Raw genomic sequence first — 60948 nt, forward strand, 5'->3', positions numbered from 1 at the left:
GTCATTTGAACGACTACAGCACTCCTCTGCCTATAGGCAGTAAACATTCTCTCTTTCTCTCTGTGTGTGTGTGCTTGCATGCATGCTTGCTTCTGCGCGCAGCGCGCGTGCGCGCGTGTGTGTGTGTGTGTGGCTGAGAGAGAAACACGGGGAGACAGTTGCCACCATCGTTCCTACACCCGGCAGAAAAGTATTGATCCCCGGTTTCAGCAGCTCTCCCTGTCCATCTCTCTCTATTCTCTCTTTATCTCCCTCTCTCCATCTCTCTCAAAGTCTCCCTCTCCTTTTGTCTCTCCTCACCCGCTGTGTCCTTCTTTCTCAATCTCCCTTCCTCCAGCTCTCTCTCTGTTTATGCCTTTCATCTCTCTCCTTTCCATCTACACATCTGTCCTCCCTATTTCACAAGCCCTTGCTCCATCCATTCTATACCCAACATTCTTTCTTTCTTTCTCTTTCTTTCTTTCCTCCCCCCTCCCTCCCTCTATCCCTGGCTCCTACAGATGTTAACCTTGTAGCACATTTTCCTCAGGTTGGACAAGTGAGTGAGTGGAGAGAGAGAAAGAGAGAAAGAGAGAGAGAGAGAGAGAAAGAACAAAGAGGACATGTGATTTGGAGCTCAATAGCCCCACCTTCAGGTCACACCGTGCACTGTTGCGGTAATAAAAATCTAAGTGTGATGATTCATGGTGTTTTACAGCAGTGCTGTATAGGACTGTAAATCAGTTAAAGATACCGAGCTCATATACCCTGACACAGAGTTATTATTATTATGCAGATAGAGATGTATGAGCCTCCACTCCTAACGAGGGCACTTTCAGGGTACATTCAAGCTGTTATATATTCGAGTGCACGCACAGTAAAAATCCTCAGTGTTAATTGGACTCTGAGAAAAGGGTTTTACTGTGGTTAAAGTCCAGTGTTGAAATGTGGCTGGCACAGCTCCAAACAGTAATGAAGTACAATTTCTGGTGGGTTTGTATTTCTCCCTTTGTCTGTCTGCCTGTCTGCCTGTCTGTCTGTCTGTCTGTCTGTCTGTCTGTCTGTCTGTCTGTCTGTCTGTCTGTCTGTCTGTCTGTCTGTCGTGTTCCTTTTAGTAGTATTAGTATTGGTATCACTTGCAACAGGAGAAGGGGAGGGAGGCGGGATGAAGAGGATGGACACTGAAGGGAGTGTGTGTGTGTGTGTGTGTGTGTGTGTGTGTGTGTGTGTGTGTGTGTGTGTGTGTGTGTGTGTGTGTGTGTGTGTGTGTGTTGCCATCAGTCTCCGTGCAGTCTCTGCTCCCTGACTGTCAGCCTGCGTCAGTTAAAACGCTGAAACTGGCAGTTTCCCTGGAACACCACACACACTCGCGTGTGCAGAAGCGAGCACGCACACGCACAAACACACACACACACACACACACACACACACACACACACACACACACACACACACACACAGAGTTGTTGCATTTATTTATTTTTTGTAACCAGACTCTAAATTAACTCGATATGTCCTTCTAGGTCCACAGATCTTATCCTTTATGGGAGTGCAGTTAAATATTTATCAGTTTGACTCTTCTAAAATTGGCCAGTCCATGAAATCAGCATAATGAGGAAAAAGTCCAGTGAATGCAGAATATGAGATAAACCATTATTGATTCCCGGAGGGACATTCAGGTGTCATAGCAGCAACAGCAGCGAGAATGAAACAGAGGAGAGTTACAGGTAAGAGTCAAGAACCAAACCCAGATAAATAAGAATATATAAAATATAGAGCTGCTGCCTCTAGATATGTTCACTGGATCTTTGAATGAGTTAACATAATGTACAATCTATCACTAAAAATAAATAGACAATATATTCCTCTGGTTGTGTACCCACGTTAATTCTTGAGAACATTTGGGAATGTGTCTCTGTTTCACGTTTAGAATAAAGTCTGTTTCATCCACTCCAGTTCAGTGAACATTCTCCTATATGCCACCACCACGCAGCGGTTGGAATAAGTGATTGTGTTTGTATTTTTTGTATTACCGGACAGGACAACATCAGGAGGACATGATCCAACCACATCCCTTACCGCTCACTTAGATCGGCTAACACAGGAAGTCTGTTTGTCTGTTCCCTAAAACACCCTGGCTCTCCACAGACTCCACACGTCCTAGACTCTTCTCCCTCCTGCCTCCCAAGCTGTAGAATAAATTCTACCATGCAGTCAGGAGTGCCGACTCACTCCCCATTTTCCACTGCAGTCTGAAAACTCCCCTCTACAGACTGCACCTCACCTAGTACTAATTATGTGCGAGATCAGAGTAATAATACAATAATAATAATAATAATAATAATAATAAATAAATTTTATTTATATTACACTTACATTTAAAACAAATCAAAAAGTGCTACAATGCAGGGTAAAAGAAAATAATTATCAACAAACAACACTTCTAAAGAAGGTCTAAGGAGAGAAAAAGGAGAACATTAATCTTTATGAGCATAAGAACTCTGATGTAAAGCACTATAGCTAAACGAATGCTTTGTTAAAAATGAAAGTCTTTAGTCCTCTCTTAAAAGTGTCAACAGACTGTGGAGGTGTTCAGGGAGGGCGTCGAAGGGCAGCTGAGCAGAAGGCCCGGTCGCCCATGGAGGCCCGGTTGTCCATGGAAAGTAAATGGCATGACCTCTAGTCCAGTGGTTTTCAACCCTTTTCATATCAAGGTCCATTATTTATTCAGCATTTGAGCCACGGACCACCATTTGATTAGATTTAGACTCAGACCCAAAACGTAGAATATTTTGTTATCGTTGGATACGATTTTGTCCACAATTCCATGCTGTATTGATGTTGGTACCATAGGAGAGATGACAGGCAAACGGTGATGTAGTAATGCAGCTGTTTAACAATAATTTAACTCTTGAGAGCCCCTATAAGGGTCCATTTGGTTTCATTTTACACTCTCAAGAGTTAAAGATATAAGGGTTCATTTGGTTACCAACTCTCCATCATTTAGCTGGGGACCACCTGGAAGCCCCTCAAGGACCAGTGGTGGTCCCCGGACCACTGGTGGTCGCCGGACCACTGGTGGTCCACGGACCACTGGTGGTCCACGGACCACTGGTGGTCCACGGACCACTGGTTGAGAACCACTGTTCTAGTCTACGAACAACAGTAAATGGTAGTGATGTGAAAATATATGAATTCTAAGATGCATCACATTGCAGATGTGTACAATCCTCCGTCGATGCAGGGACATAATCGGTTATAGCCTACTAATGTTACATTTGATGTAGTGAAAAGGTCAGGGATTCTGAACCTGTGGGTCGGGGACCACTGGTGGTCCGTGAGGGTATTGCAAGTGGACCGCAAATAATTGGCAAAACACTCATATTTTAATGATTATATAACATTAACTCTCTCAGTGCCAAGAGTTTTTTCATAAAGTACTCCCCCAGTGCCAGCAATTTGCGTTTTTTTTAATTTTTTAATTTTTTAATTTTTTAATTTTTCATTCAAATAAATTATCTGATTGGGTGTTTAAACCCATAATACAGTTCTACCAGTAGAGAGCAACAAATCGACACATTGATGACCTCGCTGGCTCACTCGCCCCCTCCCAAACAGGCTCACGTCACATCCGGTCATAACCGGATGTTGACATTTTTGACAATCGTTGATCGGGCTAAATTACGATGCGATACACGACTACGATGACTGATCGTCACCCAGACCAAAGAGAGTAGACGTGGACCTCTCCGTTCGTTTTTTATACCGTGTGAAAAACCGTGACTTTCCCTATTCTGGCCGAAAATGACCGCGGGAAAAAAATGAGAACCGGAAACGGAATCTGCGTCATGAAACCGGAACCCAATGAGTCTGAAGGAGTCAGGAAGCGAAAGTGATCATGAAAAATAAACAGAATAGCGCGACCACAGTCAAAAGTAAAAACTCGGGATTTCTCGTGCTGGCACGGGGGGTACTCTGGAAAAACTCGGGATATCTCGGGGCGTGGCACTGAGAGAGTTAACATGATAAACATAATGTAAAAAAAAAATACATTTTATGTTTTATTTAAAACCTTGCTCTGGAAATGCATGCTGATCCAGAAAAGGTTAAGAACCACTGGACTAGGTTACAACTGTCTTCGGTAACCTGTAAGATTGTATTTGGGTGTTACACAGTTATTAGAACATCTAATTAAGGCAGAGCTGAAGCAGTTAACAGTGAAGCCTCCACACAGAGAGGACCACAATGGACTGGAAAGAATCTGTTATGTTTCTGTAAGCGCCACTTCAAATGCTTAGCCTTCATACACACATGCACAAAAAACAGACGCACACTCAAATGGTTAGCCTTTATACGCACATGCACACACAGACGCACACTCAAATTCTCACGTGTTCACACACAAGCAACGATGCAAGTACCCACAAGCGCAAGCGCACACACACACACACACACACACACACACACACACACACACACACACACACACACACACACACACACACACACACACACACACACACACACACACACACACACACACACACACACACACACACACACACACACACACACACACACACACAAATAATACATGCACAGTCACACATGCATACAGCGCTCGTGTGCGCACACACACACACACACACACACACACACACACGCAAACTCCTTTCCCTGATCTGATGCCAGAATCTGAGGCTTGTGGTGTGTGTGTGTGTGTGTGTGTGTGTGTGTGTGTGTGTGTGTGTGTGTGTGTGTGTGTGTGTGTGTGTGTGTGTGTGTGTGTGTGTGTGTGTGTGTGTGTGTGTGTGCACGTGTCTTTACATCAGTGAATGTTTGTGTATAAGTGTGTGGAGAGAGAATAAAGAGAACAGCTCCTCGGACAAATTCTGTCTAAATAATCATCCTGTCCTGGCTGTTCAGATACCAACACTGTGTCCCATGAGGCTTCATTACTGTTGCTGCTAATTAACTAGCCCCAAATAAACACCATACACTGCCTTCATTAACACAAACACAGCATCATCATCATCACACACTAGCAACGGTTTTATTTGTTGCTTGCTACCAATTGGGGCAAATATGGAAATACAATTGCGATGAAATATAAAAACTAACAATGTAACAAAACATGATCCGCATCCACTATACAAAGAAATAAGTTAGACATGCAAATGTTCTCAAGTATTATCCAATTGAATCTCAAATTCTGTCATTCCTAGTCAACCACAAAATAACCAAAATAATTATTTAAAATTGTTGCTACTTATTTCTTGGGGAATAGAAAATGTAAAAACACAAAAAAAAACATATTATATTTAATATTAGATAGATTTAAAAGTAGAGACAGACCAACTCCAATAAAGCAAAACAATATAGTATGGTCACCAACATAAGACTAGTGTAGTCTTATGTTGGTGACCATACTATATTGTTTTGCATACCCCCTCAGCTAAACTTGGAAGCCATGTGCAAGTTCTGTACCAAAGAAAAACAACAATGACAACTACAGCAACACAAACAGCAGCATAAATAAACCGTATAGCAAGGACAACTACAATAACTAATGTACAACTACAACAATAATAACAATAATAACAACAACAACAACAACAACAACAATAACAGCAGCAGCGGCAGCAGCAGCAGCAGTAACAGTAACAGTAACAACAAAATCATCATTAGCAACAAAAGCAACAGGACAGCAACAACAAGAAAAACACGACAGAAACAACAGGAACAAGGACAACAAAAACAACAGCAACAAGGGCAATAGCAACAGCAGGGACATCAACAATAAAACAGCAGTTACAGCAGCACCAATGATGAAAGAAGATTAATTATGTGTCAGAGAAAGTATAGCATGGGGAGGAATGTAGGGAGAACATTGTATCAGTGTGTATTACATCAGAATAGTTAGAGGAAAAATACTTCAAAGTCCTTTTAGGACAAGAATAACTCTTCATTACAATGCTTTACATAACACTGCGCACGCACGTGTGCATATGCGTGCGCGCGCATGTGTGTGTGTGTGTGTGTGTGTGCGTGTGTGTGTGTGTGCTTGTGTGCGTTTGTTCATGCACATGTGTACATACACAGGTGGGCTTGAATATACAGTATGGATAATGTGTATGACGATGTACTCAGTACATGGTCATACACATTATCCATACTATGCATGTGTCTTTACATGTCTGCATCTGTGTGTGTGTGTGTGTGTGTGTGTGTGTGTGTGTGTGTGTGTGTGTGTGTGTGTGTGTGTGTGTGTGTGTGTGTGTGTGTGTGTGTGTGTGTGTGTGTGTGTGTGCGTGTGCGTGAGTGTAAAATAATGAGTAGGGGTTACAACATAATTGTATGCTGAATCTTCAGTGCTTCATTTTGTTCCTCCATTACAGCCCAGAGTTCAACAAACTGCAGAGAGAAAACCCTTTGATTTAGAGGCTGTTAAAACCCAGAGCAAAGCATAAACAATAGGAGACAGCTACACTGTACTTGTACGTTCTCTTTCTTCAAAAACAGAATTGATTACTTATTTGCATGCAAAGGCATTTGGCTACGTAACAGCACTGAATGTGCAAATCTTTGAGATGCTTGTTTGAACATGCTGCAGTGAGCACTGACTTTTTCTCGAAGTGCAAGGTTAATCGTGTCAACAACAAAAAAAGCTGCAGTGTTGGAGTGACACCGTGGTTTTAACCATGTAGCAGCCTACATTACAATAGGTAAAACAGCCTACTTAGTTTTACCTATTGCTTTACGAGATTATAACATTATTTTGTACCCCAAGTTAATTTAATGCACGATTAATGGAAATCACAATAAGACTATGAGTGCTAGCCTGGTAAAGCCCCTCCCTCCGGAAAATCTCATTTCCATTTGATTTCAGGAAGGAGTCTGGCCTGAAGGCTTGTCTGGGCGTTTCTAGCCCGTTCACCAAATGGACGAGCCTATCAGCGTCGTCGCTCATCGTTCTGTGATTGACAGCAAAAGTTGGCCAATCAGGTGGCGAGTTCGAGTGAGCCCGAATGGAACCGAGTGCAGCCTGAGTGCAGCCGACCAAAAACGAACGGCAGTCATCTTTTTTGACCGCAGTGTTGTCTACTCTCTTTTAAAGGTATAGTAGGCAACATTAAGCCTATATTTGAAAAATACCTCTATATATATATTTTGCATTTTTTCCCCTCTATCAGCCACTATATAATGATGCTGGGGTGTTTTCCTGCATTGAAAAACACTCCTCTTTCTGAAATCCGTATTTTCCCTACTGTTTAGGTTACACATCCGGGTATCCGGTGCGTAAATTCACGCACGCATGTGCGCATCCGTGCGCGTCCGTGTCCGTGTGAACTTTTTACTTTCGGTTTTAAAATGCTCTCAAACTTCGTTTTTTAGGCACATAATTTACTTTTCAAAAAGCGTTTGGATAGAATTTAGTTGTTTAACTTCATATATGTGGTCAATTTGTCATGAAAGAGCCTATTTAAAAATAAAAATTCAGAGAACCGGCAGGGGCGGGCAGTTCCGCGAATTGTATCCGAATAAAGTAACCTATATTCGGCATGGCCCGTTTTGAAGTCGTCTTCCTTCTGGATTTTTTTTCTTTGTTTATCTCTGAATCGCCTACAATCCCTTTAAACTTCAAAACGCTCTCAAACTTATATTTTGAGGCACGGTATTTACTTTTAAGATATCGTTTGGATAGAATTTAGTTGTTTAACTTCATATATGTGGTCAATTAATCATGACAGAGCCTATTTAAAAATAAAAATTCAGAGAACCGGCAGGGGCGGGCAGTGACACGCATGTATCCAAATAAGGCAACCTATTTTGGGCATGGCCGTCTCAAAAGTCCCGTTGCGTCACATTAGTCTGGAGGTGGTAAAAATGCACTGGCTGAAGGGGAACACAGCTGATTGGCTGAAGGGGTTGTCAGTCAACGGTATTACTCCCGCCCAACTCCAGCCCACAGCCAAAGTGAACTCACTCCTGAAATAAATTACAAGTGAGATTTCCGGAGGGAGGGTTTACCAGGCTATATGAGTGCACCATGCACCTAGACTACTCTAGTTTCATTCATAACTGCACACAAATACATGATTTATATATTTGGCATCGATCCAATATACAAAAATACCAAAATATTTCACTCAGTCACCGAATAGTTTATTAAATATTACAAAAGCACTTCTCTATCTAACCATCTGAGATACATTTTGACTGAATGTTGAAATCAAGATATCATTACACTTCTACTAAAATTACACACGTCAAAAAATACATTTTGCACACATTTTCCAAAGTATGGTAAAAGTAGAAGGTCACAGGGATGCCTTTATGCCTTCAATAAATGACATATTTTAAGAGTACACCTGGAGGTATTTGGAATGAAATAACTTCACAAGGATTTATATTTGATTATAAAGGTTGTTTTAGGAGCCTTTATATTGTTGCTGTCGGGCAGAAACCTTGTTTCTCCATATTTAAACATTTCATGTATTTTCGTACATGAATGCCCTACTTCATCATCACACAATAGTGTTACACAAAAGTAGTGAAAATAGCAGATCTACAATCTCAATGTGAGCTTGCAGATCGGCTATTGTCACTATTTTAAAATATCTTTAACCCATTAAGACCTGTTACACATCTGTGTCACTTTTTGATTTGAGCTAAAAAGCATTATTTTACACTTTGGCTATTAAAAAATAGCAGATATACAAGCTCATAGCGCGGCACCGAGTGCCGCGCTACGAGCTTGTAGATCTGCTATTTTTGAAAAATCGTGAAAATGTGTGCAAATCTTTGAATATATATATTCCTTTAAAGCAATTATTTTTTACTCAAATCTTTGCTTCTGGGGGTCCCTGGAACAACATATTTTTAGATGGGGGTCGGCGGCCAAATACATAATTTTTTTGGGGTCCTTGACATGAAAAAGTTTGAGAACCACTGATATAGAAACATACGTTTTTTCAGAATACTGCTGGGATTTAGAAGACATTTGTAGAATCGGCCTCAGGTCTTAATGGGTTGAGATAATTATTTAAAAAAAGGGACGGTTTTGGACATACAAGGTTTTCACTCGACAGCAACGATATGGTGCTACACTGTGTTTACCTCAGAAAGGTCTTCTTTGCACAGGGTAAACAGCTTTTAAACCATGAGGTGACACTGAAACTCTCCAGTGAAACATAATGACATTCTTTTAGGCAAGGTGGCTCAGCTCACCCACTTCATAGTAAAAGGGAGAAAAGTGGTGCAGCACATAAAACACTAGATAAAATGTCGCTTCATTCTGTCCCATATAAAATAATTTCCCTCCCACATCACAACACTCAGGAGTGAATGACATTTCCCAAGGCCAAGTATCAAACACGGTCTGCTTCATACAAATGCACACACTCTCAATTTCGTCTCTTGGCCTTTTATATTTTGGAGAAAAATAACCTATTTTAGGAGGCCTTAAAGTCCACCTGCTGTTTGGTTTGTCTCATGTGGAGACAGACAATAAAATTTTCTATATAATATACAATAAGTAAATAAAAAAATCACACCCAGTGTGTGTCACAGTGGTCATCACAGTGATGGAAGTTCACTTAAAGAAAAGTAATATTGTGGACCAACCATTGTACACCCCTAACTTAAAAAAAACCATAATGTGTTTTTTTTAAGTGCATAGTCCTATTTATAGGGCTATGCACATGTGTCATGTTTCACTAGCCAATCACAGTCCTGAATAGACTGTGATTGGCCAATCATGGTGCAGGGTTAGGGGGGTACACTGGTGGCCAATCACAGCGCAGGGTTGGGGGGGTGCAATGGGTGGGGGTGGGGTCCAAACCACAAATATAGGGGCGGTTTCACCGCCCAAAAAATTGCCCATGTCTGAGTGGACCACATTAACTGCTGCACCGTTATTTCGATAGGACTGTGTAGAGAGACAGATAAATCCACCACTGGCTCAGGAATCGAACCTGGGACACGCTGTCAGGCATCAAAGCCTATTTGGTACGCGCCTTAACTTGGACATCGCCGCCCCAGTTATGAAATTAAATGTATTTTCCTTTGGGGGGGGGGGGGGGGGGGGGGACTGACAGGAAACAGGAAGAGAGAGTTGGGGAGTGACACGCAGCAAAGGCCACCTGGCTTGGGAATCGAACCCGCGACTCGCTGTCATGCTGCATCAGAGCCTATGTGGTATACCACTCAACCATCTGCGCCCTACTTTTAAAATTCTATGCTAAAACAGACTAGAAAAGGTCTCCACCAGGTCAGGTAGGTTATCGTGGGCCAGCAATGTTCGGAATTCGCCTATCAGGATGGAATATGAAAAATCTGACGGGTCCATCTTGATCACTTGACTATAGAGATTGATTGATTGATGTACTTTATTTAGTAAGACATGAGAACATCAGTACATGGAAGTACAAATTCACAATACAAGGTCTACTAAACTGGGAGTCTCATTAAGCACTGAGCTTGTTTAAGATGAGATCCCCATGTACACAAATCATGATGACATATAAGAGACAGACAGATATACACACTACTATACAGAATGTCATACAATCAGCTTACAATTTACTGGTATTAAGAGTGAAAAAAATGTACAAGAGAAGAAAAGGAAATAGGGGGGGGGGGTAGGGGGGTAGGTTAAGACTTAGACAGGGGCCATTTTCGAATTGCAGCCTCCTGAAGGTGTATCTTTAGGGCAGTTTTGAAAGTGAGGAGGGTTTTACACTCCTTTACTCCTTTTGGTAGGGCATTCCACATTTTTGATGAATAGCATGAGAACGAGTTCATTCCCTTTGTTGAGCCAAATCTGGGTTGCACATGATTTGTGGAGCTGCCTCTGGTGTTATGATCGTGGACTTCATTAACTTTTAGGAAGTATTTAGACAAATACATCCCAATGTTGTGGTGTATCTTGAAGACCAGGCCCATAGCAAGTTGCTGTACTCTGTCCTCAACCCTAAGCCATCCAATCCTAGCAAAATGAGCAGGGGTTAGATGGGTTTTGTGATTGAGGCCAAGAAGTAGCCTTACTAGTTTGTTTTGGGATGTTTGGAGCCTTGTTTTTAAGGCCTTGGAGGTGTTGTGATACCATGAAGTGCATGCATAATCATAATAACCTTGTATGAGGGCCCCTGCAAGAATCTTCAGAGTATTCTTACTGACTAGACATCCAATCCTATACAAAAAGCGTGTTTTTTGGTTAACCTTTTTGATCACTCTTTCAGCGTTTTCGTTACAGGAGAGGTTTGCCTCCAAGATGGAACCCAGGTAGGTAATTTCCTCCTTTCTTGTGATAACATCATCACCCACTTTGATCGTGAAGCTCTCAGCCTTGCTAAGGTTAGGACTGGACCCAAAGAGGATGGATTCAGTTTTACCCAGGTGTAATGATAGTTTGTTGTCGGAGAGCCAGATGCAGATCTTGTTGAGTTCAGAGCTGAGAGTTTTCTCAACCTGCAGCCTGTTCCTGTCCGAGACCAGCAGAGCCGAGTCATCTGCGAACAGGAACAGTTTGCAGTCGCAAGCTGAAGACATATCGTTCACATATATCAGGAACAGTAAAGGTCCTAGTATACTTCCTTGCGGAACACCACAAGTCACTGGGAGGGGAGGGGACTGGGTGCCGTTTACTTCCACCACTTGCTCCCTCCCTTCCAGGTAGGATCTCATCCAGCTCACCGACGTATTAAACCGTATAAAACCTATTGCTTTGGGCTTATCGATCATAATTGGGTAATTAACGGTGTCAAAGGCCTTCTGGAGGTCCAGCATGACCATGCCGCAATATTTGCCATTGTCGACATCTTGTTTGATAGAGTCGTTCAAATAGAGAAGGCATGTGACTGTCAGTGGAGTGGTTTGTTCTGAAACCAGATTGGAATTTGTAAATTAGGTTTTTCTCGGCAAGATACTTATCGACCTGTTCATAGACTATTTTTTCCATGACTTTCGAGATGGAGCTAAGAATAGAAATAGGGCGGTAGTTGCCAGGGTCTAATTGGTTTCCTTTTTTGTACAGAGGGGTCACCATTGCTTTTTTGAAGTCGTTAGGGACCCGTCCCTGTATGATGGAGAGGTTTATTATGTGAGTAATGATTGGAGCAATGGAGGCGGCTGAGTCTTTTAGAAATTTGGCGGGGATATTGTCGAGTCCTGTGGCTCTGTGTTGTTGAAGTGCACTCAAATTTTTAAACACCTCATCTGTTGTCACAGGGGAGAGTTTAAATGCATGCATACACCACCCCCATTTCTGTTCCTATCTTTTCTGAAGAGTTTGTAGTTTTCAATCTCAATCTCAGGGTCCATTATTATAATGTGTACCGATTTGCGTGATGTCTAAGCTTATCACCGGAAATGACCCCCCCCCCCAACTGTTTACTGTACATATCTTTCTTATTACTACTTGTATATATGATGTTTTTGCATGTTATTGTATATTATTGTTTGTCTTTAAATGTCTCGATGAATTGAATACACAGGAAACAAGCCCTGAGGGCTTATCTGGGTTATCCTTTAAGCATTCTTTTGAATAAATCTGTGCCAGGTGCCTCCTTTTTGCAAACTGTTAATAAAGTATTCAATCCAAAAAAGAAATTGACAACATATGTAGGAGTAATACAAAAACATTTGTTTTGCAAAAATCGGCCTCCTGGTGGCGCTATAATAGGGCAATGTTAAAAGGTACCATTTGTTCCTCAACGTAGTGCAAATGTGCGTGCAAAGTTTCACCGCAATTGGACGCTGTGTTCATGATGTAGGCATTTTGTTCAAAACGGGCCACTCCTGCTAACTTTAGATGTCAATCTTAGCCAATCTGGATGGATTATGAAAAATCAAACAGATCAGTCTTGATGTTGATGACTATAGAGATCATGTGTATCGATTTGCATGAAATTTGGATAAAATCTGAAGGAGAAATATAAAGAAATGTGTTTTACTTAAGTCGGCCTTCTGGTGGCGCTATAAAAGGCACATGTGAAAAATGCAGGGCAAAGGTTTTTCGTTGGCCTGAAGAGAGTGCGCATTAGGGCTGCACGATTCTTGCTCAAATGTGAATCACGATTTTCCTCCATAAGAATTGAGATCACGATTCTCACACGATTCTCACACAATTCTCTTGTAAATATAAAAATATTAAGCAAAAAAAATAAAAATAAAATATATATATATATATTTTTTTTTTTGAAAAAAAAATCGTCATAATTCAAAATCGAGATCGCATAGGTGTCTGAATCGAGATCACAATCTTTTTTCGATTAATCGTGCAGCACTAGTGCGCATACAAAGTTTTACACAGAATGGTGCAGTTATAGGTAAAAACACGAATCAGCCTGTTATAGCGCCACCATGAGGCTGATAAAAAAAAATTCAAGTGGCATTTCTTTCTCGGCCTAGTGGGAATGTGCGTGCAAAATTCACGGAAATCGCACGCAGTGCGATTCCGCTGGCATTTTGTTAATTTGACTATAGAGATACTGTGTACCGATTCCGGACAAAATCTGTACTGTCAAAAAAATTGTTTTGCAAAAATCTGAATGTGAAAAATTCAGGGAGTGTGTGTGCACAGTTTCGCTGCAATCATGCCAACGGTGCCGGAGATTAGCTGATCACAGACACCCCCACACACACAGACGGACGGACAGGGTGCAAAACATAGTCTCGGCCATGCCTTCGGCTTGGCGGAGACAACAACAGAAATATTGTGAGGTTCCCTTTTTATGTACAGTAGTAGCCGATGTTCTTATCCACAGTGACTTTTAATGAGGAGAATAAGCTTAAAAGCACCTGAATTGCCTACATCACAACAAACAACGAGTTCAAGGGTCAAAGCCAGAGGACCGACAACATAATTAGGCAAGACGCAAATATTGCTCCATCCAATGATCACATGTAGATTGATAGAGAAGTACAGAAATAAAAGCTAAAAAGGTACAAGTTTTTATTTTGAAGAACAGGCAGAAGCGTTTTCAGAATGGCATTTCATTCGGGGAAGAGTAGTATTTCTTGAAGAGAGATTAGGCTGCAGGGTTTTGGCTTATGACAGAGTGTAAAGCTTGAGTTATGCTTTGACGACCAAGTGTTGCGTGACGTGTCACTCGACAAAAATAATGCATTTTCAACTGGAAAAAAGTTTTACAGGTGAAAATCCTTCTTTTTTTTTTTTGGGACAACGTCACCTTCTCTGTCACTGTCATAGGCTCCTTGACCAGAGAAAGTTTGGGAATGGCATTTGTAGATGAACAGAGATTATTTTGTCGAGTGGGCCGTCGCACAACTATTTGTCATTTGAAGCATAAATCAGGTTAGACTCTGCTGTCCTCACTGGGGCAAGGTCATGCCACCATTGGAGAGCCAGGATGTCATGGCCAGCTAGAGCAATAGCCAGGTCACTGCAGGGAAGGGAGAGCTCTGTGGGTGGTAGGGCAATGGTTCTCTACGTGGGGTCCCGGGGTCCTTGAGGGGGTTCCAGGGGGTCCCCAGCTCAATAATGAATAGTTAGGGACCAAATGGACCCTTATGGGGCCGTAACTCTTCAAGTTTACAAATGGAACTAACACTGACTGAGGATTTTACAGTGTAGATAAAAATAAAATAAAACAAATGGGGATCTATGGCCAAATGCATAATTAAAGTGGGGTCCTTGAGGTTCAGAATCACTGCGGTAGAGTAAAGACTGCATAACAGTGGCTTGTAGGTATGGGGTTGCAGTTCCCATAGCAGTAGTGTTGTATGCCCGAGCTTGGGATTGAGTTTGTTAACCACATGAACCGTTTTTTCCCCTATTCTGGCCATGACATAAATAACCGAACATTCGGCTAAAACAGACTAAGATTCACCAAAATGTTAGCAGTGTGAGCTTGTAGATCGGCTATTTGAGGCAAGGACTTTTGGTGTAGAGGGAAAACAAGAGGAGGGGGCCAAATAAGCAGATGCCTGCAGCAGTTAGGAGAGCGGAATGGACAGCATACTGTATGAGGACAGGTTACCTGAGAAATCAAAGTTTGTGAATGACATTTTGTAGAGGAACACAGACGAAAAAACGAATGATCTGATATGAGTCCAGACCAAGATTCTAATTCAAATCGAGTCCTTCTCAAATCTCTCCCTCCATCATTCTCCCTCTTTCCCTCAGCCTCCAGTACACTTTTTTTTTCTTCCAGAAAGGTGGAGACAGATGGAGTGTGTGTTTTAGAGTCCTTGGCTGAACTGTAGAAGTGCTGACATGGCACCAAACCTCCTAACAGCGCTATGACGCACCTATCTGTCACTTTACACACACACACACATTTTCACACGCGCACTCACACACATGCCTACTTGTGCACGCGCGAACGCGCACGCACGCATACACGCACGAACATGGCAGTACATGCTCATATACACACAGACACCTATCAACAGGCACCAGTGTACACACAACACACTTATACAATATCGCTCTCTATCAGTGTCAATCTACTGACTTATACCTTTATCAGTCCAGCCAGCATCCAATACTATCACCATCAGTCTTCACTGACACACACACACACACACACACACACACACACACACACACACACACACACACACACACACACACACACACACACACACACACACACACACACACACACACACACACACACACACACACACACACACACACACAGCTGAGTGATGTTGGAGTGTGTTTCTCTTCCCTGGGTGAAAGTGAGTCATCTATCCTTCCACGGCTTCATTACAACCAAGGACGAACACTATCTCTCTCCCTCTATCCGTCTCCATATCTATCTCTCTCTACCCATCTCTTTCTCCCACTCTATCTTGTTCTTTCTCTCATTTTCCCTGCCCATATCTCTATCATCCAAACTTTCTCAATTTCTCTCTCTCTCTCTCTCTCGGCTGCCCTTGAACAGGTGCCAGAGTGTTGCTGCAGTTTGGATATACAAGGACTGTAACCTCTTGAAAATGTCGGATAACACGAATAGGTGAAATAGGCTAATCTCAAGATTTGTGCGTGCACACAAGGTTGAGTTCTATTATTTGGAGCAAGAAAAACAAGTCAATGGGTCGAGACATGCAATTATTCATGTCGTCCAACAACAGTTGCAGTGGACGAATGAATGGATGGATTAGAGAGAGAGAGAGAGAGAGAGAGAGAGAGAGAGTTAGAGGTTACATATGTGTGCTGTGTTCCTGCCTGTCTCTCAGGGCTCAGACAGAGAGAGGACGTGTAGAAAGCCTTGGATTTGAGGCCCTACAGAATGCATGAATAATGAATGGCCAAAAACCTCTTATTCTCTAAATTTTAAATGGCCAGCTGCTATCAAAAATAACCTGATCTGCAGAACATTAGGAGACTCAGCACGCAACAGAGACAGTGGTCTGACTCACCTACAGTATAGCGAGCAGTAGATATAGATAGAACCCCTAGTGTTACTATTATTTCGTTTCTGCCCTGTGTGTACCCTGTTTGCACCTTATGTCTAATCATGCACATCCCTGCCGCTATGTGGTACTACCAATGGGTTACTTCACACCTTATGCTTAACCTCATGTACATACTGTATCTGCGGGTAGGCCTGTCACAATTATTATATAATAATCGTCTAATCGCAATTATTTTATATAATCGCAATTATTTTTTGCATAATCGTCATAATCAATTCCATGTTAAAAAATGTCATATATTTTCAAAAAATTACAAAAATAGTGGAAACAGCAGATCTATAAGCTCAAAACGCGTCGCATCGCAACGCGTTTTGAGCTTATAGATCTGCTATTTCCACTATTAATGTTATTTTTAAGTATAAAGAAATTAAATATGTGTTATTTGTCATATCTGCCCTGTGCAACTTTTGTTTCCAAAAGCTAAAAGCCAAAGAGAAATGCAATTTTTATTCATAATGTTTAACGCCCTATCTGCGGGTCTAATGTGTATGCAGATATATTGATTTTGTATGTTCTCTTTGACATGCTTATTTCATCGCTAACCTTTTCTCCCTGATCTCCCTCCTTTTTCTTATTTTCCCATCTGGAAAGCAACAAAATGATGGAGCTTATGCAAAAGGAAAATTTCTACCTGTAAACCAGTGATTTGACAATAAAGTTGATTCTGATTCTGATGTATTCATTTGCAACTCTGAAAGAATATGTATGTACACACAGCTACACAGCTACATGTGTACACTCTCAGAGTTAAATGAACACTGAGGATTTTACTGTCTAGTTCTGCATTGGAGCTTTTTCATCATCCCACAGAATCCTCTCATTTCCATCTTGTCAAGAGCTGAGGAAAACTGGCACATTTTCTTAATGATCCACCTCTATTTTTGACATATCACAGTGGATGTTACATGGTCACAGGATCACAAAACATCTTCCACTTCACTGGGAGTCGATGTCAGCTGTAAGTTGGAGATACTATATTCGGTCTCATAGGTGCCTTAATTCAAAGATAGGGGGAAAGGGACTTTCAACACCCTCTAGTGGTTCAAATGCAATCTTTAAATGTTGACATTTTATGAATTATTTATTTTTGCATAGATGGCGTGCAGATGTCCCATCCTCTAGTTGTAACAAGCTCCAATACCCTTAAAGGAGTGGGTTTACTTTACACGGTTCACTGTTGTGAACTCAGATATGAAGAGACATACTGTGACTGTGTTAACAATAACCCATAAGCGTAACCACTAAACCCTATATAATTCATTGACCAGAGTCTCTACTACTAGGCCCCTCTACACCAAATACCTTAGCCAAAAATAGCTGATCTACAAGCTCACAATACATCATGTTGTAATTTATTATGAGTTTATATATCTGCTATTTTCGCTGAATATTCGCCCTGGAATAGGGATTCTAGATATCATGTTAACATTGATTGATTGATTGATGTACTTTTATTTAGTAAGACATGAGAATCACAGTACATGGAAGTACAAATTCACAATACAAGGTCTTAAGCACTTGGCTTGTTTAAGATGAGAACCCCATGCACACAAATCATGACATATAAGAGACAGACAGATATACACACTACTATACAGAATGTCATACAATCAGCTTTCAGGTTACTGGTATGAAGAGAGAAAAAAATATATACAAAAGAAGAAAATGAAAGAGGGGGGGGGGGGTAGGTTAAGACATAGACAGGGGCCATTTTCGAATTGCAGCCTCCTGAAGTGTATCTTTAGGGCAGTTTTGAAAGTGAGTAGGGTTTTACACTCCTTTACTCCTTTTGGTAGGGCATTCCACATTTTTGATGAATAGCATGAGAACGAGTTCATTCCCTTTGTTGAGCCAAATCTGGGTTGAACATGATTTGTGGAGCTGCCTCTGGTGTTATGATCATGGACTTCATTAACATTTTGGAAGTATTTTGACAAATACAGGGGGATCCCAATGTTGTGGTGTATCTTGAAGACCAGGCCCATAGCAAGTTGCTATACTCTGTCCTCAACCCTAAGCCATCCAATCCTAGCAAAATGAGCAGGGGTTAGATGGGTTTTGTGATTGAGGCCAAGAAGTAGCCTTACAAGTTTGTTTTGGGATGTTTGGAGCCTTGTTTTTAAGGCCTTGGAGGTGTTGTGATACCATGAAGTGCATGCATAATCATAATGACCTTGAATGAGGGCCCCTGCAATAATCTTCAGAGTATTCTTACTGACTAGACAATCAATCCTCCACAAATAGCGTGTTGTTTGGTTGACATTTTTGATCACAACATAGCACACATCATGCACTAGTGTTTTACAGTGGTGGGAAAACTATCAGTAGCATGTTCTCTGAGAAATGTTTTGGATTGCTGGTGCCCACATAAATGATTTCTACCAGCATCTATATTTGATAAGCTCCCAGTTTTTGTTGTTTCTATTAGAACAGCATTAAAGCAGCTCCATAACAACAGCAAAACACCATCCCCAAAACTCCTTTTGGAGCCAAGGAAGAACGATTAAAAGTCACTACCCAGCTTTAATCGGAAACCATGCACAATACAAACCAGAAATCTTGTTGCAGTCATGGACTCAGGACTGAATTTCAGCCAAATTAACACAATTACAAAGTCAGCCTATTATCACCTTACAAATAGGCTAAGGATTAAAGGACAAATGTCTCCTCAGGATTTGGAAAAACTGTGACTACTGTAACAATGTCTTTACAGGTCTCCCTTCCTAAAACATCAACCAGAAAGCTGCAGTTGATTCCGAACGCTGCTGCTCGAGTGCTTACTAACACCAAGAAAGTGGCTGCTATGACTCCAGCTCTCAGATCTTTACCCTGGCTTCCTCATTGTCAAATACTGTTGCTTTATAAAGCGGTTTATCGCAAAAATACATTTCTGATCTTCTGTTATGTTATGAACCATACACTTCAGGTTATCTAGGGCCAGGTCTGCTTTCTGTTCTGCATAGTAGTGTATATCTGTCTGTCATTTAATGTCACTATGAATTGAGTACAAGAAGGACCCCAATTGAAACAAGCCAGTGGCTTTCTTGGGCTTTTTAAAATCCTATTTAGTTGACCTTGTATCTGAACTGTACTTTCATGTGCTTTTTGTCTGCAAACTTCTAAATAAAGTATTCAATCAATCAATCAATCAATGTGGAGAATTCCACTTCCCTAACTCTCAGTTCTTAGATCAAAGCTGATGACTTTTCTCTTTGCCTCTACATGATATTTTTTATAGCACTTTGTCTTAATGGGCTTAATGTTTTGTGTAAAGCATTCTGAATTGCCTTGTTGTTGAAATGTGCTATACAAATAAACGTGTCTTGCCTCCCACCTCTGGTCATCAGATATCAGTCAATGTACAATAACAAAGGACTCATTTCACCTGGGAAACAAAAAAATCTAGGCGCAATTGTACAAGGAAACAAAACAAATACAAATAAATAGAAAGCTGAGTTAGAGTTAAAGTGTAGAAACCAAATGTCAGGGGAAAATTTTAAAAATAAATTAGTTTGGCCGGTAGCGCGGTTAAAATAAAACAAGTCATCAGTTTCCTAATGATCTTTCCTCAAGGTCTCTTATCCCGACAACAGCAGACAGCCCCATTACTCTAATAGACAGCCTTATAGACAGCCAGGAGGACTGATAAAGCTGGGTCAATGCCAGTGTGATCAGCTATACACTGTACCATCCCAGCATAAGGATAAGCCCACAGAACTAGAGTGAACGGATACGCCTCGATCCCTATCAGCCAAGTTTTACTGTAACTAATAGACAGTGCCTGGGGCAAATGACATGATACAATCCCCATTAGCTCCCAAATAATAGACTTGCTGTGGCATGTTTAAAAAGTGTCATGTTTTCAAAAGTGAAGTCAAGCTATTCTATTATAGTCTATTTAAATGGCATTACCTGCCTGCAAGGAGCCCAGGCTGGTTGGCAGGCTGACATAATGACTCCATTTCCCACCGTGACTGTTTCAATACAAACCAATTGGGATCCGGAGTAACCTGTCAGACAGTGGTGTAAAGTAACTAACTTACTCAAGTGCTGTAGCCTACTTAAGTACAATTTTTAGGTATCTTTTATACTTTACTGGAGTATTTCCAAATGTTCTATACTTTTACTTCTACTCCACTACACCTCAGAGGAAAATATTGTACTTTTATTCCACTACAATTATTTGAAAACTTTACAAGTTACTTTGCAGATTTGAATTATGATTACAAAACATACATAAACCTCTTAAGCCCTATTTAAACTTTGACTATAGCCGATTAGCTTGCGACGCATTGTGAGCTTGTAGATCTGTTATTTTCAAAAGATTTTTTATGAATTTTAGACATATGATAACTTGTGAAACAGGACATTCCGCATAATGAGTACTTTTACTTTTGGTACTTTAACTTTAAGGATATGTTGATGCCTATATTTTTTATACTTTTACTTAAAGGGATACTTCACTTTCGGGCCGGGGACACATTTAAAAAAAATATTAAAAATAAATGAAAAAAGTTATGGAAAATTCATGGCCCCCTCACGACACGCAGTGTCCTACTAATGTGTGAGGGGGCCATGAATTTTCCATAACTTTTTTCATTTATTTTTAATATTTTTTTTAAATGTGTCCCCGGCCCGAAAGTGAAGTATCCCTTTAAGTACATTTTGATTATTGGACTTTTACTTGTACAGTGTTTCTACATTACAGTATTGATACTTTTACTTAAGTACAACATTTGAGTGTTTTTTTCAAAACTGTCCAGACCATTTCCCACCGTGACTGTTCCAAAACAAACAAATTGGGATCCCGGGAGTAACCTGTCAGAGAAGTTACAGTTCATGATGATGCAGTCGAGGCGGCGTCATAATAACACACTCCTACTTTGTTGTACGTGTAAACTTTGGGCGGACAGTCCACTATTACTTCCTTTTGTTTACTACGATTGTGCAACAGAAGCAACAGGCATGCAGTGACAGTCGCCTCAATTTCATGGCATGGCAAGTGATTTGCTTGAGTGAAATAAGTTCAACAGTAGCCTATATTATTGTGTAGTGTTGTTGTTCGGTTCCTTACAGTATGGGGGATTCCAGCGCAGTGCTGGGGCCCATCAGTCGCCGGAGAAGAGCTACCATCTCGGAGGGGAGAGGGGCTGCTCTACAGCCGATGAATGGAGACTCTGTGGCGGCGTGTCAGAGTGCTGCTGCTGTGAAGAAGATACAACAAGGATCTGCATCATCATCAGTCCAACACTCTAAAACTAGGAATGAGAAAAGAAGACAAACAAATCTGCTCAGTGACAGATTGTGGTGAGAGAATAAGTTGCAATGTTTTGTTCGTGTTGGCTTTTAGTAGGATGGCGTTATGTGGGATAGACTGGCAGTGGTGGGAAAAGTATTCAATTTTTCTAAATTCACTTTATTGGTATAAAAAAAAATTACTTAGTAATTAAGGTACTCATTATGCAGTGTCCCATTTCACAAGTTTTCAAATTAATTAAAAATGTTTTTAATTAATTAAAAACAATTATAGGGCTGAAGTGGTTAATATGTTTTGTAATAATAATCAAAATCTACAAAGTAACTAGTAACTCAAGTTTTCAAAAAATTGTAGTGGAGTAAAAAGTACAATATTTGCCTCTGAGATGTATGGAGTAGAAGTACTGAAAACTAGAAACTCCAGTAAAGTAAAACAAAATACCTCAAAATTGTACTTAAGTGTACAGTACTTGAGTAAATGTACTTAGTTACTTTACACCGCTGACTAATGGTGTGTGTTATGATGAATTCACAGTGAGAGTTGTGTGCAAACATACCAGAGCCAGTGGCGGATGTTTCCCTAAAGTTTAATTCAGGTTACTGTCAGTATTGCCAGGTTTTGCGATAGAAACAAGCAACCAGGTCTATGAAAACAAGCCCAAAAGAAGCGAGCCCTTTAACATAAACATACATTGGCTTGAAGCTGTATTGTGACGCGTTGTGAGCTTGTAGATCTGCTATTTTCAAAAAAATCTTGAAAGCAATTTGACATTTTAACAACACAAATCTTTAATGGGTTGGGGGTCCCTCCCTGGCATAATGTTTTCAGATGGGGTCCGCAGACAAATAGGCCTACATATTCATTTGGGGGTCCTTGACATGAAACTGTTTGAGAACCACTGGTTTACACAACATTAGGAAACAAGCCTAAATAAGCAACTATACTTTAGAAACAAGGCAAAAAAACGCAACCCGCAATATTAAGCAACTTGACAGAAAAACAAGCCCAAAATGTCGCTTATAATAAGCGGACATGGCAACACTGGTTACTGTGATGACGAGTTAGCGATGGGTGTGTCATCGATTTATAATGCAGGCCGTGCCCACGGTGCAGCTGTGTCAAGTAATTAAGTACATAAGGGAGTATTTCCAATTTTCAGTACTTTTACTTTTACTCCACTACATGTACATATATCTGAGGCAAATATTGTACTTTTTACTCTGTACTCTGTTACTTTGTAGATTTTGATTATTAGGGTAATATAAAACATTACCCACAATTCAGGCCTATATTTCGGCCATTTGAAAATAGCCGATACAAGCTCTAAGCTCACAATGTGTCACATCGTGATGCACTGTGTGAGCTTGTAGATCTGCTATTTTCAAAATATTTGTATACATTTGAAAACTTGTGAAATTCTGCACAAAGAGTACTTTTACTTTTGGTACTTTATGTACATTTTGATACCAATACTTTTGTACTTTTACTCAAGTAAATTTTAAATTCCAGACTTATATGTATTTGAACCCTCAAGAAATGTAGATATACAATCAAATACAAAATATATATCTTTTTTAATTATATAGTGCCCAGTGTTCTCAGGGGCCCACTCTTCTGGTTACCGAAGGCAGTATGCAGAGATGACTGGGCACTTTTTTTTTTAACTGGGCACTGTGGCTATTTTTAGGAAAACTATTCGCGTGGAAAACTGGGTACTACTTGGGAATAAATGGGCTATATATTTTGTTCACATTAGCTCACATCAAATTTAGTTTAAACAGCTCATATATTTGCTGTTCATGCACCCATTTCTCTAATGTCCGCTTCCTTTTACAGTCCACACTGAGTGCCCACTTGACCTGTGCTGTGCCCACTTCGCTATAGTGCCCATACAGTCTTCTCAAGTGCCCACTTTAATGCCCAGTTTTCTCCTAAGTCGGCAGTTCAAGTTCACGTGTATTTCTGAGGGATGATGGTGTGAATGGGTCCTATAGACCCCTTAATAGACAACGTCACACTGGCTCCAAACGTAATACTGGCTCCAATTGAAACCCATTCTGTCAGGTCTCGCTAGTACGCGCCTCACTAGCCAACACAAAAGAGTGGGTTGGGGTGCGCACCCCAAAACAACAGGTTGAGAATTGATTGCATGGAACAATTGGATTGTTGGATATCATCCCTCAGGAATACACATGAACTTGAACTGCCGACTTAGGAGAAAACTGGGCATTAAAGTGGGCACTTGAGAAGACTGCATGGGCACTATAGTGAAGTGGGCACAGCACAGGTCAAGTGGGCACTCAGTGTGGACTGTAAAAGGAAGCGGACATTAGAGAAATGGGTGCATGAACAGCAAATATATGAGCTGTTTAAACACAACAAAATATATAGCCTATATATCTTTTTTATAATTTTATGATTCAATATTTTTTTTGGTGTGGCCATTAATCATTTGTTTGGTAAAGCAGCCATTAACTAAATATATCACAGCTGAGAGGGAGCTGAGAAATTGTGAAGTCCAACACGTGAATCAATTGGATAGCAGTGCCCAGTTACTATCCCCCCAAATAGTGCCCATTTATTCCCAAGTAGTACCCAGTTTTCCCCGCAAATAGTTTTCCTAAAAATAGTGCCCAGTTATCTCTGCATACTGCCTTCGGTAACCAGAAGAGTGGGACCCTAACACTGGGCAATAATTAAAAAATATATATATTTTGTATTTGATTGTATATCTACATGTCTTGAGGGGTCAAATACATATAATAATTTATTTATTATATTTAAGGCCCAATAATTCTACAAATGCTACCTATGATAGCCAGTCATTTTTGGAATAAACAAGAAGTTGGAGGGTAAATTTAGGTCTGATATTGATTTAATGTTGAGGTACCCACAAGGTTTAGGTGCCCACTTGACCTGTATCCCCTCCTTCAGTCATCCAGCAGCAGCTCCCAGCATTTTGATGATAAAAAACTGTCTTACCAATTACCGTACTCATTCATGTGAACATGTCTTGTCTCCACTCTGATTGTCACATCACATGTTGTAAGATCTGTACTGTCAGATTGTCTTTGTGATGTACAATACTATCCATTCATCAGTCATACATCAGTTTATCCACCCACTCATTTCTCTCTTTTACTCCAGCTGTCACCAGTCGCGGGAGTCCATGCTGAGCTCAGCCAGTGGTTTCAGCAACTACAGAGGAATTCTCAACTGGTGTGTGGTCATGCTGGTAAGACGCACGTACACGCACACGCGCACACACCAAATGGCTGAAACGTTGAAACCCATGTGAAACACTGTTCTGATATGAAGAGCCACGTATTAGTCCATTCTACCCTCCCGGTAGCACTTTAAACAAACATCCTCCTGCTAATAAGCATTAATTAACAGTTAATAAGGCACTTATAAGTCCTGGCATACCTGTTTCCTGTTCTGGTTACATGACCCATAGCTTCATTTGGTTGGCTGATTTCATTGGTTCATTTGATTGATTGCACCTGAGCGGATCATACGAAGCTATAGGAGAATGAACTGGATGTCACCTTCCAGAGACCCGGGACTACAGTTATGCACAGAGCCCATAAAGGATTTATTAACCTTAATAAGGCATTGTTCACACTTCATAGCAAAAGTCATAGTTAAACTGTTAATAATTGCATAATAAAATATGTTTTAATGTTAATATAGCAACAAAACAGCATAATAAAGGTTGAACACTGACATAATAGGTAAGGATTTCTCCGATCGCATGGCAACGCAAGACTACCTGCCGCCTTCTACACCTCAAGACCAAACACACAGTGGCCACCTAGTGTCATATCTAAACTGAACCAGCTGTAAGCTATAGCCACTTGGTCAGAATTTATTGGTCAGAATTTATTCTGACCAATTCACTTGATAGGTCGGGACCCAACCATACTTCTCCCTTTTACCCCAGGGGCAGAGTAACATGGGAAATAGACCAGGGTCAGAGGTAACAGATGATGTTCGGGAGCCGGGAGGACACAAGCTGTCAGGGTATAATTTGAAAAGCGATACAGGCGTTTTTTCCTCAATTTACGGAATTGCGCATCTGTAAGGGTGTTTTTGTTGCAACTTTCAAATGTGAGATGTCACCTAATGTCACCCAAAGTACAGTAGTTAGTCAGGACAAGACAGCTTTGTGTATTTGGCCTTTAAAGTCGTACGGTAAGGGCAAAGTACATCAGTGATTGCTACCGGAGCAGAGATCATAGATATGATACCTTCAGCCTTGTCAGAACAAAGGATAAAAACATCACTTACACACGTTAATATTGACCACATTTAAGATGGCCAACAGTGTTAGAAAAATAAATCTAGTACTGTTTATGACCATTCATTAGATCAAAATAACAATAATTTCATACTTATATTCTAACTGATCCAAGGAGATGACTGTATTATGCGTAACTCTAGATTTAGCCTAACAGTTTCTAAAGTGGAGGTGCAGAGTAGATTTAACCTGTAAAGTCAAATATCAACATCGCAATGTTTAGATAACTTAACATTAGCCGAAAAGAAAGAAAGAGGAACATGCAGGCAGTGATTTCATTGAGAAATGTTGGAAAGCAGAATAAAATAAAATGCATGAGTGTTCAGACACACACAGGCCAACTTCCATTAGGGAGCAGATACCCACACTATATGTACTGTAAATACTAAATATAAAACATGCCCACGTTATGTGTTAAACCCAGAAGCTGTTGTTTCAGGCCAAAAGAGTGAGTGATATTTAAAAGGTCAATAGCAAAATAATTGGAGGGATCATCTATATTTGAATATTAAAATAGCCAACTATCAAGATTCTCTCATAGGTAATCATACAGGAAGAAAATTCAGACAGAAAGCTTGAGTTTAGGTTAGGAGGGAATTATAATGGCACACTCCATACACACATCTGATTCTGTCCCCCTTCCACTCTTTCTGTTTAGGCAAGCAAACACTAACAGCAGTCTTCTGACCATTTTATGTGGAAATATGGCAGGGATCAGGCAAAATTGCAAACTCACAATTATTGTGGGGATTTCTTGCATTTGCTTCAGTTCTTGCGATTGCGAAATCCTGGAGGGCTTGAGGTGTACAGCCAGGATAGATCCACATATATTTGGCTACTGCAGCTCTCTCCCTGCGGCCCAAAGCAGGCTCTGCTCTCTGCTCTCCACTCTGTAACTTACTGGAAGTTGTAAGGAGAAATTCCCAGCCCCCTCACTTAGGAATGCATCATCTATATCACTACTAAGGTGGGCAGCATATTCGGTCATATCTGATTCTGAAAGTGACATGTGTGACCTGCATCACCCCCACTTAAAGGTTCTGATTGATTGAATACTTTATTAGCAGTTTGCAGAAACTGCTACTGCACTTAAAGGGTCTGAGACCTATTCTGGTGAGCATAAATCCAGCTTTAATCGACTCAATCCATACCATACATTTCAAAGTCCATACAGCTTAGTATACAGTGCAGTATATACAGTACTAAAGCAGGGCTTTTCAAAATGTTAAGTGAATGCAAAGTAAATTAACAGTCTCTCTCTTGGTCCTTTACGAGCAGTGCATCTAATAATTAAACACAAAGTTGGTATAATTATAAAAATTATATAATTGTAAAAGAATATACACCTATATATATGTGAGTCCTTAATCCTGAGTGCAGGTCCCCTTTAAGTAGGATATATTTTCAGAGCCATTGTTCCATAATGTATAGCTTCCTATAACAAAAGAGCCTGTTCAGCCTGACAATAACCTTGTGTCATGCTTTGTCACTATAGCTTTAATGGCAGAGAGAGGGAGGGAGCAAGACAAGAGACTGAAAATGATGGAGAATGTTAGAACATGAAAGAAAGAAAACTGTACATTGACAGTGACACTGTTGATGAACATTAAATACTGATGCTGAGGATTTTGTGTGAGGTGTAAAGTTAAGCATACGTTTATAAACATTCTCTGTAATTTAATTGTCAACATTTCAACACAAAATACAATAATGATCAGTGAATCAAAATGTCAACAAAGCTACTAGAGGGCAACTCTATTGTATCCAGGGGTGCTGCACTGCCACTGTGGATTATGGCTTAGATTCTGTTAGTAGTAAGCAAATTAAAATGAAAGGAATTAAATGATTCCATGTTTCTATAAATAACGCTCCTTTTCTGTTGCCTCAACACGTCTGATTCTGTGTCAGATCTGGTTTCCTGCCAGCTTAGATGCACTACAAAAAGAAATGACAATTTTAGCAAGACATTTTACTCTGAACTCAGACTTATCAAAGCATTTCTAGGGAATGTCTTCTTTACTAGCACAGGACAGCGTTGGGAGATGACATGCAATGAATGGCTTGAGGCAGGAATTTAAATCAGGACTTTGCAGTTAACAGTAAATGGCTTAGAAACACCAGGGTGCCTTTATTCAAATATATTTTCAATTAAATGATGTCACTCCATTGACAGGTATGTTTTTCTGGCCTCAAGAAACATCACTTGTTACACAGCACAAATGTCTTGTTTAAAGATGCAATTTCAAGATAAAAGAATTGTTATGGAATATGGTGTATATCCAATGTGTGTGTTAGCACACTTATCCCCAATCAGGTGAAATGTCTCCAAAATGCATACAAAATGTTTGCAAGGAGAGTAAAACAAATCGACATAAATATACCTCAAAATAAACAAAAAGCATCAATGCGAGATAGGCTCGACATCTTTTGCAGCTTCTCTCCTCCTCTGCGCCCGAGCAAAGTGATGGAATGGGAGAGGATGGGAGGAGAGGAGATAAAAACCAGTGAGGGCTGCTTGCTGTTAATCCATTCAGACCTGAGGCAGATTCTACAAATGTCTTCTAAATCCTAACAGTTTTTTGAAAAAAATTATGTTGCTATAGTATCAGTGGTTCTCTCACATTTTCATGTCAAGGACCCCCAAAATGATATGTATTTGGCCGCGGACCCCCATCTCAAAATATTTTGTTCCAGGGACCCCCAGAAGCAAAGATTTGAGTTACAAATAATATAAAATTATTGATTAAAAATATTCAAATCTTTTACAAAATATATCACGATTTTTCAAAAATAGCAGATTTACAAGCTGTAGATCTGCTATTTTTGAATAGCTAAAGAAATCTAAAATGACACAGATGCTTTCCCGATCTTAACGGGTTAATCCAGGCTTTGAACACAGATCGTTGTGTTCATCACAGGAGGCTTCTCTCGTTGCCGCTGAACTTCTGTCCCATCCCCAGTTAGCAGCATGGGGGCTTTGTGTTGATTAATGAGATATTACAATCCTTTTAGACAGAGGGAGAGATGAAAGGAGGAAGAAGAGGCGGAAGCAAAGAAATGAGTGGGGATACAGGGAGATATGGAGAAAAGAGTAAGGAGGAGGAAGAAGAAGTGGAAAAGAGACGGGAATGTTTTATTCCATTCAATTCAATTAGCAAAATGGAGGGAGGGGTAGACGAGACAAACAAGGAAAGCGTGTGAAGGAAGGAGAAAGGGATATATGCAGACTGTGGTCTGAAGATGGGGGAGAGGTGAAGAAAAAGGGAAGGAGGGAAAGTGGTGACAAAGAAAGATGGGCTGAATAAGGAAGTCAAATGATAGAGAAGTGAAAGAACAGCGTAAATAGTGAATAAAGTTAATGAGTAGCAGAATGTATTTGCTGAGCTTATCTATGAGCCTGTTTAAAACTAGTAACTCCTCATATTCCTTTTTTAATTTATGTACACGCATGCACACACACGCACACACACACACACACACACACACACACACACACACCCCCACACACACACACACACACACACACACACACACACACACACACACACACACACACACACACACCGGACAGGATTATTCAGCTAGTAACGTTACTATTTGTTTTGTTTTACAGGTGCTGAGCAATGCTCGTCTTTTTTTAGAAAACCTATTAAGGTGAGTATGGCTACAACCTTTTGCAAAGCATTTTGGTATAGTTTTACTGTATGTTTTCATGCCTGTCCTTTTTCAATTGTCATGTCCAATTATGAACATACATTGCTCCACATCAAACCATGGCTTTATGAAAGTTGAAAATTGCCGGAGACAAAATACATTTCTGTCATTGTAAACATTGAATATGATGTAAATTATTATGTACATATTCTGTATATACTGTAAACGAAAGTCACATTTTAATCTGTCATTTTATGTCATGGTTCATTAGATATGGCATCCTTGTGGACCCTATTCAAGTTATTTCCTTATTTGTGAAGGACCCCTATAGCTGGCCAGCGGCGTGCCTGGTAATTGGTAGGTACACTTAATAAACTTGAGACGTGGCCATAGGGATTTGAAAGCCATCAGTTGCTGATGACTGGTTACTTCTTTAGATAATTTACATAAGATGTCATATGGTGTTTGATATTGATATTTGGTATTGTTATGCCTGTTTAACATTTACTGTTCAAATTACTTGTGGCACTTTGTAAAGTGACTGAAGGCAGCAGTAAGGAAAAATGTGTGTTTTCTATCACATTTCTTCCCACACCTCCACAAACTCCTACAATGGTGTTTTGTTGATGACTAATAGTGTATTTATTCTACCAATCACAGACTTTACAAGAATATCCTAAGCCACTTTGGTTTCATAATCTCCCAGTGACTACAAAAACTGCCTAACTCTATTCCATTGCTTTGTGGTCTGATCATCACCCAGATGGATCTTTGGACTGTTGTATATGTACTGTATATAAGCACTATCACTATTGCACTGTTGCAGTTGATTTACTCAGAATTGCCATCAGACATTTCAGCCTGTACTCTAAGACTAGATACATTGAGTAGGTGGTTTAATGTATATGGTCATAACTGTCGTAACAAATTGTATGCAAGATATTTTTCTCATGTACATTGGAATCCAAGTGATCACTTTTTTAAATTAAGTCATTCATTAGGAATTGTCGTTGGGCAATTCAAACTGTAAATAGGTAATATTTGCCTAATATTTGCCTTCAGGTTTTTTTAACACTGCTACCCCTCTGTTTAAACAAGACTAGGCAGTCCTAGTTTAGTTGTACCCTGGATACAGCCAGGGAACATGTGTCTGCTCTGATAACGCAACTGTGTTAAGACAGCTTGGAGAAACTCGTAACATTTCCTTAGCAACAATATATTTAATCATGAATTGTGATACTAAAATCGTGATGGCTTGAGCACAGAGTGGAATGTTTTGGGATAATGGGAGTGCATACTGTAGGTTTCCATATTGAACAGGGAAATGGGGGTATACCTGCACATCACTGTGGTGGTTGTTGCTCGTGCGTTTCAACAATGCAGTGTGACTCATCGGGTGGTCAGTAAAGAACGTTCCCAACATCAATTTGTTCTAAAACTATTGCAAAACCACCTACAAGTTTATCAAATCATGACTTGAAATGTGTGTTTTGGATTTCAATAATTATTGTTTGCCTAAAGCACACAAGAAATCATTGCTGGGTTGAAGTAGTATATGTTAACTTTAAGAATTGTTTATTTATCTTAGAAGAGTTGTAACAAACAAGTCTTATTTCAATACATTGCTACTTGGTTTAAGATGTTCATATATAAACTTGTTTTCTTTTTTGCTGTTTGTTCCATCAGTGAATGTCTGCATTGCTGCAGCTCACTCTCTTGAGGGACAATTACCTGCCCTACATACTGCAAACTGTTACTGTACTGCAGAGAGAGAGAGAGAGAGAGAGAGAGGGAGAGAAGGAAAGGGGAGAGAATGGGGAAGTGACAGGGAAAGAGGGAGAGAGAGTTTGGGGGGTAAGGAAGGTAAGAAAAGAGATAGGAGGACCTGAGAGTTGTAGACAGTCCAGGGTTAAAGAGAAAGATGGAGAGAGAGAGGGAGTAAGAGAGAGAGCAAGAGAGAGAGGGAGAGTGGTGGAGGAAGGCATTAAAGTGGGGGACAGAGAGAAGGACAGAGTTAATGTAAAGTACTGCAATAAGGGAGGGCAAGACGGGAGAGAGAGGAGAAGAGGTAATGTAGTGAAGTACTGCACCGAACAAAGATATGGGCAGTGAGAGGAGTGTGAATGGGATTCTCTTTACAGCATCACGGACAGTAAAGCATCCCAGCTCCCCTGGGGAGTGGAGTAGTTTCAGACTCACTGCAGCAACTTTTATTCTCTCTCTCTCTCTCTCTCTCTCTCTCTCTCTCTCTCTCTCTCTCTCTCTCTCTCTCTCTCTCTCTCTCTCTCTCACATACACACATGCAAACACACACATAACATACCCTTTTATGAATATAGTGCATCTTCAATCAAAATGAACAGTTTGGAACAGCAACCTATTCAACTCTGAATGCACTCAACCAAGTGATGTTTCTGGCTGCCCAAATGGAAATAGGAAGACTCAGATTAAGCTGTGTGTGTGTGTGTGTGTGTGTGTGTGTGTGTGTGTGTGTGTGTGTGTGTGGGGGGGTGGTTTGAGTGAGGTGAGGGTGAGGTTGTTGATTAGTGGCTTTAATGCCACTGCAGTAGTAGCCATTTTGTATCCTACATAATTAATGACCGTTCACCTTTAGGTCGCCATGCTGAATTTCATCCTTAAAATGGTTGAATAATGGGCGGAAGGCCATCCAAAAGCCATCGATCCCATACGATCAAAAAGATTGATTAACCGTGAAATAAGACACCTGCCAAGTACCCTTCCTGTGAACTCTTGTTTAACTTTGAGAACATTGGCTTAGACGTCTCTCTCACTCTGTTACTAGAGTTTAGAGATACACAGCCTCAATATCAAAACATCACACACACACACACACACACACACACACACACACACACACACACACACACACACACACACACACACACACACTTCATAACTCTTAGAATAGATGTGATCTTGAAGCCAACTTGGCAATGTCACTATACTTTATTCAATTGGTGACAATGTTACCTCAAGTCAACAGTTTTATAGTCTAAAACTAACTTCTATTGACAACCTGTCACACCCTTAAGAGTACACCTATTTAGGGAACACAGCTCTTTTGTTACTTTTCAAAATTATAATAAGTTCATATCAACATGTACCATGTCAAAATGTAGCATTGTATAACCCTAACCAGAGACACATTCAACATACAACAAAGAGCACACATACAGTAGTTATTATAACAACCATCTATGATAAAAAAGTAATTATGTATCTCTATATGTATCTTATCCACATGAACCCTAAAATCCCTATTCTGGGCATGTCATAATAGTTGTGGGCTTAGATCAGCAGTTTTTAGTATTTCTGTGTATCTTCTGTACTGTACCCAGAGTTTCACTAAAGCCTACGTGATGACATTTTGGAAAGATAGAAGAGCTACGCCAGGTTGTGTGTGTCTGGTCTGTTGGGATTCAAACAAGAAATGATACAGTCATACTATACCAGCTTGCGGCAAGCTTTTTTTTGCCCCGATCGAATTATTTTTTTTCAAGTATTTTCATGTTGCGAGACGACACGAGCCACCCGGGACAAAATGATTATGGTGTGTGTGTGTGTGTGTGTGTGTGTGTGCGTGTGTGTGTGTGTGTGTGTGTGTGTGTGTGTGTGTGTGTGTGTGTGTGTGTGTGTGTGTGTGTGTGTGTGTGTGTGTGTGTGTGTGTGTGTGTGTGTGTGTGTGTGTGTGTGTGTGTGTGTGTGTGTGTGTGTGTGTGTGTGTGTGTGTGTGTGTGTGTGTGTGTGTGTGTGTGTGTGTGATATTTAAAGTGATGTCCTGGGCACACATACACTCCACTTACTGCATAATTCCAAACTCCGCTGGAATTGATAGTTTTGTTGCGACAACTTGCGAGCCGTCACCAGGGCAGGCAGGCCTGTCTAGTAGGGTTATGATGCCATAGCATGGGAGGACGACCGCCGTTTATATGGGAAGTCTCCCCATTGGCTTAAAGGACAGCCAATGATGAAAAAGTGTCGAAAAGGTCTCGACTAGTTGCTCTGTCTGTTCATAGACCAGCCGCTCTTCGAGCAAGCTGGTAAAAAGCACATGGAGCACAGATTGAAACCCATCAGTGAAGCTGTGCTGGAGCTCAAGGACTCAGCCTGGACTAATCACATGGACTTATCGTCTGAGCTTGGGGAGTTCAAAGGATTTCGAGCAACCTGCAATGAAATGACTCTCAACACATTAAGGCCCAGGCCAGACTTGCTGCGAGCCAAATTAGTTGAGGAAACTTCACCGTTTTTTTGCCAGGGGAAGAGGAGGCTGCGTTGGCTGCACTAAGGAAGGAGCAAACGCTGAACAATGTGCTGAAGGAGAAAATCACTGCTGGGACGTTGAGGTTGGGGATAGTACATTTTGGGAGGTGGGCCATCGACAGATATGACCAACTGGACGGTAGACGAAGGTTTGATCCAGCTCGACCAAGGGGGATATAAACTCTCATTTAAGCCAGAAAAGGGCTACATTGGTCTCTCTGGAGCCTCATGCGGTGGATGGATGCCTCTGTGAGTCACCAATCAACCTTAGACGATCCATGTGCCTCTGGACTATGGTGATGGAGTTGTGTTCTTCATTGATGCTGACACCAGTGAGTTGCTGAATCATTTTGTTGACACATTCACAAAGAGATTGTTTCCCTACATAAGTACCAGCTGCTGTCCCCTCCACCCTGTGAGAGTGCTGCCAACAAGTTGAATAGATGAGTAGTGCAATCCCTTTTCAGAGTTTACGGCTGAATCATTTGCTCATAGAATGAGGTTTCATTCACCTTTTTATTTTGATGTATTTCAATGTTTTCTTTTGGTAATATTTTGTTTTCTTACGGCATTCTGCTGTTTTCCGCAAAGCTGTGTGCTACAGTATGCAAGGGTTTTGTCTTGTTTGGGACACTTTGACCCTCAGTAAGCTCCCCAGTGTCCATCTATCTATAGATGGGTTTCCCGTTGGTAAACATGAGAGGATGATGCGCGCGCAGTGGAGGGAAGAGCCTGTAGATGGCGCTATTACCCGCAGCAGCTCTGGCCATAGTACATTGATAAAATAAATGGTCTTCACCGGGTTTAATGAAAGTAGATTAAATGATGCAGTTTGTAATATCTTCTTTACTCAATAAAAATGATTTGTCGGAAGTTGGATCTGTCTGTATATAATAGCAGCATTATGCCTATTATGCCTATAATAGCAGCATTATGCCTATCTAAATCCCGAAAATAACAATAGAGTGAATGGCACTTCCGGGTCGTTCTACCTCCCGCATGCGCAGATTGCACACTCTGCTCTGTGATGACGTCGCGCGGAAACCCATCTATAGGTAGGCTGAATGAAATCCAGATTCATTTCATTTCATTTCATTGGTGTATCACAGTATACAATACAATTCCTATCAGAGGATTATAATTCATTTAATCTGACAAAACCAAAACCCCAAAAATCCAAAGTAAAACCCTATCCTATTCGTCGTCTTCATATTGTCTAATTATTACATTTTTATAACTTTTTTAATTGATAAATATTTGTACAACCCTTAAAAGGTGGCTTAACAGGTGGCTTAACATATACAATGTTAAACAAACATCAGCTGCGTGCGTGCGTGCGTGCGTGCGTGCGTGCGTGCGTGCGTGCGTGCGTGCGTGCGTGCGTGCGTGCGTGGATAGATAGTTTTTTTCCCCACAGAAACCTTTTAAAACTATACTGCTTTAGAGGGTTCATGCACGTAATTGTTCCGCTTTTCCCCCTTTTTTTTAAACCAAAATTGCCTCCCTATTGTTCTACCATAGACCATAAACTGCCAGGTCGTATACACAGTGGATAGGCTGATGGAAGACTTTATGTATAGCTGAGTAGATGATGCTTTATAGACTATAGAGGACACGTGTTGCGGCCGAGTCGCAGGCCGGTAAGGGATTTAGCTGTCTCTCTTATAGTGATTGTTTACATGCCTTTTCAGTATAAAATAACAATGAGTAGTATTGTAATTTACAAACTGGGTTTTATCAAAATAAATCAAAAGGAACCATCACACCAATGAGTTTGTACTGTAGGTGTGGGCCCTTTCACTCTCCTGTCTAGCAGGTGGTGTGTGCTGTGCAACACATATGCTCTGTTAGTGCTGGCTCATTTCATTCATAGGCTGCTACTCTCTCTCTCTGTGTGTGTGTGTGTGTGTGTGTGTGTGTGTGTGTGTGTGTGTGTGTGTGTGTGTGTGTGTGTGTGTGTGTGTGTGTGTGTGTGTGTGTGTGTGTGTGTGTGTGTGTGTGTGTGTGTGTGTGTGTGTGTGTGTGTGTGTGTGTGTGTGTGTGTGTGTGTGCACGCTCCTGCCCTGTCTTGTTAACAGGGCAGGAGGTTGACCCTACCAGACCAACAGTCTCTCAGTGGCAGTAGACACCTTCATTTGCTTAATTCAGTTATGCTTTGCTTTATTAGCAGTTAGCACCACATGCAAATGTTACACAATGCCATTTCATGCGAGTATGAAACTGGATTTATTTTTGATGTAATCATTATCTATACTGTACTTATTTGTTTGTATTCTTTGTTTACAGCTGACAATTGAACTTGATGTTCTTTTCTACCAGAAACTTAAATCTGCCTTTGAAAAACAAAATATTTTAGGACTTGTCTCACTTAATATCTCACAGCGAGAGTCAGATGGCAGTGAAATCAAATCTAACTGAAGGGCTGCTTGAACCTTTCATTCTCTGAACCGAAACAGTAACTTACTATTGTTGTTATGTACTGGCCTTACAGAACTGCGGCAGTGTATTACGTATGTATGTACGTACGTACGTATAGTACAGTATGTATGTACGTTTGTAGGTATATGTTTCTATATATATGGGGTGCCAATCCATCGTTTTAACATTCAGTAATGTAATATAGGATCACTGAAGTCAAGTGCTAACATGATGTTTTTACTGTCTTTCTACAGTGTCCAATGTGTTCATACTGGTGGCTCTCTACACAGAGAGACAGCTGTCCATGGTGAGTTCATCAACATTCAGTCATTTGTGAGTGTCGGTGCACTTTGGGATTTTTTTTCATTTTTAATCAAATAAAATGCTTTGTTTTCAAAGGTAGAACTCTACATTCCGATTGTAATCATAGCTATTGAGTGCTTATTCAGTAGCAGTCTCCCCATCTCTCCAGCTCTTTAGTAAACAAAACATACATACTCGGGTCTGGATACCAATTTTATCCGGTCAGAGGAGAGAACTCTACGAAGATCATCTATCAGCTTACATTTTTTTGTATTACAGTTACAGCTGATTTATTTATCACTTTTTTCATCACTTCCATTTTCATTTGTTTATCCTGTATCCTGTTTGAGTTATCCTGATTGGATAAAATTGGTATCCCGACCTAAAAATACTTTGGTATCCCGAAAAATTTTTTTTGGCAGACCTCTGTTACTTAACAAACACTAGTCTATTGCAATGATTGCTATCAGAATACACAGTAGAGCTATTTAACACTTTCTTTAACAAAATAAATATCACACTAAAGTTTTGGGGAAACTCAGAGTGCTGTCACAATTTCTGTTAGCTTCCTCAGATATCTCCCTGTCAGAGTGCTCCTCAGACCTCCTTGAATGGCTAAAGGGCAACTTGGCCTATATTTAACCCATTAAGACCTGAGGCCGATTCTACAAATGCCTTCTAAATCAGTAGTTCTCACACTTTAAAGATTTTAAAAAAAAATGATCAAAAGTAGCAGATGTACAAGCTCGCGGTGCGGCACGAAGTGGCGCGCTGTGAGCTTGTATATCTGCTATTTTTGAATAGACAGCGCAAAAATCTAAAATGACCCGGCTTTCCCGGTTTTAATGGGTTAACCCGAATCCTATTGTTCTATTGTGAGGAGGACAAGAGAAAATCTGACTTAACACTTCCCAAAGCATTCTGGGTCTCCAGAGTGGCGAGCTCTCGAGAGTCGAGACCCACAATGCATTGTAAAGTGCTATGCCAGATTTTCAAGTTCCTCCTCAACAATAGAACAATAGGATTTGGGTTAAAAATAGGTGGTCGCCCTTTAAAATATTAATGAATGGTGCCAATTGAATCAGTAACATTTTCGCTGCCACGTGTTTACCTTATTTGAGTAGACATTATGAAGGTGAACAAACTTTAAGGCCTTACACAGTTTACAACAGCAGCCTTAAAGAAGTACAGTAGTTCACCCAAAAATGTACTTTTTCTATCGAAAATTACACTCTCTATCGAAAATTACACTCTCCATGAAGCCTTGAATTCATGGAGGGTTTATTTTTTGTCGCATTCCTAAGCCAATAATTTGATGACCGGCGGAGTCTCCGGTAGACTCAGTAGGAGACTCAAAAAGTATCCTACTGAGTCTCCTATTGGTTCAGGAATGCGACAAAAAAAAACAAAAAACAAGGCTTCATGGGGTGTGTAATTGATAGAAAATAAGCCCTTTTTTTGGGTGAACTACTCGGTTAACCACTTGAAGCCCAGCATCCATATTCTGGTTGGAACATTAGCCAAGAAGAGCTGATCTACAAGCTCACAATTGTGCTATTTTAGCTATTTTTAACAAAGAGATTTGCTGTAGAGGTAAAAAAAAACGTTTTAGTTCAGGTCTGTTTGACTAAGTCTAGAGGGTTTAAGTGGTGAAAATATGCATGGGCAGACAGAGAGTAGTGGAGAATATAGTAAGCAGTCTGGTAACCATTACCCTCCTCTTCTCTTCTCAGGGTTCGTTCAGTGAGCGTGTGGGTCTTCTGGTCCACTGTGTCAACCTGTCAATCATCCTCAGCTTCCCTGCTGTGGTGGTTCTCTCGGTCCCTTCCACGACTCCAGGTAAACACATTGGACACCCCCATTGGACCAATCACAATGCAGCAGTTTACTGTACCAGTGGTGATTTGCACTGGCTGGCACTTTGCTTGACTGAAACATGGTCTTTTAGCATTCATGCTAGGGCTCCTACTCACAGTATGACAAGCACCTAATGAGCTACTGGACTGAGTTAGTGAACCCTAGCATCCCTACTCTGGGGCTAACATTCGGCGAAAATAGCCCATCTACAAGCTGGCAACTAGGGCTGTCACGATTATTCATTTAAGTCGACGATTAATTGTCACTCAAATAATTGTGATTAACGATTTAATTGTGTGTTTGGCATTGAACATTGGAACATATAAATAAAATAAATTGCACAGGGCAGATATGACAAATAACTTAAACATACAAAGACATTATTGACATGTTTAATAATGTTATACATGTAAAAATAGCTAAAAAATACCTGATCTACAAGCTTACAACGCGTCACGAAGTGATTCGTTGTAAGCTTGTAGATGTTTTTTGTAGAGCTCTTTTATAGAGCTTGAAAAGCTTTGTAGAGCTTGAAGAGCTTTTTTTTATATTTGAAAATGTGTGAAACTTTTTCAACATGGAGACGATTATGACGATTATGAAAAAAGAATTGCGATTATCTCAAATAATTGCGATTAGACGATTATGTAATAATTGTGACAACATGTTGTGAGCTTGTAGGTCGGCTATTTTGGGTGGGAACATTTGGGACAGACCAAAAACAGGGAGGGGCCTCCTAGTATTAGAGCCCTTTGGGTAATCTGGTCAACTAAGTATAGGATTCAAATGGTTAACTATCTATACTCATAAACCAGCCTACATTTCACCTTCATAAACGGGACAGAGCATCACACATTGCCCTTCAGAGAAACAGCTGGCTTGTTCCTTATAGTGCAGTAAAAAAGAAATCTCTCTCTCGCACAGTGTCATAATGGGAGTGTGTTAGTGCTTATGGAATCAGTTGGTCGTGACTGGATTGCACCCAGTTGGCTCTGAAGGGAGATGAGACGGAGGAGCAGAGCGGAGCAGAGGGAGGAGAGGGAGCAGAGGGAGGAGAGGGAGCGGAGAGCTGCCAAGGCAGGCGTGGTTTAACCCTTTCAACCCGGGAACGCATCTGTGTCATTTTAGATTTTAGCTATAACCATCATTTTATAGTTTGGTTATCAAAAAATGGCAGATATACAAGCCCATAGAGCGGCACCGAGTGCCGCGCTATGAGCTTGTAGATCTGCTATTTTTTCTTTTTATCGTGAAAATGTGTGCAAATCTTTGAATATATATATTTTAAAGCGAACATTTGTAACTCAAATCCTTTCTTCTCGTGGGGGTCCCTGGAACTAAATATTTTGAGATGGGGGTCGGCGGCCAAATACTTCATTTTGGGGCTCCTTGACATGAAAAGGTTTGAGCACCACTGATATAGCAACATTTTTCAGAAACCTGTTAGGCTTTAGAATACATTTGTTGGTGCGTTCCCGGATTGAATGGGTTAAAATGACGGGTCGTCCAAGGGTCAACCTCCTTGTGTGTTCATCAGGTTGCCTGTCAGACAACAGGCAGCCCTCACTAAATATGAACAGACAGCTAATGATCATACTGCATACTAACTGTACACTACACATTATTTTACTGTATACTAAGCATTAGGACTGGGCGATATAGACACGATCAAACATCTTTTATTTTATTACATCTTTTTACCTCTATCGATATTGTGACTATAATACGGTATTTCTTAATTATTCCAAAAATAGCATATCTACAAGCTTACAATGCTTTGATGCATTGTGAGCTTGTAGATCTGCTATTTTTTGCTATTTTTGAAAATATTTAAAACCAGGAAAAAACAATTATGCCATATCATGATATTATGATATCTAAAATCCTAAACCAAATCTGGCCTCATATCACGATATCAATATAATAATATAATCGATAATTTAATCGATAATAATAATATATTATAATCGATATATTGCACAGCCCAAAAAATAATTATTAAAAAAGATACAGAAAAGGGTCATTATGAATATGTAAGATGAATTTACTGTACATCACAGAAGTGATTGACTATACAGTGTAGAAGTCATATGAGCCAGCTGGCAGGTCACAGCCTGCATACATACTGCGGTTGCATTGGACTGGCCAGCTTTCAGCCATCAGTCAGCCTCTTCCACTAATCTGCTGCCCACAGCGTAGAGGTAAAAAGTTGCAGCTTCCACCGAAGGCCGTTTTAATCCATTAAGACCGGGAAAGCATCTGTGTCATTTAAAGATTACTTTTGGCTATTAAAAAATAGCAGATATATAAGCGCTATGAGCTTGTAGATCTGCTATTTTTGAAAAATCGTGAACATTAATTGTGTGCAAATCTTTGAATATATATATTTTTTCAAGCAAACATTTTTAACTCAAATCTTTGCCTCTGGGGGGTCCCTGGAACAACATGGGGGTCCGCGGCCAAATACATATCATCTTGGGGGCCCTTGACATAAAAACGTTTGAGAACCACTGATTATAGCAACATAAGTCTTTTTCTTTTAAATGGATTTAGAAGACATTTGTATAATCCCCAGAAGCAAAGATTTGAGTTACAAATGTTTGCTTAAAAAATATATATATTCAAAGATTTGCAAACATTTTCATGATTTTTACAAAAAATAGCAGATCTACAAGCTCATAGCTATGAGCTTGTATAGCTGCTATTTTTGAATAGCCCAAAGTATAAGATAATGGTTAAAGTGGTTCAAATCTAAAATGACAGATGCTTTCCCCGGTCTTAAGGGGTTAATGTATGGACTCTGCCAATGTGCCTCGTCATGAACTTGAAAACTTGTTTCGAATTTGTGTAACACCAAGGTCACACCTGTCATTTAGCCTCTCCAAAAAAAAAAGACACAGCAGGGGCTTCATGTGTGTCATTAACATAATATATTTAGCTTGGATAACAGCAAGACGTTGGCATAGGTTCATTGCTTGGACCTTCATTTTGAAGGGACACTATAGCACTTTTTTGATGTTGCATTTCAGTTATTTATTGATGGTTACGGTAGTCTATAGCAGTGGTTCTCAAGCTGTAGGAGGTATCGCAAGTGGGCCTCAAAATAATTGGCAAAACACCAAGGTTTGAATGATAATAATATAACATTCATATTAAAAAGTTGTTTTTCCCCGCCCCGCTTCCCTCCCCCGAACACGGGCCAATTGTGTTCGCATAGACGCCAGTCAATGCCGGATGCACTATGGTGGATTTGAACCCACAACCTGGTGGTGGGCAGGGACTATACCACTGCACCACCCGAGCGTCGTGCAGCCAATCATTTGATGACCAGGAGGAGTCTCAGTAGGAGACTCTTTGAGTCTCCTACTGAGACTCAGCCGGTCATCAAATGATTGGCTCAGGAATGCGACAAAAACTAAAACATCTCCATGAATTCAAGGCTTCATGGGGTGTGTAATTGATAGAAAATAAGTAATTTTTTGGGTAAACTACAATTCCCATGATGCATTTCGTGGCCAAGCACAGGCCTGGCATGACCCTATAGGGCCCCTTATGGACACATGTGGTTACCTTTGTACACACTCTGAGTTAACACCAGGGATTTTACTGTGTGCTTTCAAATACATTATATTGAAAATATGATGCTGTGTTTCTTATTCTTAATGATTTTAACAAGACCTTTGGGGGTGTCTCCTCTCCTCTCCTCTCCTCTCCTCTCCTCTCCTCTCATCTGTTCTCTCACTGGGAGGTGAGGCAGTAGAGGAATCGGTCCATCTGTCTGTCAGTACTCAACGCCGCTGTTTACACAGGAAGGGCAATGACAGAGGGCAGATGTACAGTGTGTGTGTGTGTGTGTGTGTGTGTGTGTGTTTGGGCGCTGATGAAGGCTGTTGATTAATGTCTGCCTTTGAATGACAGAGCGAAAAGTTAAAGACAGCTTGTATCAGGGTGTGTGGAGACAGGCAGATCGGGGGCAAGACAAAATCTCTCTCTGTGTGTGTGTGTGTGTGTGTGTGTGTGTGGTGTGTGGTGTGTTGTGTGTGTGTGTGTCAGAGAGACAGACAGACTATTAGCAGTCCCTGGCTCTTCCTCAAGCTCAGCCTCCAAATAATAACTAATAATTTTGCATAGACAAAAACACTTAACTCGTCTCTATTTATACAACTAAAGCATTCTGTAGTTCCAGCCAAAGTGGAATCCATGAATAATAATCAGTTTATTTGTTGTACATTTTAATGAAGACTTCTTGTGGGTGCTGTTGGGAAGTTGTTGGCCACCTTCTCTTGGCGTTGTTTCATTTGTTCTCTTTCAAAAGTCTGCTGCACAAGGCTTATTATGATTTCTTGTGAGAAATAAGGAAATGTGCTCCAACACAAACCAAACCAGATCTTTCTTTTAACCACCAGAACCACAGCATGCCTATTCTGGGGCGAACATTCGGCAAAAAAGAGCTTGTAGATTGGCCATTTTTGGTGAAGAGATGTGTTGTAGAGAGAAAAAAGAGTAGGCCACAGTTTCTGTATAACTGAAGGCTGTTTCACTAAGACTAGAAGATTTAAGTGGTTCATTCTGGCTTTAGCGTATGCCATCATAGTCCGTTAAACGTCAGTAATGTTGTATTGTGAAAACCATGCATACATATTTACATAGACCAGAGAGACATTATACACAGTAAAATATTCTTTTAACCCTAAGATGGTGGCCAGGAGCCATTTCTTCTCTCAACGTTAAATGAATGCTTACAGATACTGTATTGTGATAGGCCAAATATTGGCCCATATAGGCCTAACGTTGAGCTCTAATAAAGACTGTTGCAGACTTTTTTTTTTTTTTTAAGACATCATATGAGTAAGCGAATGTGATGTAAAACAGGATGCTGATGGTAGGAACTCTGAAAACAGACTGAAATGGAGGTGGTGCAACAGTGTAGGATTGCAGTGCAGCTGTGTGTGTGTGTGTGTGTGTGTGTGTGTGTGTGTGTGTGTGTGTGTGTGTGTGTGTGTGTGTGTGTGTGTGTGTGTGTGTGTGTGTGTGTGTGTGTGTGTGTGTGTGTGTGTGTGTGTGTGTGTGTGTGTGTGTGTGTGTGTGTGTGTGTGTGTGTGTGTGTGTGTGTGTGTGTGTGTGTGCGCGGTCACTAACTAGCCATCTCTGTGTCTAACGGTAGGCACAGACCGGAGAATGTGCATGTGACGCACGCGAGCCCTGCACACACGCAGTTATAGATCCAATCCTATTTTAAAGCTTGCGTATGCAGGGCTCGCGTTAACCGTGTGCCTGGTGTAGCCGGTATCATTGATATCAATTGGATCTTTGAAAAGCCTGGTGTAGTCCGGGCTAAGATGGTTAGCGTATGAGACCTACTGTGGTCTGATGCCATGTATACCTTGACCTTTGCCTATTTACTGTACTGGCATATTGCGTGTGTGCATGTGCGTGTGCTCTGTACACTACACCACTCACTTGGTGTATATCGTTGCTGTCGGGTGGAAAACTTGTATGTCCAAAACCGTTGCTAATTTGTGATTTTTTTTTATATAGTGAAAATAGCAGATCTACAAGCTCACAACGCATCACATCGCAACGCGCTGTGAGCTTGTAGATCTGCTATTCTCACAACTTTGGTGTGACACTCTTGTATGATGAAGTATTGCATTAAATTACAAAAAGAAAAACATAAGAAGTGTAGAAATTTAGAGATACAAGGTTTCTGCCCAACAGCAACGACATGCTATAAATGCTGATCCAACCCTTCCCGCTCACTTAGATCAGCTAACACATGAAAGGCTGTTAGAGCCTTCCCTGGAACACTCCATATGTCCTAGACCAGTGGTTCTCAAACATTTTAATTTCAAGGACTACCATACAAACCTGTGAGGGTCTATTTGGAACCCCCTCAAGGAGCCCTGGGGGTCCCTGTACCCCACTTTGAGAACCACTGTCCTAGACTCTTTTCCCTGGCTCCCAGACTGTAGAATAAACTCTCTCTTGCACTGCAGACTCACTCTCCAATTTCCGCTGCAGTCTTTGATTGATTTATGTTTTTGTTGACAAAATGCAACACCATTTGTACATATCTGTCTGATAAATCACTAAAAAAGCTCGAGAGGTTATGTCCTTTGTGGTCCTTTATGCGGCTATGGGAAGCAGAGACATACAGAAGAATAACATCTATAATACATGCATTCATACAATTTCAACCTACTAGACAAGTAGTAAAGTACTATAGAACATGGGTACTGTAAATCAGTGGTTCTCAACCTGTGGGCCGGGGCCTACTGGTGGGCCTTGAGGATATTGCAAGGATAATTGACAAAACATGAAGATAAAATAAAATAAATTAAAGGGTCTACACCATGAAAATCACTTTTTTCTTGTTTTTTTGTATTTTTTGGGGTCCCCAGTGTCTCTTGTACCCAAAAAAATGTTTTTTTTTTAAATTCAGTCATTCCTTCTCATTTCATGGATTTCCAGAATGGGCGTGTCTGAACAGGCGATCTCAGAATGGAAATGTTCATGATGTCACAAACATTTTTGATGGCAAACCCAATGTTAAATGAAAAGTGCCTGAATCGCTCCGAAACTTTTTCTACCCCCCCTAAGTGGGGGTCTACGAACAAATACTTCGGGCTCGGATTTTGTCTCCGCCCCCCGGAAGTGGGTGAAACAGGCACCTCAAACACTTGGTGGAATTGTTCAAAAATGTTCAAAGTGTTTTTTTTTCGATTTTGTATTTTTCTTAGATGCTTCTTTTTATGCAGAATTTTTTCATTTTTATTTTTTTTAAAATATTTTTAAAATAATTTTTAATAATAAAACAGACAGAATTGCTCAGTAGCCCCCCCCTGCCCAAGAGGACGTTTTGGTATTGCAGCTGAAAGTGCTGTATAAGTCAGAGACAATTGACTTGGGATGAGTATATCTGAGTGATGATTTAGGCTCAAACCTTTTGAAAAAGGTTTGAGGGACATACACCATATGATATTAAATATCAAATATTTGTTTTAAATTCATGGTGTAGATCCTTTAAGTATGTAAAAACCTTGACAATTTTGTTTTCATTGTGATACCGCTAAATAGGAACTTAAAGTATATTAAGTCATTTCCATTGATACAAGCCGGAACACTATTGATTGATACATCATAACATTGTCTGAGAATGCACGCGGCCCACCCATCTGACCACTTAACGGTTAAGTTAAGTGGTCAGATGGGTCGGCCGCGAACACTTCAAAGTGGGCCCTGATCCAGAAAAGGTTGAGAACCACTGCAGTAAATGGAACGTGTTACGACTCAACTAACTGATGGTTAGACTCACCTCTTCAGACTCTTCAGTCTAGGGTTGATGTTTATTCTGCTCACTCTGATCTTGAACTTGTAAGTAGAAAAGCATCTGCTAAATGCCTGTAAATGTGTGCTTGTTTTTTGATTTTTGTGTCTGTGTGTGTGTATACATGGAGTCTAAAGATGTGTGTGTGTGTGTGTGTGTGTGTGTGTGTGTGTGTGTGTGTGTGTGTGTGTGTGTGTGTGTGTGTGTGTGTGTGTGTGTGTGTGTGTGTGTGTGTGTGTGTGTGTGTGTGTGTGTGTGTGTGTGTGTGTGTGTGTGTGTACATGGAGTCTAAAGACATGGAGTCTAAAGTGTGTGTGTGTGTGTGTGTAAGTCGTGCATTTGTGTCAGCCATTCACTGACTGTGTGCAGTACTGTATGTCTGTCTACCATATGGTTTCTATTGATAAAGTTACCGTAGGCAGAGCACTTGCGTGGCCTTTTGTGTATCTGCATGCGTTTGTGTATTTATTTACTGGCAAAGAAATGTTGATTAACCTCACATCAAAGCTTTTTACACACACAAACAAACACACACACACACAGTGGTAAACAACATTAGAACTATAGTGTTGTGTCCTTGGCATATTTACACTGCTTGTACTGAGTTGAGATGATTTATTTCTCTGGATTTACTTTGTTCTCTGTTTATGATAAAATGATGACCTCTCACTCTCTCTCTCTATCTCTCTCTCTCTCTCTCTCTCTCTCTGCTTCCCTCTTTCACTCTTCACCACTCTTATCTCTTCTCCATCCCCTCTCCTTTGTCCTTCCTCTCTTTTCTCTCTCTCCCGCTATCTTTTCTCCTTTTATCTTCGCCTTATACCCTTACAGCTAGACAATTAACCGAAAATATAACAAAACTGATATTTAGAAAAAATAATAACCGGCGTATAACTGAATAATAGAGAAGCATGTTTTTTCAATATATATATTGTTTTCTTACATATGAACAAATCAACTTTTTTTTCAATAATCAACTAAATTGATAAGTATGATTAACCACTTTACCGTCTATTATACTTTATTGTACAATGGTGGTGTACAAAAGCAGCAGATCTACAAGCTTGTAGGTCTGCTACTTTAGCTTTGTTCAAACCTTTGCCTCGATCATAATCTAGGCAAAGGTTTGAACTTTGAAATAATCATGATATGGATTTGAAGTGATATCGTCCCTCTCTGCTCGTCTCTTAGTAGGTTTGTGGGTCATTGTCTACAGCTGCGTAAAAGTTTCTTTAATCAAGTAGTTAAACATGATCTCTCTCCTGCCATTTGTCCCTGTCCCCTCTCTCTCCCCTTGTCCCTGTCCCCTCTCTCTATCTCTGTGTTCTGTCTGTCTCTGCCTCTCTGTCAGTTGGTGGTGCGTTTGCTCTAGGCATCTATACCATTCTGCTCCTGAAGCTCTACTCTTATAAGGACGTCAACAAGTGGTGTCGAGAACTGAGCGCCGTTAAAGTCAAGAAACTGGACCGATCTCTGTCCTGTAAGTTACACACATGCACATAAACACCATGTTCTCACACACCACCACCAATCCTTGTTTAACTGTCGGTCCCTATAGTGTAGCTCAGCACAGCAGTGACACACACACACACACACACACACACACACACACACACACACACACACACACACACACACACACACACACACACACACACACACACACACACACACACACACAGAAACACAAACATGCAAGTGAATGAGTGTACACATGCACACACATTTATCCGATCCACTTAAGAATTCATGGAGAGTTAATGTTCTGTCAATAAACTGCAGTTTCTGTTTACTTGGTTTAATCGATTGTATTCAAAGTGACTTGAACTCGACCCCAAATGAGTCCATCCTTTATTTCCCCTGTTTCTGCAGTGACATCTAGTGGTGGACTCTTGATTCAGTAATCCTTAGGGGAACATTATGGAGTATTTAGCAATGAATAAATGAGTAGATCCTTCCGAACCTAGGCAAATATACATCTTAATATGTGCTAATGATGTGATACATATGCATGTATGCCAATTGTCTGAATGATTTTCAACATCCAACATCCAACTATAAATTACAGATAAGCTTTTTTTTTCCTGCTGTCTGAGTGGTTGTCATTTATATATTCATGAATTCATGATACTAAGTATCCTTGAGGGGGTTCCAGGGGGTCCGCAGCAAAATTAGCCTGCCAGCCAATTTAGCTGCAAGACGCGTTGTGAGCTTGCAGATCGGCTATTTTTGAACACTTCGCTTGAACACTTCTCTTGACAATTTTGAATAATTTTGCAAATAATTTAACACAAATCTTGATGGGGGTCCCTGGAATGAAATATTTTCATATAGGGGGTCCGCAGCCAAATACATATCATCAAATGAATACATATTAATTTAAAATTTAAAAGTATAACACATACACGTGTGTGAAAAAAAGATTAGTGTTAGTGTACTTCTGTGGCCTGTTGTCAACGTGCACAAGAAAGTTGGCGTGTTTGTGAGATTAGCTCTGGACAGACAGACACACAAACCGACCCTCTTATAGGCGGCTCTTGCAGAGCCACACCATAATAAAGTATTATAAAGAAAACTATTGTCTGTAACTCCTGTTGCAGGTCCTTCATCGCCTCACTTCAGTGGAGGACCCAGTCTGGTCTGTTACCCTGGCAACCTCACTATCAGAGGTAAGTTGCAGTTATTTGTACTGAAATGAATAGGATTAAAGCAGTGTTTCTCAACGTCAGGTCTGGGGACCACCGGTGGGTCCAAATGGACTCTTACAGGTCTGTTCCATTTGTACACTCTGTAAAGGAATCACTGAACTGAACTATACTGGAAGGAACCCCAATCTACACTCTAAAATCCTCTGTTCATTTTACTCTGAGAGTTAAAGGTTTAATGACATTCACTTTTACACCACATTCTTTGTCTTTGTCCTGGTCCTTCAAAAGTGTACAAAAAGTTTTAAGTGAAAATTCCATTCCAGTGATCAATGGCAGGTGTTTTTCTCTCACATTTCTAAAGCCTTTTCAACTGCAATGAAAAAAGAAATCTTTGCCTGCGGGTGTCGCTGGTGAGGGATTTTGCCTGTCAATCATCGCCTCTGCTCCGCCCCCCCCCAAAGGAAAGGATAGGGGAGGGGAGGGGCGAGGAGGAGAGTGGGCGGGATTATTCGACAGTGACCTCACTGTCGAAGGGCCAAACTCAGATTACTTTTCAGCCTAATTATTCAGAAAACCCCAGACCACAGAAAATCCACTGAATGTTTTAAGTTCAGGTTTTTTGGGTGTAATTGAAGTCATAAAACCCCAAATAAAACATTGAAAATAAAAAAAGTGAAAATGAATGTCATGATACCTTTAAAGACCTGTAAGGGTTAGGGTCCATTTGGACCCCTGGTGACGTTGAGAACCAATGGGTTAAAGTGAACTGATCTGACTGTGTTTGTCAGTCACTGTTGGCTTGCATTTGAAGGGACCTGAATTCAAGTGAACGGTGAAGTAGGCCCACAAAGACTGGAAGCTCAACTAGTTCGAGCATAATGACACTTAGATGTAGATAGAGGGTTGGGTTGTATAGTTACCTTGTCATGATGTAACTCCACATTTTGGCCAGATATTGATATTCCAAAACTGTTTCCACATTGACATACATGACACAGTGACACAGGTCTCAAAGTCACTCTTTTAGCCCATAAATGAACGCAAACAAAGCACATTGTTGCTTGTTTTTTGTATGGGGACTACGGATGGAAATTAGCATTCTTGCTAAATCCGGTGAATTTACACAGCATTGTGTGGTGTTCATTAATATGTGCTGTCCCTTCCAAATAAACGTATAAATAAATAAACATTCTGTCAAAGTAACATAACAAAACCCAACATGGCTTTTTTGACATATATAAAAATGTCAACCTCGTGTTCTTTTTACAATTTGAATTTGGAAGAAGATCCAGACTCGATCCGCGGATCATAATTGGGATCTTCAAATGTGAAAAATCTACAGGAAGTTGACATTTCGTTTAAAAATAAATACAAATGTAGTGTTGGCATAATCCGCTTTCTTTGCATTCGTTTATGTTCTAAAAGAGTGACCTGTTTCACTGTACTATGTACTGTTAGTAAAAAATAAATAAATCTAATTTTAATTAACAGAGCAAGTATTTGGAGTTACATCATGGTAATTACACACAAACCTCTACCAAAGTGTCTTCACTGCAACGCCAGATTCCAAATTAAGAACTTTCCTGTCTCTCTTCATTGTCCTAACAAAATAAAAGCTCATGTGCATTAGAAAAAGAAAAAAAGTATAGAATTCAAATGAAATGGATAGAATTTAATGGAAACTAAACTGACATTAGTTTCGATGCAGTTTGTCCTGGTGCCTGGTGTTCAGACTGACTCTTTTTCTTTACCACTCTCCTCAATAGATCTGTACTACTTTGTATTTGCTCCCACTCTCTGCTACGAGCTCAACTTCCCTCGTTCTTCCAAGATTCGCATGAGTTTCCTGCTGAGGAGACTATTTGAGATGGTATGTAGACAGGTCTCTAATAAGCCGGCCATCTAGAAGTGGTAACTGTGGGCTTTCATTCTTGGCCCTCTATCACTGCCTGTCTGCTAATGTTTGCATTTGGTGGCTGCTATAAGCTTCCATTTAAAAAGAAAATACATTTGGTTTAGATTTTCTGACTGATTGTGCAAAATTACTATTCCAGTGCACATTTACTGGATCTGTACTGTCAAAGCATCAGTATGCTCCATAAAAAAAGGTGTTGAAGCCTGTCCAATCTGAGAAGGGTTTAAGTGGTTTAAACTGTAAATAGTCCAGGGTCAGAGGTAATGGAGCATCCTCTGGTGTTTGGGAGGACATAAGCTGTTGATTTGAGTAATTTGAAAAGAGTTAAGGGCATTTCTATTTACCATTGGCATTAAAAAGAACAGCTCTTTGTACCATGTGTGAATGTGCGCCTCTGTCCTCTCGCTAAGCAGTCCAATCAAAACCCTATTGAAACTAATGTTGCACATGTGATTGCTCCAAATGTCTTCAGAGCAATAGAACCTGATGTTCTGGCTCAAACTTTAGATATTCTAACCATTACAATGTTTATTATTTTTGCCCTCCAATTAGTCTTTTATATGACAACCTGCCAGGTTGGAATTGCACAAAATGATGCATACGGCTCGAGGTAAACAATAGGTTAATTCCACTAAATAACTACAAACACTGAATGTACTCACTCAACCTCAAATTTGGATACATAAAATGTGTCCTTGTGTTTCATCAGTCCCATCAGGATTCCACTGCACATTTTTGTGATTATTTTGCAGCTGCTTTTGCATTGTTTGAGGTAATATACAGTAAGGTGTTAATACAAGCAGCAGTGTTGCAGGGAGAGGAGTAGGGATCTTTTTTTTTTAAATCAGTGAACATTAGGAGATAATCCATGACGACTAAAGCAAAGCAACCTGGGCTGGGCTCGCTACAAGTGCATGTGTGAGTCTGCACAGGATATATGCATGTTTGAAGAACCTATCATTAATGTAACTTAATAGGAAAAATAAATACATTGAAGAAACTAAAGGTTGTGGCGGGGGGCATGTGGCCTTTCTCCTCCATACATGTTTGTTTCTCTCCCTCTTTCACTCTTTGTCTAGGGCTCTAGGCAAACACACAGTATTCTGTGATTTTCTGTGTATACATGAATAGTCTGTGTATACATTGGGCAAAATTATAGTTTTTATTATTATTATTATACGTAGTTAATGTACTAAATATGCCAGACCACTTCCGTTAAGTGGATGCATCACTATGTTTAATGCAAACACATGTCATGGCTGAAGGAAACCTTGGCTGAAGTAACCTTGTTACTATCACCCGTCAAGAAAATAATCTGTTGATTTCAGGTAGGATGAAAACAGAATGGCTTTCTCTTTTCTTACTGCAACTCTGTTGTTCACCATAGTTTGTGTTGAAGAAAGTTGGGTAAAACAGCTTTGTTATGCAGAATATATAAATCACCCTGTCATTTTGTCTTTCTACCCAGATGTTCTTCACCCAGATGTTAGTTGGTCTCACTCAACAGGTACAGCCTTCAGATGTTACCTCACATTTTTACATTGAGTAGTTGGATATCACTTTGGCATCAGTTTTAATGGATTTTACATTTAGAATTACACTGTTAAAATGCATTAAAATATCTGTGTACTGATTTAAATTGGTACGGTACTTGGGATATAAAGTAAATTATTTATGTCATGCCGTTTCCCTTCTACAGTATGTTAAGATGAAAAAAATCTAGATATTTTTAAAATGATAACCACCAATAAACCACTGTCTCACTTTAAGTTTAATTTATTCATACAACTTATTTTCACAACAGTGCGTCTCTTCTACTCCCTGTCTGTACTGCTGCATGTTAAAGTATATACAGTATAAATTAATTTGGTATTAGTTTTTTAACCATATTCTCTTCCTTTTCTATCTGTCAGTGGATGATCCCCATCATTCAGAGCTCAATGAAACCACTAGAGGTACAGAAGAAGAATGACTTATGCTGCTTATACAATGCAAATGACCATGAAGCACGACACAACATATACACAACCCATAGTATAGCATCATTGTCGGGCAGAAACCTTACAGTATATCCCCATAATCAGTGGTGGAAAGTAACAAGTACATTTACTTAAATACAATTTTGAGGTATTTGTACTTTACTTGAGTATTTCTAATTTCCAATACTTTTACTTCTACTCCACTACATCTCAGGGGCAAATATTGTACTTTTACTCCACTACAATTATTTGAAAACTAGTTACTTTTCAGATATAAATTATGATATTATGAAACATACATTAACCACTTTAGCCCTATTTTATACCTAGGCTATTTGAAAATAGCCGATATACAAGCTCACAACGCATCGCATCGCGACGCGTTGTGAGCTTGTAGATCTGCTATTTTCAAATATTTTAGTAATTTTACTTTTGGTACTTTAAGTACATTTTGATGCCAATACTTTTGTTCTTTTACTCAAGTACATTTTTAATTCTGGACTTTTACTTGTAAAAGATTATTTCTATATTGCAGTATTGGTACTTTTACTTAAGTAAAGAATTTGAGTACTTTTTCCACCACTTGCCATAATTCTTTCTCTCCTCCTCTCCTCGCCCTTTCATCTTCCTCTCCTCTTCCTCTTCCTCTCCCTCTCATCTTCCTCTCCTCTTCCTCTTCCTCTCCTCTAGGATATGGACTTATCCAGAATGATGGAGAGACTCCTCAGATTAGCTGTGAGTAAAGGCACGCAAACTAAAATAACTATTCACTGCTATTGAGCTGAGGAACACAGCATGACACTAGTTTAATTTCCTCTCGCATTCTTCTAGGTTCCTAACCACTTGCTCTGGTTGATGTTCTTCTACTGGTTCTTTCATTCCTCCTTGAACTTCTCAGCTGAGCTGCTATGCTTTGGTGACCGGCAGTTCTACAAGGACTGGTGGTGAGTGTGTGTGTCTGTGTGTGTGTGTGTGTGTGTGTGTGTGTGTGTGTGTGCGTGTGTGTGTGTGTGTGTGTGCGCGTGCCGTGCGTGCAAGACCAGATAGCTAAGTCCTCCACACTTTATCGTGGCTCTATGAGGTCTAGTCCTACAACAGACTTGTGTTTGCAAGTGGATGAAGACCACAACGATAAGCTCCTGCGGCTTGTGCTGTTTTAGGATCAACGTCTGTCCTCAAGGACAGTACACTGCTAAAGGAATTGAACCAGAAGCATTACTGCATTTTTAAAGCACTTTTCCTGCTCATTCTGTTGTCATGTCTGCAATGTGACCCTTTACAGTTAAACTGCACTGTTTCCTGGCTCCTCTCCTTCAGGAACTCAGAGACAGTGACATATTTCTGGCAGAACTGGAACATCCCTGTTCACAAGTGGTGCCTACGGTGAGTTATTCACATGCATGCACACACACGCACGCGCGCGCGCGCGCGTGCGCTCGCACGAGCACACACACACACACAATAACACCCTGTTCTAACGCTCAGCAGAAAGATTGATATTGGCAGACCTGGACAAAGGGAATAATAGTTTTACACACAGACATAGAGACAGACGTAATGGACTCTGATACACGGCTGACTTCCTCTGTATCTTGCTCTGTTTCTTTCTCCATCCATCCATCCATCCATCCATCCATCTATCCATCCATCCATCCATTCATCTTGTAGCCACTTCTACAAACCCCTGCTGAGGAGTGGATTCAGCAAGATTGCCAGCCAATCAGCTGTCTTCTTTCTGTCTGCCTTCTTCCATGAGGTAAAAGATTGAGCTCAGTAGCCAGTAAACTGCTCCACACTGTGCATTTAGTGTTCTGGAGATGGGCAGACTGTTGACTGTATGAATAGAGAGTACTTAATGAACCATAGTAATGGAACTGCTGGGGAGTTCAGAATACTTAATGTCCTGATGGTGTAGCCTAGCGATTCTGTCAGACTTTAGGCTGATTCCACTGTCTTTGTCTCGGAACATAAATTTATCATGATATTAATGTGGATTATATATTATATATATGAAATTACCATTTTAGGCATTCAACCGAAGTTCTTATGCTGAGTAGCTTACTGTGAAGCCTGATTCATACTTAGTTGTGTGCCGGTGTGTCTCACACCGATCGTGAGCTTGTAGATCTGCTATTTTCGGTGTGAGACATGACGTGCAATCAAGTATAAATTAGGCTGATGAGTAGAATCAGTAGTCACAATCACGCTACTGTGTTTGTGTCTCTCCTCTGAGGAAGTTGTAATTGTGTTGTATTCTGATATATAGAATGATAGTTTGTCTTTGTGTCTTAGTACCTGGTCAGCGTTCCTCTGAGGATGTTCAGACTCTGGGCTTTCATGGGCATGATGGCTCAGGTGAGACACACATGTCACACATTATACCTCTTTAACCTCAAATCACTGACACTGTTGTGCTTTTTAATACTTTAATGTCTGCAATTGTTTTTGTGATAACCAAGGTTATAATTCTTACATAATTATAATCATAGTTACTGTTTAAAATGAGCAAAAGATAAACAGGGGAGAAATGCGCAAGATTCGGATAATAAAATGACATGAACTACAATACAGGCCAGAGATTGTGGAAAAAGAAAAGATCTTTCCTTGATCTCATGTTAGTTTGCACAAGGCATGCTACAAAGCATAGCAGCGGATGAACTTAAATGACTCATTGTAAGGATGGTGATAGGCATCATAGTTAAAAAATTTATAACAAGGGGGAGTTTAAACCATTCTTGCTTACATTTTTTTAAATTTGTTTACTAAATCAACAGCTCCCGTTGGCATGTTTCGTTGGTCACTACCTGCGCGGCAACTATGGCAACGCAGCAGTGTGGATTTCCATCATCATCGGTCAACCATTTGCTGTACTGATGTATGTTCATGACTACTATGTCATGCACTACAGGCAGGGCACTGACTGACACACACACACACACACACACACACACACACACACACACACACACACACACACACACACACACACACACACACACACACACACACACACACCTTAATAGCAGATCTACCACCTTGCACTGTGTATCTGCCATTTTTGTATAGCCAAAGTATAAAATAATGATTTTGGGCTGAAATCTAAAATGACACGGATGCTTTCCCGGTCTTAATGGATTAAGGTCATTACACACCAGGAGCAACGCAAATAAATGCGAAGTCGCGATTATTTCCCATCAAACTTTAATTGTGGTGATCTCTCGTTCATTCAGGCTGAGGATTTTATTCGCGCTGAATAATCTACCTCGTTTCAAAAAAGAATTGGGTCCCTTCATCGCCTCGTTATAATCACTCTCAGTGTGCATGTACTCATAACACACTCAGCAGCTTAAATGAATGCAAATTAATCACACAAAATAATCGCTCCCGGTGTGTACGGACCTTAACACTCACTCACACACACACACCCCCCCTTAAAATCTACAAAGTAACTAAAGCTTTCATATAAGTATAACTGTGGAGTAAAAGTACAATATTTTCCTCTTGAGATGTAGTGGACTAGAAGTAAGAGTAAGTACAGAAAATTGGAAATACCCCAGTAAAGTAAAAAATACCTCAAACTTATACTTAAGTACGGCACTTGAGTAAATGTACTTAGTTACTTTACACCACTCCTGAAAAAAATCTTTGGGCGTACGCCGTGGTACCGTGTGCCAATGAGCCATGCAACACTGGTCACCCACAGGTAGGCCTACTGTTCACTCCTAGCTTGGTACTGACTTTACACGTTCAACATCCACATCACTGAATAATAATAATAATAAATAATAATACATACGATTTATATAGCGCTTTTCTAGGGACTCAAAGTCACTTTACAGATGCAAAATCGGCCATCTGAGAATGGCAGTGCTGATGGTCAATGGCATATTGCCTTCTGCTGGAACTATGTGAATCGCAAACAAAATATTAAGTGAATTACTTCATACACTATAACGGTGGTTCTCAACCCTTTCTGGATCAGGGCCCACTTGAAAATCTCGAAAAGCGTTCGTGGCCCACCCATCTGACCACTTAACAAAGTTAAGTGGTCAGGTGGGTGGGCCACGTGCATTTTCTGGGCATGTTTATTTTAACGATCAATCAATCGATTGTGTTCCACCATTGGATCAATGGAACTAACGTATTATACTTAAAGTTCTTACTTATTGGTATCACTTTTTAATATTAATGTTATATTATCATCATTAAAATCTTGTGCCCCCAATTATTTGGGGGCCCACTTGCAATATATCCTCGTGGCCCACCAGTGGACCCCCAGTGGACCCCCAGCCCACAGGTTGAGAACCAGTGCGCTATAAGAAACAGCTGTCACAAAGCACTACTGATTATAAATGTTTGCAATATTGACCACAAGGCCAGTAGTGGTTGTATTGCAACATTAGGCCAGAATGTTTTAGAGCCTAGAGTATTTTGTTTTTTCTTGACTATTTTGCACACACACACACACACACACACACACACACACACACACACACACACACACACACACACGTCCACAGCAATTTCTTGCTCTCTTTGATAAACAGTTTACACATTATAAACGATTGTTGATTGGTAAAATGTATTTACTACAGTGTGCAGGGATTTCATTCAACACACACACACAAATGTTTGTGTGTGTGAGTCATCCCTATCTCACGGTCAGTCTCTTTTCATGTTTGATTTTTGTTTTAAGTAGGAAATGACTCAACCATTCTTGGTAAAAAACAAGTAACATCACTTCCATGGAATCACCATATTTTGACTATAGTTTACGTCTCGAGAAGACAATTTTTTGCTCTGGCCAAAACAAGACTCATGAAGAGAATGTATTTTAAGGCTCTAAAAGGTTTTTTACATGATATAATTCAAGCTATTGAAAAATATTTGTGAATATGCCTTAACTTTCGATGGCCAAATAAAGTAGATAAATGTATTTATAATAAATGTAATTCTATAATGAGGTGGAATATTACTTGGAGATTGTACTGTGTGTATGTAAATAAATGTTGGTGTTGGCACAGTAAAACTACAGTAACCAGCATTATGTTGAGGTTAAGTGTCTTGTACAATGGCGTTATTTTTTTTAAGCCTTTTGAAGTGATTGTTTTTTAAACATCTGCCAAGACATAGACAAAATCACTGAATGAATCTCAGGTACTCTGTAAAATCTTTTTTTTTTTTAATGTTGTTACAGTATGATGTCTGTTTCCTTCATTATAATGAAATCCTAAAGAAATTAATGTGGCAATTGTTAAAACCATCCCTTTGTTTCCATGTTTCGTTGTGTCAGTGTGCTGAAATACAAAAGTGTACCTTTCAGTTTTGTTAATGTCTGTGGCTTATTTTGTGACAATGAGATATTACTGCAAATGTGTTATTTGAGCAAATATTGAATTTACTTCAAAATCTAATGACTCGAGTCAAGATTCCTAATGAATGAAAAGTAAAGTAAAGATCTAACTTGCCTGAGACAGACAGGATCTGTTTGAATGGCTAAAGTTATACTTCATATATGCATTGGTGAGAAAGGGCCAGGTTAATCTTCTTCATTGTTATGTTTTTTTCTTCATACAGGATGAATGGTCAAGTAGTCTAAAAATATGGGTAATAATGTGTGGGGGATTAAATTGCATATTAAACGCAGCTATTTGCACATGAGAAAACGTTGCACTTTTTTAAATTATTATAATTTACAGTATGCAGGACAGTCACCATGTAACTCTGTGTGATTGAAGGGAGGCAGATAGAAATGAGCGGTGGTGAAAATCTAACTTCACCACTTAAACCGTATATACTTAAGTTGACCAGAGTCTCTCAGGGCTCTATACCAGGCCCCCTTCAGTTTTTCACTCACAGAATATCCCATACTGTATGGCTTGTACAATCGCAGTTCACTCGGCCACTCGGCCCGCACGAAGAATCCTACAACAACAACCTTCACACTGAAAAGTTAGTGACAGTTGAGTGAACTGGAGAGAGGAGCAGAGAGTTGGAGGAGAGGCTGACAGGCAGAGAGCCTGAAGCGACTGTGACTGATAGAAATGGTCTCCTATAGTTCCCTTCTCTGACAGAAATAGTGCAGTCCGAGACCACTCCAGTTTGAGACGCTTTCTGTCTATTATATATAGTGTATATATATATATATATATATATAATAGGCATAATAATCTATTATATATTTATGTGTGTGTGAGAGAGGGAGAAAGAGAAAGTAAGCTACAGATAGCAGTACTTTATACAGAGACGGCATTAATCACACTGGTGTCATATTGTGCATGTACGCACACCACGCGCATATGTGTGATCAGATGATCTGAGGGCAGCCCTGCGAATCTGTGCTTTGTCAGTTTGACACTGGATTAAACAGCGGTCCAAAGGGAGTTACTGGGAACCCCATCTTTTTCTCTCTAGTGTCATGTGTGCTTTGTTAGTGCGATGAAAGGTTAAACAGGCATCTCTTTGCTTCAGGGATTGGAGATGTGACGCGCTCCAGCCCAGGAGTCCAGTCGTGCCCTGTCTTCCTTCATGAACTAAAAACACACTCTTTAATAGGTATCACACATCCCCTCTCCCACTATAGGTGTCCACTGCACAAACAGCTGTATGCTTGACCATTTACAGTACCTTAATAACAATAACCGTATTTTGTGCATGTCATTATAGGCAATTCCAAATGACCAGATCTACTAGCTCTCAATGTGTTGCATTGTGACGTGAGCTTGCAGATCAGTTATTTTGGTTGTGCAACACCATCCATCATACAGTGGAGTATTAATCAGGTTTATACTGTGGAACTGTGACTTCTACTACAAATGGAGATAGTAGAGGCAGCACGTTGCCTCTCCTCATATTAATCCCTTTAAATATCAAAGCACATTTCATCATTTGTACCAATGTACTGTATGGATCATTTCCCTTCACCAACCCCGCACCCACCCCCATTATATCTCCCTCTAATCTGAAGAAGAACAGGGCCGTCAAATAGAGGGCAGACGTTGTACTGTGGTGTTGAGAACAGCAGTAATCCCCCATCCATCCTCCTGTCACCCCTGACAAATAAGCCAAGCCCATGAGAGTGCAGAGGAGTTGACTAAAAGACATTGTCACCTCTCATCAGATTCTTCCTGGCAAAAAGAGAAAGCTTTCCACGTCCCTCGGTCATACTTTGTCATACTCCGTGGTGGAAAAAGTACTCAAATGTTTTACTTAAGTAAAAGTATCAATACTGCAATGCGGAAATACTCTGTTACAAGTAAAAGTCCAGTATTCAAAATTTACTTGAGTAAAAGTACAAAGGTATTGGCAATTTGGCATCAAAATGTACTTAAAGTACCAAAGTAAAAGTACTCAATGTGCAGTACGAGTTCAATATACAAATCTTTTGAAAATAGCAGATCTACAAGCTTGTAGATCGGCTATTTTCAAATAGCTGAAGTATATAGGGCTGAAGTGGTTAATGCATAATCAAGATCTACAAAGTATCTAGTAACTAAAGTTTTCAAATAATTGTAGTGGAGTAAAAGTACAATATTTGCCTCTGAGATATATTGGAGTAGAAGTAAAAGTACCAAAAATTGAAGATAATCCAGTAAAGTGAAAATTCCTCAAATTTGTATCTAAGTACAGTACTTGAGTACATGTATTTAGTTACGTTACACCACTGGTCATACTTTTTGGTGCATTTGTCCACACAGACAGATGATAATCATACACACAGCAATACGTACACATTGTTGTACTGTACTGTTGTACAGTACGTGAGCATACGGGCTGACACTTCCTCAACTCTGTCACATCACATGTTGATTCATCTGTGACACACATAGACCGTGTATCTCTCACTCTCCCTGAAGGCTAATTTACACTTTGTCACACTACCCTTTCACTCGACAAAATTGACAGATTTTCGGCGAAAATCTGTCGACACAGGATTTCCGTCAAAACGACACTTGTCGAATGTGTCATGTGACAAAGTATAAATTAAGCCTAATCATCTGTCCCTTGGTGCTTACCCATCTCGCTCTCATATATCCCTCTGTCTTTCTCTCCCCATCTCTCTCTCTCTCTTGCTGTCTCTCTTTGTCCCTCTTTATCTCTCCGTCTCACTCTCCCTCATACTTTCAGTCTCCTCCTTTCTCTCTCTCTTTCTCTGTCTCTCTGTCTCTCTATCTCTCCCTCTCTGTCTCTCTCTTTCTCTCTGTCTCTTTGTCAGTGGTGGAAAGTAACTAAGTACATTTACTTAAGTACTGTACTTAAGTACTATTTTGAGGTATGTGTACTTTACTTGAGTATTTCCAATTTCCAATACTTTTACTTCTACTCCACTACATCTCGGATCCAAATATTGTACTTTTACTCCAGTACATTTATTTGAAAACTTCAGTTATAGTTACTTTGTAGATTTTGATTATTATTACAAAACATACATTAGCCACTTCAGCCCTACATACATTTCGGCCATTAGAAAATAGCCGATCTACAAGCTCGCGACGCATTGTGAGCTTGTAGATCTGCTATTTTCAAAAGATCTTTATACATTTAAAACTTGAAATGGGATTCTGCAAAATGAAGT

At 40.2% G+C, this 60948-nt stretch overlaps 1 protein-coding gene across 1 annotated transcript; it reads left to right on the forward strand.

Annotated features, from left to right (window-relative positions):
• Positions 1-21340: 21340 nt before the first annotated feature.
• Positions 21341-55379, forward strand: LOC308084750 (diacylglycerol O-acyltransferase 1-like). The gene is made up of 17 exons (XM_080427605.1): positions 21341-21738; positions 24836-24923; positions 29602-29642; positions 29914-29999; positions 36599-36651; positions 38381-38486; positions 47183-47311; positions 48432-48500; positions 50246-50349; positions 51863-51901; positions 52308-52349; positions 53064-53108; positions 53205-53317; positions 53691-53756; positions 54042-54129; positions 54666-54728; positions 55148-55379. The coding sequence occupies exons 1-17, from the start codon at positions 21509-21511 to the stop codon at positions 55295-55297; spliced, it is 1512 nt and encodes a 503-aa protein (XP_080283731.1). The 5' UTR covers positions 21341-21508; the 3' UTR covers positions 55298-55379.
• Positions 55380-60948: the final 5569 nt, after the last annotated feature.

Source organism: Gymnoscopelus braueri (assembly GCF_963280865.1).
Source record: "Gymnoscopelus braueri genome assembly, chromosome: 4".
NCBI lineage: Eukaryota > Metazoa > Chordata > Actinopteri > Myctophiformes > Myctophidae > Gymnoscopelus > Gymnoscopelus braueri.

Excerpts from the sequence above, each read along its gene's own strand:
- LOC308084750 (XM_080427605.1), top strand. The coding sequence starts at position 21,509 with ATGGGGGATTCCAGCGCAGTGCTGGGGCCCATCAGTCGCCGGAGAAGA. Across the intron at positions 24,924-29,601 it reads ACTGGTGTGTGGTCATGCTG|GTGCTGAGCAATGCTCGTCT; the intron begins GTAAGACGCACG and ends TTTGTTTTACAG. Across the intron at positions 53,757-54,041 it reads GTTCACAAGTGGTGCCTACG|CCACTTCTACAAACCCCTGC; the intron begins GTGAGTTATTCA and ends TTCATCTTGTAG.